At 38.3% G+C, this 72,089-nt stretch overlaps 2 protein-coding genes across 5 annotated transcripts; one reads left to right on the forward strand and one right to left on the reverse strand.

Annotated features, from left to right (window-relative positions):
* Positions 1-5,770: 5,770 nt before the first annotated feature.
* TMEM144 (transmembrane protein 144) lies at positions 5,771-21,080 on the reverse strand. Of its 4 annotated transcripts, none has more exons than XM_083861852.1 (14): positions 21,028-21,080; positions 18,980-19,044; positions 18,626-18,711; positions 17,342-17,532; positions 16,062-16,184; positions 15,608-15,707; positions 14,920-15,000; positions 12,934-13,015; positions 12,169-12,242; positions 11,148-11,266; positions 9,742-9,861; positions 9,162-9,259; positions 7,157-7,210; positions 5,771-6,290 (listed from the first exon to the last, which is right to left on the reverse strand). In XM_083861852.1, exons 4-14 carry the CDS (start codon positions 17,478-17,480, stop codon positions 6,207-6,209), a joined length of 1,074 nt encoding a protein of 357 aa, XP_083717978.1. In that variant the 5' UTR covers positions 17,481-17,532; positions 18,626-18,711; positions 18,980-19,044; positions 21,028-21,080; the 3' UTR covers positions 5,771-6,206. The 4 variants fall into 4 exon arrangements, with proteins under 4 accessions (XP_083717978.1, XP_083717979.1, XP_083717976.1 ...); XM_083861853.1 differs by lacking the exon at positions 21,028-21,080 and adding an exon at positions 20,944-20,960 and having other exon boundaries at positions 18,626-18,708; XM_083861850.1 differs by lacking the exon at positions 21,028-21,080 and adding an exon at positions 20,944-20,960.
* A 5,340-nt stretch (positions 21,081-26,420) lies between these two features.
* GASK1B (golgi associated kinase 1B) lies at positions 26,421-42,769 on the forward strand. The gene is made up of 4 exons (XM_083862383.1): positions 26,421-27,530; positions 34,381-34,595; positions 38,210-38,436; positions 38,735-42,769. The coding sequence occupies exons 1-4, from the start codon at positions 26,537-26,539 to the stop codon at positions 38,940-38,942; spliced, it is 1,644 nt and encodes a 547-aa protein (XP_083718509.1). The 5' UTR covers positions 26,421-26,536; the 3' UTR covers positions 38,943-42,769.
* The last annotated feature ends 29,320 nt before the right edge of the window (positions 42,770-72,089 follow it).

Below are 72,089 nucleotides of genomic sequence, written 5' to 3' on the forward strand. Positions count from 1 at the left end.
AAGGCACAGTAAATTTATAGATGTTTATAAAGTGTTTACCGTCAAGTAAAAAAAAAAAAAAAAAAAAAAAAAAAAAAAAAAAAAAAGGCAGCTTAATCTTCTCACCAAAGTAAAACAAAGAAGAAAATAAAAGGGTTTAGGAAAGAGCAGTTCTGTCCCAACAGTCAGGTAAAAAGTAGCTCTTAATGTGCCACGTTAAAGTGCTACTCCCCACACCCCCTGTCCCCGATTTTCTCAGGTGACTTCTTCACAATGAAGAAAGTTAATGTAGCCGATTTTTTGCCTATAAGTTCACAACCTCCCTCATAATCCTATCCACTGGTTTCACTGCAAGGTTTCTGTTAGTAGCAAACAGCTGGGTAGTGGCATAACTTAATCAACTTGACCCACATAAAGAGAGCAATGGGTGAAACCCAGATTCAATAGCAGAAGTTTATTGATTGGATCAGTCTAACTGGATTGCCACTATTTCCCCTAAAAAAAAAAGAACATGCTGGGGATGTGACAATTACCAAATAAAAGCATGAAAAGTTGTGATCTGCTAAAGAATAGTGTGGCATGATATCAGCAACCCCATACAGGAATACACAGTTCTACATAGTTCAGCTTATCCTCCTTTCTCTGAAATTCTCTATTGCTTTATTGAATTGACTTAGTTAAGAAAAAAAATCTATCTGACTCTAAATTAAGATCAATGTAATAATCAAACAAGAAGGAAAAAAAAGCATTTTACTTCAATGTCTGCAAAGTTAGAAGAGTACAAGCAGAAACTCTGTGGTGACTGGCCTCTTGAAAGTCAAGAAAACACAATGTAGGTTGCAAGTCACAAGTTGCAAGTGTTTAATTTATCTGTAATAAATATCTTGTTGTTCACATTACCTACATCACATAATGTGTTATGCTGCCAACTTCTAGAAACATCCAAACAAGGCCATTTTTTAATCACATAAAGCTTTAGTTAGATAGAAATGCAAGTTTTTGGATTTATGGATTAAATTTCAACCACTTCACTCGAAAATGCTAGACACAAACATCTGAAGCAGAAATTGATGATGAGGTCATGCATGCTCACTGCAAGTACATCTGGATGTAAGAGAAGCCAACTGTCTAAACCATTTCCTTTGAACTTGACAAGCACAGTATGCTGCAAGAAACACAAGCCATGATATGCTTTTATACAAGTTCCAACCTTTCAATTGGCACAAAATCAACTGCAGAGTCAGAGCATCACCTGATGTGAAAATACTGCTATCCAGTTAAAGACTAGATCAGCCCTTCTCCTAGGATGGATCTGCAAAGAGCCTGTGGCTTTTGTATTCCCAGGGCTCTTCCTTGGCTGGAATCAAATACAGGTGGGGAGCAGTTAACATTCTGCAACTCCTGAACAAGTGCTCCTCTCCCCAGCCCCTACCCACAAACAGCAGCATCTTTATTTTGATCCCTGAATGGTATCAATGAGGTTTGCCTACAGGCTCAGTGAGACTAGTTCAGAGTGCTGTGACAGCTTCCCTCACTGCAGCAAACCAAGGGGCTCAGAAAAATTGCTGCCACCAGCTCCCTCATTTTATTGAAGTAGTGAGCTGAAAAACCTCTCCCTTTCTACCTCTTCCCTCCTTTGGCCCTGGAAGATGTGTGGTTTGTTTCCCAGTTCTGCAGGAGATGTTTTGAGAAGATCTGCAGCATGAAAAATGCTAAGTTGCTTATCTCTAGGTATGATTTATATCAGTAGCAGTGAATTGGTTCCAATATGAATACCAAAACCTGAGGTCACACCAAGTTACTTGCACAAGGACTGCCTGGATCACTGAGAGCAGCAGGACTAATGCAGGTCCTGTTTCCTCTATTTCCTCTCTCAGGTTAAACTTTCAAACAGGCCCTTTGGAGCAGTAAGAGACACAAGAACTGTTTGGTATTTACATTAAAAATTAAATATATTTTAGATTTTAAAAAATGTTTTATGATAAGCATGAAGAATGTAAGAATGACCACTTCAGCAATTAAAATAAAGTGCTCCATAGTCAGTCACCATCTATCAGCATTACATATAGCTAAAGGAAAGTGGAATCCATTAGTCATTCAGTAATTATGGAATACAGCATTAAACATCAGTTTTCAGTTTGAAAACAAGGTCAAAAGAAAACAGACACTAATTGAGCTGAAATAGTATTTGATCTACCCTGAATATCAGTTGAAAAAGAAAATTACAATAAAATATAAAATTTCTATAGAAATAAAAAATAGTTTTCATTGTTTACATTTGAACACAGCATCAGTTGTCATTAAATTATTTTTCCAGGTATAATAATTTTTACTAAGAATATGAAGAAATAAAACTCTGGAAGGGCAGTGAGCCTCAAAAATATTCATTGATAATAAACACAGGGAAAGAAATAAACAGGTACGAGAAATCAAAAAAAAGACTACACTGAGTTCCCTGGTTCACAAGACTGCACAAAACCTTAAGGAGCTCCCAGTTTGCCTATATTTTAAAGGCTACTTTGCCTCAAAGTATTACCAGAAAAGAAATTTTTAGCAAACTCAAATATATTCTTAAAAGTTGTTAAACAGGCATAAGGAAATATTTGAAAGTTTAATTTTCTCCAAGAGATGTGATTCTTCCATTTATACAAAAACATGTTGATATAAACAGAACCATGATAATTTATATTAGCTGTAGAATTTTCTCTTACAAAACTCTGTTACTGCCAGACTGTTTTGTACAAACAGCTCTATAAACATGCTGTTAATCCACCATCCTCACATGAAAGAAGTAACAGTGTTATTTCTAACTGGAAACGTCAAGACCAAGAAAATTTCAGAAATGAGGGGAATATTTATACAATATATTCCAAGTGAACATCACAAAAACCATTCTGGAAAACCACGTGGGATTTTTCATAGAAAAGTGCTGGAAGAGGTGGGACTTCTTTCTTGCAGTCAACAAGTCAAATCCAATAAGACAGTTTCTAAAAAACATTTTAATAAAGGTCATACTGGAGCTGTTGCAAACAAGAATTTTAATTAACACCCTAGCAGTCAGCAATTAAGTCTGCACATCTGATAACTTTACAACATAGACTGGAAAACTGCATCAGACTACAAACATTTATTTACATGGCAACTACTATGGACAGGAATTCAGGTTTAGGGTTTATTTTTTTCAGAAATCAGTGATCTTGTACAAAAACTATGAAACACAAAGGTGCTCCTGTCCTGGAAGATTTAACTGCTTCCTGTAATCATATGCAGTAGATGAATGCTCTGCCTGTATTAGAAGTTAACAGCATCCCTCAAGAGAGACAGCAGAGGCTGTAAGATCATCTATCCCAGGGAATGGGTGGAGGATAGTGGAAAGGGAAAGCAGTAAAGGGTGGAAGTTCTGTAGTTCTGCCTCTCATGATCATGGAAATAATGACAGCTCCACAACCACGTACCTTCTCCATAGCTGAGCTGGGTCCATGTTTATTTGTGAAGAAGAAAACCCCACTGGTCACTGGTTCGGTTGGGAGTTTTTCCTGTAGTACACCTGATATCCTGAGCCTTTAAAATCATGGCTGTTATAGAGGTGATGAACAGAATGTAAGGTTTATAACATCTCCCATATGCTAGTTCAGCACGGAATATCGCATCCAAGTTCCTTCTCTTTATCTAAAAGTGACATTTCTTTACCTAAAGTGATCATAATTCCAAAACACCATGAAGCCTTGAGTTTTAAAACTCTGACAGCATGCCTGCATCCATGTTGCTCTTGAGGTGGACCAGGCACAGGCAAGTGTGGTTGGAACACCAGCACCCTCTGGCCATCCTCCATGCTGGGGCACTGGAACAGCCTGCAGAGGCCCCAGAGCACCTGCCTGGAACAGGAGGGACATTTATTTTTTGCAGAGCTCACTGCTCACTGAGAGTGTGGCTTCTCCCTGGCCAGGAGAGGGGCTGGGGGGCAACAGGGGCTGTGCAGGGCAGGGACCTGCCCCTCTGCCCTGCTGTTGTCACCTGCTTGCCCAGGGCAAGTTGTCCTGCTGCTGCCTTTGCACCTCCTAGGCATTAGTAATTTACTATACATAAACTAGTGAAGAGTATGCACCTCACTGCCACATTAAAGCATATATGTAAATCTGAGGAGCCTGAGGACATTGTATTTTGGTTTTGCCAATTCTTTATCTATTAACAAGTTTCTGGCATGAACGATAGTCCTGGAATACTTAAGAAGGGAATCCTTAAGACTGTGAACTTTAAGAAATTAAACAGAAGCAAAGAAATTAATAAATGTCCCATTTAATTCAAGTTATTTCAAAAACACAGTGAAATTCCTTGTCTGAGTCAATAGAATAATGGCTATGTAAGTAACAGTCAAGTGTCTGTCAAAGAGAAATTGTGCCTGACCTGGGTACCATATGAAAAAAATGCTAGTTTTCAGTTCAGTATCAGGTATTAGGGTAGAACATATCATGTACCTTGACTTGAACAGTTCTATCAGATTTTATGTAAAAGCTCTGAGAACACAGAGTCTAAACAAAAGCACTGCAAGACACAGGAAAATTGTACTCAAAGGCTAATCAATTGTTCCCAAAAAGTAAAAAGAAGTATCAGATACCAAAATGTAAGTAAAGGCCAGTATCCTGCAGTATTTTCATTAATTATTTATAGCAATTAGAGTACCTTTCTTAAATTTGCAGATGACATGTGGCTGAAAAATGCTGCTGCCTTGTTGGAGGACAAGGCTAACATGGAGAACAAAATTAGAGAAATGCCTTAGAGGGGAAAAAACCTGTCAGGCACCAAGTTCTGACATCTAGGTAGGAATAAACAACACAAGATGGGAAAAAGCAGGTTCAGTAGAAGTTCTAAGACCAAATCTGGTGCAGAGCAGACAAAGAAAGGTGGAACAGAGAAAGAAACTATTGCAATCTAAACATGTTAACAATATCAAGATATGATGGAAAAAAGCTGTGATGTGTAACTATGAACAGAGCTTGCAAATTGCATGGGGAAAAACACCCATAATCTTACAGCTGCTCTTCTTGGCTTTTGAAGGACTGTAGCCTGAGTGCCATGTTTTTGTGTTCTACACAGACCTAGGCCACTTATCTAGAGTTCAGCATGGAGAAGGCTTCAACAAAACCTCACTGCAGCCTTCCAGAAGCTTAAGGTGGTGTACAAAAAGGAGGGAGAGGGACTTTTTATACAGGCAGAGAGTGACAGGGCAAGTGGCAATTGTTTTACACTGAAAAGAGGCTGGGTTTAGATTAGATGTTAACATGAAATTCTTTGCTCAGATGGTGGTGAAAGACTGGAATAGGCTCTCCAAAGAAGCTGCTGCTGCCTCATGTCTGAGAGTGTTCAAGGCCTGGTTGGATGGGGTTCTCATCAACCTGATCTAGCGAATTGCATCCCTGTCCTTGGCAGAGGGGTTGGACCTAGATGATCTTTAAGGTCCCTTCCAGCCAAACCATTCTATTATCAGGAAAGACAAAGTGAAATTACAAGCAAGGGAAGGCTGCAGGAGCTGGGGTTGTCTAATACACTGAAGAAAAAACTAAGGGGAGATTCAGACAACATGCATATATTACCTGCCACAAGTAAGAAAATAAACAGTCACTGTTAGTGGTGGTTATGAAAATTGTTGTGAAACAAAAGTAATTTATTTTCCAGCACCCTTTTTACTCTATTTCCTTCACAAGTCTGAAGTGACTGGAAGATAACATTTTTATGTACACTAATGGTTTTTAAGAATAATGCTTCTAAATAAAAGAAAGTCTTTGTTATCTTCATGTGTATCAGTTTTATAAGGAATATTTCAAGACGTATCTTAAGTTGGTAAGAAAATGTTTTAATAAACAAATCAGTTTGCAAACACATACAGTATTATAGACTAAAATTAAAATCACTATCCATCATCACAACAGTAAACTGTAATTTATGATGACATAAATTTTAGCACCTGAACGAAAAACCTAATAATTAGTAACAATAAAATAATTTAGCTTTGATTAATAAAGTCCTTTGATCTACTTACTGTTCCAAGAAAAACAGAAACAAGTATTTCCAGATTTTCTTTCATGCCAAATGTTTTCATTTTCCACTTGGCTGAAGCAAATTAGGGTAAATGTTGGACATACATTTTGAAAATGATTATGTATTGCAATCTACCAACACTGTCTATTTGTGTTAAACATTAGCACCATCTACTGGTCCAGAAGGTCCTTTCAAACTTTAGAAAAAGCTGTGGAAAGTGATCCAGCCAAAATGATGCAAAACGATACTGACAGTAACACGTAGTTTTTCAGTCCCTGTACAGGCAAAAGACGAGAAAAAGGAAAATATCATCTTTTCATTATTGATACCACTTGAAAGAAAAGGTAGAACAAAGTACTAAGTTTCATTTAGGCAGAGATTATATGAAAAGAACAAAAGGCTTAGAGGATTACAAATATTTGGATAATGAACATTATTATCTTCTACTGTGGTGCAACATTAATTTGCAGTGGGAGACACAGAACTTCTAGTGATGCCTGATGAACAGTCACCAGAAATATTGGGAAAGATAATTTCCAAGAGCAAGTTAGGTACCTATGGTTCCTGGACAGATTGGCAAAAAGAACCTGGTATTACACTGCTAGCATTCAGTGCTTCAATTTCCACTAGAAAACTAACTTCTGCCTATATGTTAAAATCCAGTAATTTAGCTTGCTGCAGACAATCATTGCTGTATCAATTTAGGATCTTTACATTACACCGTAATTACAAAGGTTAATGAACCTGTTGCATTATTACATCCATTGTTAAACCTGATTCTAAAAATGTAATCTACTTGCTGATTTGTTATTGGGACAAGTGCTCATTCCCGTGCCCTACTGAAAGAACTGGCTCAAATGAAAATTGTCTTCAGGCAGCGCCTGCCATCCTGCCTTCTGGCTGTGCTGCAGTCTTCATTTACAGTCTAATGCTCCTCATACAGCTATGGAACTAAAATCTTCATTCCTGTAAAAACTGTTGACAGTTTTTCAGGTGTCTTGGAAAACTTAATATTGCATAATATCACTTTCAGTTTCATCCTTGCAAGGAGAAATCTGAGATACAGCTGCATACAAAGTTATGCTGTTTCCAGAGCTAGAGGCAAGCAAGAAATATTAGGTAAGAGACCTAATTACATTACCTTGATTTCCTTAAACACCAGGACTCCCCACATTGCAGCAACAAGGCCAGGACCCTAAAGAATAAAATTAATTTGTACATTACAGCATTTCACTAAAATTCACTCCTACTCATTACTGCTCACAGGTTGGTTGAATTTTGTCTGGATAACACATTTAGGTCTTTCCATTCTGTATAAATAAAGCATGAATGACAAAAGCATAAACATCACTGAAATATTTACTAAGTAAGATACAATAAAACCTTCAGGAAGGGCTAAAGAGTCAAGAAACTGCCTTTTTTTTTTTTTTTTTTTTTTTTGCGCAATAGGCACAACTCCTTTCTAAATGACACTGTGGAGTCTGCTCCAGCTGTTACATGTTCTCTAAGTAGACTCCAAATAACATGCCTCACTTTAGGAAACATTGTGGACTCTAATTTGGACTAACGTTTCCTTTATTAGCACAACTAACTATTGGATGAAGTCTGATTTTATTGTTCAGTATGATAGCAAGAGACTGAAACATAGATATATTTCCTGTATAGCTGGCGTCTGGACAAAAGCATAAAGCCAGCCAGGGAGACAGGTCAAGGAAACTCCTGATTTTCCGTGATGTTGTTGTAGAGGTTTCCTGGCTAACAGCAAACAGTGATGAACAACAGCAACTTCCAGGCACTCTTGGTAATACAATTTTTCCCCTGAGGGAGCAATGATCTGAATTTTCATCTCTGATGAGAAAATATCTGAATATGAAGCAAAAACTGGCTCTGTTAATGCTTCCCATTAGAGCTGTTCTGAGAAACACTTGACAAATGTTTGGCCAGTGACCTTCCTCTCTTCCTCCTCAATGCAGCTGATGGGACACAGATATAGACAGCAAACAGTGTCTCATGCTGAATATATGTGTGGGTGCTGCTTCCTAGTGACATTGCCAACTATTATTTGAGGGCTTATTTCACTTTCTAGATAATGTGCACTGTGAGAGGAATGCGCTTTAAAAAATGGAACAAAGTGTTAAAGGGATGTGATGAAGACCTCCCTAAATTTTTTCTCCAGGCTGAAATAAAGCAGCAGTTCTCAACCTGTCCAAATAGGCAGTTTCTCATGAGTGCTGTCTTTACATTTTTCATTTTGTGATTTTACACCCCTGCCCTTTAGGCATACTGATAACTAAATTACTAAAGCTGCTTTCCATTAATCCTTCCATTTCTAATTAGAATGATCCCAAGTTTTGGTTTTTTTTTCATTGCATGCTGCAGAGTATATTTTGACTCACTGCATCTTGAGGCAAAGCTTAATCACTATTAAAGTTGTTTCATTAGTTTGCTTCCAAAATACAGCTGTTAAGCAAAACTTTGGCTTTAATATTTATTGACTCTCATTTGCCACCCTTGCATCACCAACTAGTGCAGTGTCAAGAGAGTAAATGCAAAATTTACTTTTACCTAGTAATTGGAATTTACGCTTTAAAGGTACATCATAAACAGAAAAACAACAGAGACAGAGCAGCCAACCTATTTTCCACAAATTTGCATAAGAGCATTATTTTCGGTAGTACATAATCTGTTCTGTTTGTTCAAGAACTGTAAAAAGAAAAAAAATGGCTGACTGAATCAAACAAAATTACTACTAGGGGATAAAAGTCCCAAATTCAAAAACATTCAAACAAAAATACACTTCTGGGGATGAAAGCATAAAATAATTCTTCTTTTAAACATTCCAATTAAATAGTTAATATTGATATAACTCTGTTTACAAAGCTTTGGCTTTTACATAACCTAAAGACTTATACTCTCAATTCTTCTGTTTTTTCTTACGCTTGACATGGACCAAGATGGTGCTTGTCACAGTCATTCAGGTTCCTAAAAATCCAAAGACTAGGGCAGACAAGCAGAGGAAGCACTGTATACTTTTGACTAAAAATGCTCTAGAACCATCATAATTTCAATTCAATTCCAAAAAAAGAAGGGTAAAAACCCTATTCACTTTAAATTCTAGTTAGAGATCTTATTTTTTATATACTTACTGCAGTAATTATTGGAAAGCTGACGACAGCACTGAGATAGTGATTGGCCAGGAACCAGCAGCAATTGGCTATTGCCCAAAGCACACCAGAAACAAACGCTAGAAAAATAAATCCCAATCAAAAACATGCATAGCAAGGTACAGGCAGCAGTTTGTGGAATTTTTATACTTTTAACATAATACAGCAATTGTATTTATGTATTTTAGTATGTTAGCTACTTTAACAAACTGGCTTTGGCAAACTAAAGCAAAGCTCAAAGGATAAAAATCAGCTACTCAAACTGAAGTAGCAAATTAATTAGAGTTCATTATTTTCTGGGCAATGTGCTCTCCATGCTGGCAATCAGTTTTTGAAAATGTGCAATGTCACTTTGTTCTAGTTTCAGATTAGAACAAAAGTTATCACTGTCTCCTAACCTAATTAATTAACCTAATAGAAGTGCTCTTTCAAAAGAGACAAGAATTCAAATTAAGATACTTGAGAGGTGAACCACAATTCCAACACATAACCTGAACTAATCACTGCAAAATGGTCCAAAGGAGTAGCTGAAATGAATTGCTACTTTAAAAACCAATCGTACCTGGCAATATGGCTTGGGGATAAACATAAGGTTTATTTTTCCTGACTGCACAGTAGATCAAAAAGTAGATGGTACTTGTAAGAAATATTCCACTGAAGTGTGCAAAAACATAATCTAAATCTGAAACAGAAATTACAAAATATTAGTAAAAACACCAGTTATTAATTTTAACCAAATTATTTTCATCAATAACATAGACAAAAACACATAAAGGTGCTGCTACTCCTAAGAATTCAAATCCAAATTTCATTGTGCTGAATGCAGCTGGCAGCCTGACTGTGGATGCATACAATCAATGACACCCATTAAACATGAACTAAATGCTGCGTTGACTTATTGCAGGCTTCTAAGCATTTCTGTGCTGTTATTTTCACAACTCTATTTACATATTCCTGAATTAATTTAATAAAACCTTGAGAAAATCCTCATGTGAGGCTACAAAACTGGAGTGGGGATTTTATGTAATTGTAGATGGTCAAGAGAGGTTGTTATTATGTTCCTGTATTCCTGTATCCTTCTTTTGTTCCGTACATTTAAGGGCAAGACAACTGCACGGACTATGTAAGCTAAATACAGCTCAGTTTTATCCTTTTTTAATCTTGAAGGATGTATCACAATTTTGATCACTATAATTATGAACAATAATAAATCCTTTATGGATTTTGTATGTGCTAAGAGAGTATTTCCAACATGGTAAAGCAGGAGCACGTTGCATGAGGGTGATCCTTGTCTCCTTGAAGCTGTAAATTCTCAACAGGAAAGGCAGCTGTGTTAATGACAACATCTGTTTTGCCTGGCTGGGGAATATATACATTGCAGAATTCAAGAGAAATTGTATATGACAATGGCAACATTATGTGTTCTCAGCAGTACTTTGCTCTCAAGGTGCTGCATGCATTACCTGAGAGTACATCCTGAATCTTGAGGAAAATGTTTCTGGGGGAATGCTGTTTGAAAATGGCAACTAGGCTTATGTTAAACAATTTCAATTTAAAAGACAACATGATTTTAATTACTTATGTTGTTACATATCTACTCTCCTCATCAGTTATGATCAATCTTCCTTTACTGCTATTGGTAATTGGCAAGCTGTGCCCTTATTTAACTCATTCTCCACTTATACAAACTCTGTATTTTGAGAATGCTAGTATTTAATGCCTTCAGAAACACACCTGTGACTTAAGTATGGTAGTCTTTGGGCTGTTTCTCAGTGTTTTTTATGGTGTAATTCACCTCTGAGAAAAAGGGAGTGCTAGGGCTATGACTCTGACAACATGTAAAGTACTGAAGAAGTGTTGAATTCTCATGGTATAGTTTCAGGTATATCAAGAATTTCACCCTATGCCTTCAGAAAAGCAGGAGAAGACAATGATGAAATGAAGTAGAAGTGATCTATTAGCCTTTACCAAACTGACTTGCTCCTGTGTATACAGTTCCATTTCTTCTTCCATGGTCCTTGATGTAAAGTACTGGTACAAAACTGGAACCGTAGAGTATTCCAGCTACTACAGCCAGGCTACAGCCTCTTTAAAAAGAACAAAAATTGGAGAAAATAGCCTTGCATGAGATAAGGAAGTAGGCAACCCATGAAAGTCCAGCACTGCAGGTAAAAACTGTGCATCATATAAAAATTGCTAGCTATAAAAATAATATATTTTAGAACATTTTTATTTTCTAGAAGAGAAATAGTTCATGTAGTTTCCCTCTACTTTGTAGCCAAGCAGCACAGACAATTCCTGTCACAAAAGCCAGCAATCTAGATTAATGACATGGGAAATTAAAACTAGGATTTCTTAAAAGCAGAGCTAGGAGACAACAAACAAAAAAGCAATTTAAAACGCTCCCACCCTCACCTTTGTTGTTGCAATCTACATATTCTTTGTAACTTCCCAGGTTCATTGCCTCTTCAGTCCCCTTCTCCACAGATTGCTGTGCTCTTGGCAGTCTCCACTCCCCACACTTGCTTCTTGTTAGCTTGCTTCCACTTGGGAGCACTTTTACTGTCTCTTTACCATACTGCCATGCCTTCTCCAGCTGTATTTGCTTGAAAACCACACCTGGAAGCATGTCATTGACACAGGCTTCTTCTATGCTGTAGTGCTAATCATTGGGGTGCTAAAACCCAGCTCTATTATTACTGAGTTGCTATTGTTATTTACTTTGCCAAATGATATTTTTCACAGTAGTACCTAATACCTAATTGGTAACGTTAGACACATTCAACAGTGCCAACGGAATAATCTAAATAGCTGTGCAACTATTCACATATAGATTTGCACACTACACTAGTAAGTAAAAAACTGTTATTTATTATTATGTATGACTTTGATAGGAAACCATGGGACAAAAATTCTGTTCTTCCACTGTGATTAACTACCTTCTCTGGCTATTTTCTATGCACCAGCAAAACAACTGTTAGCAACTTACATGAGTCTCCTTTTTGCTGGAGAAAGTTTATTCACCCATGAGTCCTCAGTGGTATCTTCAGAAGCATTAATAGACTGCAAAAAACCCCAAGAGTTTTCATGCAAAATTAGTTTAGTTTAATTTCTTAAAATGTGCAATTTCTTAAAGTGTCCTCTGTGATTCAGTCTGGTAGATGGAACCTCTGGGAAGCATTGAGCATAGCTAGAAAACTCTCAGGGCTCTCTGTTCTGGTGGCCACTGAGCACTGACCTCTAACAGTAAGGTGCAATGGCAGCAGGAGCCTGTGGTTCTCCATCTCTGTGCATACTTTGGGCTCCCTAAGGAGCCAATCTGGTACCCCTCACTGGCCTCCAGCCTGTGCCACAGCTGATGATGACAGCAACCCTTGACAGTCTCCTGGTTCTGCAACACGGCAAACACCTGGCCTTTTCACCTAAGCACCTCACAGCTTTACAGCTAACCTTTCATTGAAATTGCTTCCTTTTTAAAGAAAGTTGTATTTTTATATAATCTCTTATCATAATGAAGGACTTTCTAAGCCATTTAAAGCTGACAAACAAGAAAGAACACTTGGGAATACCTCTTCTGTTGCTAATATTCAAAGTTATACCCAAGATCCACAGATGAAGAAACAATTAGTACATCTTTATGTTGTTTTATGTAGTCTACAATAAATTCTAGCAAACCTGACAAACAAACACATTTTTTGTTTTAAAATGGATATGTATTTTCACTGCTGTAAAATAACAACTGTAGAGTACTTACACTTTCTCTCAGTAAAGGTGTGCTTTCTAATGAAGCCGAAGAACTCTGGACTTCAGTTTTTATAAAAAGAAATATGACAGCACTCAGAAGAGAAAAATACACCAATAAATACCATGTCAGTTCATAAGGACATAACATTTAGCGTCCAGAGACAAAAGTTTCATTTGGAGGCATATTCCTTTGTTTTCATTACTACCCTAGAGCCACTGCAGTGTATTTAAAAAATGTAATTGCTTTAAAGTCATAACTTGCTATGATTATATATATAAAAGAGAAAGATGTAATAATTTTAAGTTATTAATTTAACTTAGCTAACAGACACCTTAAGTGAAAGTAGAGTAAATAAATCCAGTTTTTTATCCTAACGAATTTCCTAATGAAATGTGACTGAAACATCTTCTCTTAACCATGTGTAGTTACAATCACATTAACAACAGATGATAACAATCACACATAAATGGAACACATGCTTGAAAATTCTATATGGAACAGCTTAAACCTGCCGCTATATGCAGGAAAAATGATCACTTTTAGTCCTGTATCATATATGAGGGATGGAATACTGCTGCTACAGGGCTTTGTGAGCATGCAGAAGGAAAAGGGACATTGATCAGTGCTGCTCAGTGCATTAAGTGAATAAAATGGAGAAGAAAGGGTAATATTGTAACTCCTAACCCCACCTCCAGGAGATAAGGTAAGTACATGCAATCAGAACTGGAAGGATCTACCTCTTACTTTTTTTGACTGCTTTTTACTTTTATGAAAAACATTTTAATGATCTAGGAATTTCTTCTAAACAGAATGTTTCCATTTGAAGGATTCATCTCTTACTGATGGAGTAAACATAGGGATAAAAGGATGGCAGTTTCCTCCAGAGGAAGCATATAGGTTCCACACAGGAGGCTAAAAGGAAAAGCCTGCTTCTGAGTTCCACAGAGCAACATATAAAGGCTTTGTGCAGTTTGCCAGGAAAACATGTCTGATTACTCTCTTTCTCCCTGTCGGTCACTCCTGCATGATATCTCAGAAACAGGAAGCAGGTGGTGAGCTGCATGAATTCATCAGGCAGGAATAGCAGTACTGCTACAATTTTCTCAGTAACGCCCAAAATCATGTGCCACATGTAACAGGAATGGATACAAAGCTGCAGACTCTTAGAAAAGAGGAAGCAAAAATCATGAATCTAAAGCAGAAGCTCTCTCCTACCAATCAGAAATGGCTTATCTCCAGGTTCTTAATACCCTCCTTTTCTGAAAGGCATTATGCTCATGTTCTGTCAGCATGCTTCCAGTAAGCCCTTAGGATTTAGGCCTGTGTTCCCAGCCACCCAGTTGGAAAGCAAGAACAAGGTTACATAGAAAAGATCTTTCCTCAAAACATACACAGAACAAACATGCCAAAAGAATAAAGCCGTTCTGAGGATCTTGAAAGAAGACACTGTTTGGGATTTGGAAGTCTGCCTTAGGACTTATATGACACAGAGCTATTACAGACAGAAAAACATGCAAAGCCTCTGGCCTTTTGTGGACCCCAAAGTACCAGGGAAGGAGGTCTGTGGCATATTCTGTTGTTATGAGATTAAGATTTGTACTCCTGACTGAGTGAAGTGAGATGAGAAATGTGAGGTTTTCTCAACATGACTCTTCTAGTCAGTTTGTCCTCTGACAGGATTTGAAGGAAGGGGACCATTAGAATAACCCAGTTAGGGAAGCAATCTGCACATCTCTGCTTTGCCTTGAACATACCTACCAGCAAAAAAAATATACTTCCATGTTTATGGATAACCATTTCACTCCTGAACCAGATAACATGTCTGTATCTACATGAACACTGACCAGCTGGATATGGATAGCTCATTAATTTGGTAGTAAATTGTTCTGCCAAAAAACCTTCAATATATTCATTCTCTTGCTAAATCATCCTAGTGGTTGGTTATTAAATATTTATTTTACATAACAGAAATTCATTACAAGTATCTATTTTTACCTTATAAGTGAGAGTCCAGCTCCAATATAATTTAAGATTGGCCTTGACACCTCTTCCGGGTCAATTCCAAACCAACCAAACCTGGAACATTTAACCAGTTTCACTTAGATGCACTGACTTTATACAAATACTGAAATTATAACCTACCCTTTGAAGTCTTGACTCATGTAAATAATTCTGCTTAAGTATATATTTTCAGTATTAGATCAGTGCTCCAGTTGGCTTGCAAAAAAGCTATGTCTACAAAAACAACTTTTAATTTAATGTAGATTTTAAAAAATACGTATATTTAAAAACTGAAGTTACATTATTTTATCAGACTAGATTGCAGAAGAAAAAATACAAATATCTACTAGTTTTACATTAAGAAATACATTATTTATCAACTCTCTAACTTCACTGGGCATTCTTCTTTCTATTAAAACAGAGGAAATACAAAAAGCTAAAAGTTAACTTGAGTACTTTCCAGTGAGAAGGAAAAAGTTTCAATACATAGGATAAATCTTCTTTATTGGTAGACTTGTCAGTGTTATGTTAATGGCTGGAGCTGATGATCTTTAAAATTCTTCTCCAACATGAATGACTCTATGATTTCACAGGTGAGTTTTCACTGCAGTTATAACTGAACACTTGGCAACATTATTATGTTATTAATTAATTACTGACTTAAGATTTAAAACATGCTTACCTTGAACTTGCCCAACCAGTCAGCAAATTGAAAGAAGCCCATATCAAAAGACCAAGAGCTAAGCCAATAGTTTTAACAATAGGGACAACTGTAACATTGCCTGAAATACAAAAACCAAAACTGAAATCAGTTAAAAAATAGAATGTGATCTTGTATATGTTTGCTTTAGGTTCTGTACCTGGTTGGAAAACAAAGAAATTTAGGAAGCTTCAAGGTAGTAAGAAAAAGTGTTTTTAAAAAATAAATACACTGAACATAGATTTTTTTCTGCATATAATTTTAAAAATTACTTTTGGTGTGAATTTGCCTTTTACAAAATAAGCATAATAAACCAGTATTTACTATAAGGGTACAGTTCCATTAACGGTGAGGCTTTAAAGAACTAAATAACTACTAAATAACTATTATCTTATATATGGAAAAGTTTCAAGAATTGGAATCTCTTTATCCTCACCTGTAGCCCACACAAAACCTCCAACCATAGCCAGAGGCCAAAATCGGGGGCAATTCTGGATCAAATTGACCACCAAAGAAACTATCCATATGGAGGCACAGAGAATCCACTGGAAGAACATGCCTGTGGAAAAATCAAATGCACACAATAAGGAATTTGTAGAATACTGCATGTGTGAATCTCTTAACAGAATACATTTTTATTCGATACAGCAGTAGAGAAAAAAATCAAAAAAGTGACCTTTGTGAATGTCAGGGAACCTTTTTACAATTTATTCAAGGGATATATTTTTGGGGTGGGTTATAATTTGGTTACCCTTTTCCTTATCATGCATTCTTCCTACAGAGCTGCAAAAGACATTTTGCTGGCCAAAGTTTACACATGCCCAGATTCTCAAACACATGAAAATTTTGATGGACTTCTGACAAAGATGATATTCAGTTGCTGCAAACTTCTCCCACCACTTCGGTAGCTGCTAACGCAGATGACTGCAACAGGATGAAACTTTTTCAAATCTCAAGTTTTTCCAGTAATCCCAGACACTGAGGATGGTCAGTGACAGATCTCTTCTATCTCTGTAGATTCTTGAAGGGTTCATCAGGCAGAGCAGTTAACTTTATGCCAGCTGTGCTAAGACTTTCCATTGAAAGCCTAAGCTTGTCTTGTTAGGGTCATACTTGGCACAGAGAGCAGATACATTCAGCTTGCAATGCAGGTACTATATTGCAATAACATAATGGCAGATTTATTAATCGGGGATCTGGTAATTGGTTATGCTTCATATAAACATGGAAATTTAACATAAACCTAGTAAAGTGACAATATTCCAAGTAGGATATAGGAATGATTGTTTCCTCTTACCAAGTCACCAAATAAAATTATTAAAATTTCAGGTTTTGTTTTTATGTTAGGTCCACAATGGAAAGGCAATGCTCCAAAGTCCAACACCTTTTACCTTATTTTAAAATAATACCATATGTATCTGAGAATCCCCATAAAGGCAGAACAAAGGACATTTCACTTTCCACTGTGAAACTCTCATAGAATGTACATCATCATTGTCAAAGTGCACAACTTACAAAAAGGCTCTTCTAAAAATATGCCACATCCTGAAGCAGTATTATTGCTTCATACTCTAACAACAGCAGACAAAATTAAACATATCTGGATTAATACTATGATGATTTTTTTTTACAACTAACATTGCAATATTTGCTGGTAGAATATTATTCCTATTAGCAAAAGCAGCAAACCAAAAAAAAGAATATAATTAAGTTTACCATCACCAGTGTCAAATTTCTTGACAGGCACAAAGTTTGTCCCAAACAGAAGGACAGCTACTGTGGAAGAAGTAAAGCCAATAGCTAGATCTGTTCCATTGCTGCTGTTAACAGCACTGTAAGCTTTCCCGATATTCATCTTTGTTCTGAAGGTGCTTCTTTTTGTGTTGTCTTGAAGGTCCTGACAGAATCTGAAATCAAAGAGAGGAATTAAGTATGTGGACTATTAAATAATACCAACCTAGTTCAGAAATCTAAAACTTAAAGGACTTATCAAGCTCTTAAAAGCTGAAATGAAGTACAAAGTGTACTGTAGAAAAATTTGCCATAAAACGTGAATGAAGTTACTTAAGAACAGATGCACAACAACCCCCAATATTGTATGTTTTGTCTGAAGACACAAAAAGTGAATGCAGAGGTGCATTCAAAGGTTATGAGAATGTGAACCTGGGAGGGCTATGGGAAGCACTGATGCTTTAGTGAGATGCTCAATCAGAATATTCTTTACTGCTGTAGCCACAGGGGACGAGGCACACTAGGGTGTGTCAAAAAAATGGGGTTAGACAAAATCTTAATTGGCAGAGCAGTTACAACACACCCACTGTCGACAAATCAGGAACAGCTGCAGAAATTCCACAGGTGCCACAGTGGGATCAAAATGGAATTATAAGGTAACCATAGAGATTGCTCTAGCTGATACTAAATATGAATAAAAGTTCATTTTTCTGTGGGAAGCGAAGGGAAAAGCTGCCTCTAAAATTTCTTTGTTCATTCCACATACGCATAATAAGAAAGGCAAAGACTGTTTTAATCCCAGAAAACCTCTGAATTTTTTTAAAGCGGGAAAGTCATCTTGAGGTTACACTCAACAGAGGTGCTGCACATATACTTTTGATAAGGAGTATAACTTTGACAGAAAAGGTGTCTCTGAGGACAACCATAACAATGTAAATTTTGTGTATATAATCTTAATACAACACTTAAAAGACTACATATAAGAAAAGCATTTGGAAATTTACCTTCAAATGACAACAGGATACTTAATATGCTGTTATAGCGTTACACATGAAATCCTCTAGTCAAAGTAATTACACTGAATCAAAAACCATCCCAGTGCAGTTTGCCTTTCTTCATTGTGAGTGGACTAGATACTGCCTGGAGAAAAAAAGGCAAAAATAGGATGGTGGAAATTTTGCCCAGTCTTTTAAAAGGTGTTGTGACTGCACTCTCTGCACAAGAACTGAGCTGCTGAACATTCTTTCATCTTATTTTACCTTGTCTTACCTTCTCCACACTCCTTAGGACAATGAGAACTGTATCTGCTGACGTTATCCTTTTATCCACAGCTTCAGCAGGGCCATCAGTGACTGCTGAAATTATTTACATTAGCAGATGAGAAGGTTGATTGCACAACCAACATAACAATTTAATCTCTAGAAGTCTTCCCCTTGAAAGATGTCGATACATTTTTAACTTGAGTACTGACATTTAAAAGAACACATCATTACAATGGCACAGCTGTTTCCATTAATATTATCCTTTTCTCCCTCACTCTTCATCTTTCTTTCCTACTTAGAGAATAAGCTTCTCCAATAACTTTTCACTGTATTAAAGACTCTTTTACAAAGTCTGTCTCACCTAGTGCAAATAATAATGCTACAACTTCTTCAAAGACTTGACTTCACAGGATACACCACGACATGCTGTGAACAGATTAATACACAAAAAGGCTGACATCAGCTTTCTTCATACCATCAAACTTGACTCACTGAGTGAATAAATTTAAATATCTAGTGGACAAGTAAGGCACAAGAGTTGGGTTTTGCCCAGAAGACCTTCATGCTGTTAAGGATGTAGAAATAAAGCTGATTACACTGCAGCTCTGTGAATGCAGGAAACACCACTTTTGCCTTCAAATTTTAATGGTTGTTAATATCTTACCTGCATAATGACTTATTCATTTAAAGTGGTTTATCTGTCTTTTTAGTTCTGCACAGAGAAATGTTACTTTAAAAATATTTCAGTTTTCTGATCTGCTAAGAGAACTGTGCTGCAGAGCAATATATTTTTCTGCTTGTTTCCCATCTTCCAAAAATCCCTGTGTTGTGCACAGTGAAGACTTCTGCACAATTGGAGAACCAGAACCATTATCTCCACCACAAACGTGGAGACGAAACACAACTTCCACTTAACTAAGAGTATGATTCATTCACCCTGCTTAGAACCCTGTAACTTCCTAAAGCTTGGGACACTTTGTGCCAAATTTGGCTGAATTTCACACCAAACTTTCAACTGCATTTGAAATCCTTTGGGAGAAAGCTGAATCAGACAAGGCCTGAAGCAACCTGCTCTAACTTTGATGACAGCACTGCTTTATGCAAGGAATTGAGCCAATGACCTCCAGAGGTCCCTTCCAAGCTAAGTCATTCTACTATTGTATGATCAAATGTCAAGAGCAAATCATAAATTGTCAGACAGCATTAAATTGACTACATTTTTTCTATATATCTTCCACATCAGAGAGGTTCTGAGAATTCATCAAAAGCCTCTTCTCTTCAATCCTATATTATTGCCAGCTGGACTTGCATATGTGCCTCCGAAGACTTAAGAGGTAACAAACACCAAACCAGAGCATTTGTTGAAGCTGCTACACTCTTACAGCATAGTGTTTGTATCTGAAACTCAAGCAGATGCAACTGCAATTAATACTGTCATTGAAGGCTTTTTTCCACTAAGTTGTCCTTGCTGAAGGGCACCTCAGGATTTCTAAGCAGCAGAAAAAAAAATACAATTTTGTTGTTGGATGTTGGAATTTTTTTGGTACCCACTGCTCTTTTCCTACTAAGTTCGCAGGTTCACCTCACTGGAGTGTTGTGGCCTCAGAAATACGACACCCACAACAAATCATGATGCTCACTTATTGCAACAGCAACATATCACTGTGATCTCTGCAGACAGGGACAACATCAAGAGGCCCTGCCTTTGAGAGCTTCCACCTCAGCGGTGATCCAAATTGTTGCTAAGGCTCCAAAGAACCTCTTGAGTGGGTATTTTTAAATGCTGCATGTCGTATGGACTGTTTATTTGCACATTTGCCATTAAGGGTGGATAGTTTCACCCGTAGGACACTGCTATGAGGTGGCTCACATCAAGGTGCCCATATGACACCATAACCTTTGCTCTAGAAATGCATCTTTGCTTCCCTGAGGTGAACTCTTTCACAAGACACGCTTCGGACAGTGTTTTCCCTAAGCGCTATCACGGAACCAGGAACAGGCTAAGCCGAGGGCTCCACCCGGGCCGCTGTGGCTCCACTGAGGCCACCGAGCCGGGGCTGAGGCGGGGCAGGCCCAGCCCTCGGCCCGGCAGGGCAGGATAGGGCAGCCCGGCTTCGGCACCGCGCCCCGGGGGGACACCCCAGACCCCGCTCCAGCCGGACGCCTTCCTTCCCTTCCCTTCCCCCAGCGGCCCGTGCCCGGCTCGGCGCCACGGCGAGTTTTAGGCGGCGGGGATGGGCCCGTACCGACAGATCCCCGGCCCCGTCCCCCCGGGCAGCCCCGGCCCCGCTGCCCGCGCCCCTCCCGCCGGGCCCGCTCCCTCACCGCGGCCTCCCGCCCGCCCGCGCCTGCGCCGCCCGCGCCCCGGCCCGCCCCTTCCCTCCGCCTCTTCCCCCGGCCTCTCCCAACCCGGCCGGGAGTGGGGGAATGGTTTTCCACTGCCGTTGTCTCGCCGCCATAGCGGAGGGCACGTCCCGGGGTGCTGGGTTTCCCTCTGGCGGGCGAGAATGAGTAAGAGAAAGCCTAAGCTGACGCACTCTGGTGATAAAAGCCCCTTTGGTCCTCCCGGCCCTCAGGGCGCGGGTGAGGCAGTTCCCTCCCCAGTGGAAGTGCGGATTCAACAGGTCGGTGCTGTGGCTGTAGCTGAAGAGTCACAGAATCAATTAGGTTGGAAAAGGGTTCTGGAGAGCATGAATTCCAGCCTGTGACCCACGTCAGAGTGTACGGAGTGCCACATCCTGTCTAAGCACCTCCCGGAGCAGTGACTCCACCACCTCCCTGACAGTCCATTCCAGTGTTTTATCACCTGCTGACACCTGCAGGGCCGGTGACTCCACCATCTCCCTCGGCAATACACTGCAATGTTTTATGTGGAGAAATTCTTCCTAATGTCCAACCTAAACCTCCGCAAGCTGAGCTTGAGGCTCTGTCCACCCATCCTCTTGCTGGTGGCTTGGGAGAGGAGGCCAACCCCTGGCTGGCTGTTCAGGGCTTTGTAGAGAGCAGAAGGGTCTCCCCTGAGCCTCCTCCAGGTTAAACACCCCCAGCTCCCTCAGCTGCTCCTCACACAACTTGTGCTCCAGAAAAGGCACCCAGGTTTTGGCAGCCCTTGCCCAGGAGCACAGACGTGGTTCCAAGATGGGGCTCCTTGCAGAGGGCCAGCACGGCCTCTGTTGTGGTTTGAAAGCAAAACGAGTGAGAGGCTCCAAGTCAGAAATAGATTTTAATATGAAGAAAGGTAAAAAGGTAAAAATAAAATAAATGCAATAACACAAAAAGTCACTGACAGAGTCAGGATACAACCTGAGCAGGATGGTGGAAGCAGTCCAGGTGAGGGGCTCTTCCTGAAGCAGTGATCCTGTAGAAAGGTCTGGTAGCTCTGCTCCTCTGGGAATCCAGTGGGTCAGGGCTGCTTGTCCTGTCCCAAATCCCAGATTATATCCAGGTGAGAATGCTTGGCTCCTCCCCCTGGGCAGAGCATCTCACAATGGGATGATGAGTGTGAAGTGGGTCCTTGATGGCCCATTAAACAGAGATAACTCCTGGAGGGAGTTACCTGTGAGTCATGGGCCAGGTGTTCATGGGCCATTAGCAGAAGACAGCCCAACACTAGAGCACTGCCCCACTTGGTTTAACAGTTCATGAAGATGGTGATAGAATAAATACTTTGTGTACATCCTACACTACAACCCAGGACAGCCTCCTTGGAGCTCCTCTCGCTCCTGAGGTTTCGCTGGCTGCTGGAGACCAGCATGGGGCTGGGGGCTGCAGGCACCTGCAGAGGGGAGCAGGCACCTCGGGGAAGGCAGGGATGTTTCCAGACAACAGCTGCTGGCCCTGTGGTGTGTGCAGTGAGGCAAGGAAACCATCCAGCCTGGTCAGGGCATCCAGGTTTTTATTTTCTTTAAGCACAAAAATTAGCACCATTGGTTTGGAAGCCCCTGTCTTGTTTGGCAACCAAAATCAAGTAGGAAAAAAAAATCTTTTACATGATGTCAAGAAGAGGTCTTCGCAGATTTCCCTGTAAGGATTTGATCCGGACCGGTTAACGCACAGACTATTAGTCAGCATGTTTAGTCACGAAGCAAATATTTCTCTCTGTACTCTTGAAGTACAGTTTCCAGATGGCAGCCCAAATTGATCTCCTTACAAACACAGCATGAGCCTTCTAAAGTAATGCTTCATATTTTGTAAATCAAATCTACATTATTCATAATAAGGGCTTACTTTGTTTCTCTGGAGAATAAGTTGTCAGTTATATGGATTCAGTAAAGCTAGTAATGCACCATTTATCAATCATTTTAGCATAAATGTCTGTCCATGTGGCATTTAGAGATGAATAGCAGACTGTCGCTATGGAAACAGCATGGCTATAGTGCATCCAAGGGAAATAATGTTCCATATCATAATCTCCTATAGCCCACAGAAAAAAAGAATTCTAAAGGCTGTGCAAGTATATGTGTTGCATTATTTTATTGAGGAAAAAAAAGTGGTAGGAAAAATATTAACCTTTTACATTGAAGTGCCTACACATAGAAAGCAAGAGCCCACATATTAAGGATCCTACTCTGTAACCACATCCTTTCAGGTGCTCAGGGATAAAGAGAAGTCAAGATGCAGGACCCTGTGACTGGTGGGCATTGGCACACTCCACCTGTCACTGCAAATTGGCCAGAGACCTCCTGCTAGGAGCAGTGCAGGCCACCAGCTGCTTCAGATTCTGCAGCTTGTTGAGCACCAGCAGAAAACCTCTTCAAATGCAGGTACAGGTGGAGGTGAATTTCAAAGTTAAACAAAAACCAAACCAAACCAACCAACCAAACAAACAAAAAAAAAAAAGGAAGAAAATAATTGCAAATAGTTAATCCATCTATTCAGTCGCATTTAAAAACTATACTAGGGACTAGAAAATACTTCTTTAATTCACTTTTTCCATTCATTGCTATTTTCATATATTAGTTTTTATATTCTTGTATTCCTAACCTTAGGAAGGTACAACACTGACCATGACATATGTATATATGAAGAAATTACATGAAAAGCTGAATTTAATGGATGCAGATGGCAATATCGCAGTCATAGTTTAGAGCAAGGAACAAATACAAAATCTGACAGACATTACAGACATTACAGTTTGCTATCCACAGGCTAGCTGGAATAATTTAGGCTAGAATTTGATCATACAACAACTGCTGTTCTGAAAGTTTGTCTTAAATATTTTATGACCACAGAGAAAGTACTGTTTCAGGTTAGCAGTGCCCTTTAGTGCTTTGCTGCAGCTTTGGGTTACAATGATTCCAGAAAGAAGAATAGTACCCACCTGAACAAAACCCACTTCCTTGTTTCTTATGAAACACAATGAAATCTCTTTTTTTCCAGACAACTCCATAGTCATTTCAACCTTCCTTATTTATGGTGTCTGCTAGGGCACTGGAGCTGTACACCACAAGGACTGAAACAAAAAAAAGTAACTTGATATTTTGCCTTTTAAAAATACAAAATTGGAGGCAAACATCTGTTAAACTAATAAGATAATGTATTCTTTTTATTTGATTTTCTACCACCATCCATTCCAAAGAATGTACTACTCCCTGAATTCTCTCTTCTGAACATAAGAAATAAAAGAAAAACCATTGCTATTATCACATTTAGAAAGGCTCAAAAAGCCCCAGCAGTCAACGCTGTACATCAGTGTATACACCACATTACAATTTCAAGGCTACAAACAAAATGAGAAGTGAAGAACGACTCTCCATATCCTTTTATAATTTCCTCCAGATAATCTTTAAAGAGAAGCAGTAGAAAGATTACATAGATTACAGAGAATTTCAGAGAACTGTTATAGCAGAAGAGAGAGCTGTTAGTAACTGGGATGTATAGTGCTTTGGTGCTGCTTAGTTGTAAGTATTAATAATAGGTGCTGTCTACATGCAGGAGCTGGGTATTTGAAAACAACTGTTGCAGTGTGATGCATTTCCAATTCAAGCAACTTGTCTGGAGCTTTTGGAATAAATGCTCTTTGTTTGGGATATGTCTCATCAGTCAAATTTGAAATAAAAAAAAAAGAGAGAGAAGAACTGAAGTGGATAAAGAGATTTCTTACAATCCAATTCCTCCAAAGACTCAGATTTGGAAAAAACAGGTGACAGGAAGGCTCTTATACTTGTAATGGGCACGGATACTAAAATATTAACTTGACAGTATTTATATTTAGACAAAAAGTAAGGATAAGTGATAGAAAAAATACACCCACAAAGTTTTATAAATTCATATTGGACCAATATGAAACATAAACTAACTTCTTCAATGTCTATTAGGTATGGAGAAGAGAGTATCTCCATTTGAATTACCGTGACATATACCTTTTATTATTTTATACTTAGACTAGGAAAGGAGTCAGATGTCAGAGGCTTGCCCTTAACTTCTGTCTGCCCCAACTTTTCCAGCTGTACAGGGACTATACTATGCCTCACTCTAGAAAGCACAAATAGGAGACATTCCTGAGCTGTTTAGTAGCAGATTAATAAAATTTTAAAAGTGGCTATGTGTTTTTTCACTTCTCATCACAACAATATATGATTCCCAAAAGTTCTAAAATCCAGGGAGTGGAGAGTATTTCACACTCCAAAAAACTAAATGCAGGAAAGGGAATTTCTTCAGTACATTTGGATGCAGTGCACTAGAGGGCCCTCAGGAGTTAGAAATAGATGGAATGTACTTTTGAAAGGCTCATACCTCACAGGACTTTTCATTGCAGAATTTAAAATAGAAGTTGCTGTGGTTTTGTGTGTGGGGTTTGTTTGGTTTGGGTTTTTTTATAACGTGAGGTTCATGTAAGTTTATAGCAGTTCATATGCAAGCACCTCTCAGTAAAGTTAGCTTCTCAACAGTTCTTAGCTTGCAATGAAATACCTCAATGTGAACCCTACTTAAAAGTGAAATATGTTCTAGATGCCAGCTTTTACTCAGTTACTTTTATTAATCTAAAGAGTTTACCAGAACAAAGGATGTGTCAAGCTGAATAGGTAAGAAATTTTACTTTTATAGCAATGTATATACAATGTGAGCTTATTCATTGTTTCTTGGAAAGGATATTTTATTTTAAAAACTATTTTTCTGTCGTTTTATTTTAAAAACTATAACTAGATTCTTTTTATGGCTTCACAAGAGTGAAGAAGATTAACCATTTTTCAATTTTATTGTGTATTTATGAATTATGGGAACCATATTCACAGTCAACTAGGGAAATTTGGCACTGCTAATATACTTTTATGTTAGTGAATATGTGCATATTTAACTACTAGTCACTGATTCATATTTGGATCATTTACAGCCTTTCCATAACATGAGGTTTAGTGAAGACTTTTTCTCGTAATAAAAAGATAATGATCTAGGTTTGACAAGCATTTCTTCTAATGCTGGAATACATCCAGCTGAGATTGAAAATTGAGCCTGCATTTAATAGTTTTGGTGTTTGATTTATACTGTAATGAGAAAGTAAAAGATCTATCCTGACAAATTCCTGCAGGCATACTACTGTCTCATCTAGAACTTCTTTTCTCTGAAAAATACAGAGCCACATATGCTATGTGTGAGTAATGAAAGGAAACACTGCTATTTTCTTTTTGCAGTTTGCAAAGACGATACATAGATCTTTTAGACTACAAGTCAGTAAACTTTGCTTATGCAGCTGGCTCCATTCATTGTCTGAAGCCAATCACTTCCCCTGTGGTGGCTGATAAGAATTTAACAGTTTGAGAAGGTGGAGTGTCAGCATCCTTAGTGCTGACCACTTTCCCAGGCATATCAGTAGCCTCTGTCCATCACCCATGCTGGAAGCTACTTGGAAAAGGAGAAACAGAAATTGGGGAAGGGAAATCATGCATCATCACCCTGGCTGGAATGTACAGAAGACTTTATGCTGTTTTCATCATGTGGATTCACTAGAGAAATGACCCCTTTTGATCAACCAAGTAAAATCAAAAACTTATTTGTTTGCTGCCTGTGGCCCTCACGGGTGCTGAGGCTCTGGACTTGCAGGCGCCCAAGGACAAGGAGGAATCTGCTAGTGGGCATTGGCTGTGTGATCTACCTGGGATTCCTTGTCAGCCAAGTGGGTCATGTTTTACCTCAGCTCAAAGGAGGACTTAAAAAGATCAGTTCCAGGAGTCTCCAAGATGCAGCTCAAACTCCTTTTCTGGGCATCCCACTGGATGGCACCCTGTCACCACCCAATTTCCAAGAACCCCAGCTTGGTAGCAATGGGACCTCGCTGCCACCCAATGTAGTGTATATCACCCTGCGGTCCAAGCGCAGCAAGCCTGCCAACATCAGAGGCACAGTGAAGCCAAAGCGCAGGAAGAAAACTGCAACCCCTTTGTCCTATGGGCAGCACTTTCCAAAAGCCACTTTTATGGGCTGGGAAGAGGCCTTGGCCCAACAGCCAGGGAGGGCTACACATGCAGGCACAATGGAAGCAGCAATCGCTCTGGAGGCAAGAAAGCACCGACTGGATGAACACAGGCATAAAGGAATGGCTGTCAGGGAGAGCGGTCCCCAGAGATTTGGGAGGATTTCTGGAGCTGTAAAGGCACAGCTCCAGCCTGAGGAGAGCAATATCAGGATTTACAGTGAGAGCCCTCCGTCATGGATGAGCAAGGATGACATCCTAACCATGCGCATGCTGGCGGATTCTCCCATAGAGAGCATTCAAGAGGTACCTTCGCGCAAAGCAGTCCTGGTAGTATTTGCAAGAGGTCCCAGAGCTTTGGGAGCTGCTTGTAACCAAGGACACTGTGGAATTGTCAAAAGATCTCTCGACATGAGTGAGGTGTTTGCCTTTCATTTGGACAGGATCTTGGGGCTAAACAGGAGCTTACCTTCTGTAAGCAGGAGATCAGAGTTCTTCCAAGGTAACACATTCTTGTGTTTTTCAGCTTGCAGGTGGGATGCAGAGGTTTCCTTCCTGCTCCGTGTTCGCCATGGGGCAGCAGCAGCCACCCCCCTTTAACTCCTGAGAGCCCGAGGACTAACCCCATTGTTAGTCAGGGGAATAAAGCCAGTGTGTCTGTGTAACTTCTGCAGTGCAGTTATCCTGTCCAAAAGATGAATAGCCCAAAATTTGCCGCAAATATAGAGTTGCTGAGGCAGTAACAGTTTCCTTACATGAGTCTGGAACTAGAAAAAAGAGACAGAGCAATCTGTAGATTGCATGACATTGTACAGACTGCCAGCAGTGAAACTGGTGAAAGAGATTCCAGAATCTGAATCAATAGGTATTTCTGATTTTTTAAAAATAAACTTCATATCTTTTAGAATCGACTTTAACAAAGTACTGTTCAAACTTGTCACAAAAATTCATCTCTCAGGTGGTCAGATTATCTACTCAGTGAGGTAGGGAACCTGCCTGCAGAAGCTTAAATCTTCTTTCATGGCACTAATCCCCTTAGTGGGGGATTCAGTAAAGTGAATTTTTTTAAAAAATACTTCCAAATAAGCTACATTTCAGTGAATTCTGCAGTACATTTTGAGGTTCACAACACACATCTATATATTATCCAAAGAAACACACATAATACATATCTCAATATGCCTGTTCCATGATTAGTATAGAGTTTCCAATTAAAAATTTGATTTTTGACCTTTAGTGAAATTAAAGATAGAATTCAGACATGTAATATAAGTTATAAGTCTACTTTAAAATTGCTGCCTTCTTAAATATGTCTTCAGCATAAGTCCCATTTTTGTACAGTCACAAATCCAAAAAGACTATGTTGCATTTTAATGAATTGTTGCAGAAATATCTACTGTGTTTTTTCTGTTCATTTTTTTCTTTGAAATCAGCTTATACCAAATATTTTTATGTTAGTCTGAATTTCTTAAAAAGAAAAGTAATGCTAGAATGATTTTCCAAAGTCTGACAGCAGCAAGAGAACCTCATGATCTCCAGTGTCTTCCTGCTTTGTAAACCTTTCCCTTGGCAGCCTGTACAACAGTGGGAATGAATCTCTAGGAACAACACTTTGGAGGCTTCTGAATATTATTCATACTTGCAGAGCATGGAAGATAGATTATACCTATTTTATTTTTAGGAGCGAGCTCTATTGCTACAGAGCTGTCATAAGGCATTACGGTAGTTCAGTTGGGGGAACTCTCCACAGTGTGGCTGCAGAGATGACAGACTGTAAACCTCAGAAAACTGCTATTAGGCTAATTGTGCATTGTGTTGCTCAGTGTCTGTCACCTTACAGTATGTTTTGGACTGTCTGGGACAGAGTGTGTCATTCTGCCCTCTAATTTTCTTTTCCTCATAACTGGCTAGGTTCCTATTGCAAGAGGAGTGTTGCTAGGTGATGAGAAGAAAAATAACACTATTTTGGTCTCACTTCATTTTTTCCAGCTAAAGACTGAGCAGAGCACTTGGAACAGTGGCTGCACCTTGTCTCTCATGATTTTTTTTAGCCTGGAAATATGCTGCAACTCAGATGCCTAATAACTACTTGAGCTCTTTACTATTTATGTGCTTGTATCTGGCATTATGTGTTAGGAAAAGGACCAAAAATATAATTCTTAAAATAATACGAGCAATTAGCTCATTTAAAGGACCTGTATGTGTTTAAGTTAAGATAGGTGGGCTCTGTAAGGTTTTTTAGAGTGGCTTGTGTGAATCAGTTATTCACATGGGAAAGCAGGCAGTGCAGGATTAGAGACTGTGCATGTGTGTATGAATGTACACTATTTCTGGGCTGACATATCTCTCTCCCCGACACATCCCTTTAGCTTGCCTCAGTTGTGATGTGATCTAACAAGACATGTTTGATGTAGCATTAAAATCTTAAAAAATGGGCTTTTCAAAACTGTCATTCATTTTGTCAAAAGCAGTTTCAAAGGACTGCTTAGTAAATCCCTGTACAGGTTCTATTTCCCTTATTCCCACAGATCTGACACTGACTTTTTTAAAGTCTAGCTAAATACCGTATTCAAGTTCCCTTTCTGCTGCTCTCACCATCCCTAGTTAATTGTGAACCTTTTTAAGTGTAAACTGAATTTTTTGTGGTTTGTCTAATTTTTCCATCATCCATCCTGGATGGAAAAATCAGGTATGGTAACTCTTTCTCTCTTACTTTTACAATGAATTGACTATATGTAAAAAGCCTGAGTAGTATAGGTAGGAAAAGCCCTTTTGAGCTGCACATAACAGTCTAAAAGAGAATAATTTTGTGCAAATACAAGCAGTCATTCATTACTTCCATTGCTACCTAGGAGAGGTGAAAATGTCTCTAAACACCTAGAAAAAAAGGACAAGCCTGTAAAACACCAAGAAATAATCATAAAATTGTGTCTATTATGAGGAATAGATGTCTATGTGGAATAAATGAAGGCTGACCTTATGTGTCTGAGTTTTGGGATGATCACATTAATACTACAGCACTAAGAAACTTTATTATTTCATGACCTTAACCTGAGGAATAGAAGAGATATAAGTGACCTTGCTTGCTTGTCCCAGCCCTACCTCAATGACCTTTGCACAGGAGCTGAGTCAAATGAGTGCATGTGTGGCCTCCAGCTCAGCAACTGCCTTTGCAGGGTGGGACAGTGGCAGGATTTGTCAGGCTTGAGCTACAGCTGGAGTTTGTGGTCTGGCTTTTCTGTTTCAGCTGACAGCTGTAAGGATAGTGCCCTGTCTCCTGGGATAGTAGCCATGAGGTTGGGCTCTCTGTTCAGCTTTTGGTACAATAGCTGTTGCTGTGCAGTTTTGTATCACCACTTTTTCTGAGGGACTGAAGTACTGTGTGCTGATGGCTATTTCTCTTCCCCCCTGGTTTCCCGATATCCTGACTCTGACTAAATGGAGAACAATAAGACTTGTGTACTCAATCCACTATTTGTCCAGAACCTATTTTTGTCCCCAAACATGCAAGAAACTCTTCCTTTGGGTAACACCTTTCATGGTTGGTTTGGTGCTAATAGGTGAAGGACACAATAACTCCACTGGTTGCACTTGTTTTGCTTTACTGGACTCTGCATGATTATAAAAGGTGTCCTATTTTTTTCTGTGTTTTACTCTGTAATATCAGCCTGCTCTTGCCATCCCATCAAAAATTATGCAACATGAATCACCAATGTCAGGACAAAGAATAAAAAGCTAACACTGCATTCAGAGTGCTGATATATACTTCCACATAGTGCTGTACCTCTTAAAGGAGTACAAGAGCCATATTTCCAGTATTCTGTTGGGTAGAGAAGTTCATGTACAAGCAATAAAGCAGTCCATAGTCTAGAGAGAGATTAATGCACATTTCTTGCATTCCTTAATACTGACATTTGCATGAGCACAGGACAGAACATTGCAATGAGGTGCTGCATAGGGACGAAAGAAAAATAAATGGCTTAACTTCTCTCTGCTTTCAGTTTCTGTTCCTTGTATTTTCCCCAAAAACTTAAACTCTCAAACTTGTGCTTTGTATGCTGGTCCCTCTCATTTTCCACACTAAGTTATCCTTTCTTGCTAATACATGGACAACTAAACTCTTCTTGCAGATGTGGCAGTGGTGAGATGTACTGCCTTACAGTGAACAATAGTGAGTTTGAGAAAGGGCCTTAACTACCTCATGAAAGATTTTCTGGTTTTAGTGATGATTTTCTCAGCTTGTTTGAAAATATTTCCTTTTGAGGAAGTTAGAAAAAGTGCTGTAGGCTCTAAGTCAGAGCACAAGATGAGAGTAATGCTTGCAATAGCAAAATGTGGTTCCTAACCACATGAAGTTCAGAAGCATGCAGTTTTTTTTTCAAAGTGATGTGGGATGTGGAAATCTGAGATGATGCCTGTGTTGAAGAAGCCATGCAGTGATACATCACCGAGCAGCACATGAAGAAGTTTGAGTACCTTGAGGTGGTCTAATCTCAGCAATCTGAGGTTTCATCTGTGTTAGCTTATTCAATTTAACTAAGATATTTTTAGAAGTGTTTTGATGTTCAAAAATGTGTATGAATTACTAGGAAGATGGTTTCAGCATGAGTTTTGAAAAATCTTTCCCATACAGTTTTGAAGATTGCCTTTGGATAGTTAAGTAGATATATAGGTTTCAAATGGCAGATAAAAATAAAATGAAGCCAATCAGCTCTGGGCGAGATTCAGTGCAGTGCAGCTGCAGCAACAGAAAAGCAGTAACCCTCTGTCTTAATGTGTAAGGCTGACTAGGAAAGAGGCACATACAGAATACACTGGACTTTTTCTGAAATATATTCAGCCTTCCCAGTTGTGGTTGTAGGTCTCTCTTTACTGTGCAGGTAACTTCGCTCCGTCCTCATGAGGCTCGAATCAGAAAAGCTCCACTGATTTAATTGGGGTCATGACAGTTCGTGCAGTAATTCAGCCTCTTCATGTTTTCCTGCAAGTGTCAAAAATTTGAGTCACAGCTCTTAACTGAAGCTGCTGTTTCATATTCCTGTAATCCAATTTATATTACAGAGTTGAAAGATTTTTTTTTTGGATCATCTTTTCGTCTCTCATTTCCTTTGAAATGCAAACATTTCCTGTATTTAACCTTAGTCTTTTAAAAATGTTTTTGTATCTTAATGGAAACTATTATTCATAGTTTTCAAGTATTTATATTACTATTGTTTATCTTGTCCTTTTTGGGTAGACAGGAGATGTTTGTTTTCTTAGAAAACTGTTGATGTATTTGATTTGTGGAAGAAGTCACGAATAGTTACATAAGTTGTTACTGGAGATATAAAAATAATAGATCAGATTTGGTCCTGAGGAAAGCTGTCTTTTTTTTGTGTGTGAGAATTTGCAATGCTTGGATAGACTTTCTCCAACTTTCTTGGAAAAGAAGTCTAGTGCATAGCTGGCCTAACTTGGGTAAAGTCATCTGCAATGTAGGGGATAGAGCCAGAGTGAGAGAGGTGGAGAAATGGGTAGGGTTTCCCAAAAAAGTTACCTAAATACTTATTCAGTCACCTCAGTAGAAAAGACTGATTTTCTGGAGTGCTCAGCTCATTTTTTCAGTGGAGGAGAGTGTGAAGTGTGCTGATAAAGGTAATACTGATCATAAAGAAAGAGCAATTGATGTTCCTAATGGAAAGACACATTCTAAGGAAACACTGGGCAACTGGGAGGGAAGTTAAAGAGGTGGTGGGTTGTTGGGTTAGCTGGGCTTTGGAAGGACTACCTTGTATGTGCAAGCCATGGCAGAGAGAAGATCAGGATTCTGGTTTGGAAAGGAGTTGCCCTTTCTCTTGGCCTGGATGCGTGCGGGGCTGGTCTGTCGTGCTTGTTTAGTGAATGGGAGATGGAACTTTGCACGTGTTTCAGTGCTAGGTGCAGGCAAAGATAACTTCTTACCTGTTGTTTTACAACAGTCAGCATCCTTTGAACAAATTGCTTTTTGATTCAGCTGTGTGGAGATTGTTTTTCACAGTCCTAGCTGCTTACAAATGGAGCATTGAACATTGGCAGCTATTACCTTGCTCTTGGCTCTGATACCTGTTTTCCATGGGCTATTTTCTGTCTGGTTTGCTTCTGAAGAAGGTGGGCTGGCCCTCTTGCATTCATGTGTTTCTAAAAGCTTTTTTGAAGATCTATCTCTGTCACCATGGGCACATGGAAGCCAAAGAGACAATTTAGGCTGCACTTAACTATGCAATAAATTGTGCAATAGTGTAGACTAAGTTCGATGAACTTCAAGACAAATATGAGTAATTTTTAAAGCTTTATATGTGTTCCAACACTTTTTAGTAAACAGCAGTTAAGCTTTGAAGTTAAATGGTTCTTCCTCTCTGTACTAAGACATATTTTGATCTTCTGTCTACACACCCTCAAATATAAAGGATTTCTTTGTTTTAATGTGTATAAGCCACAGTCAGTCATGGGTCCTTAGCAATTGAAGCAGCAGTAGCATTGCATCAGAAATAAAAGGAGAGTTTCCTAATAAGATAGATATGTCTTGTTTCTTGATGCTGTGTGAAATATATTTAGCAGTTCTTATACTGAAAAAGTTTGTTTTAAGTTCTTTGATGAGGTTTATTCTCACAGTGAAGCTGAACACTAAAATTCACCAAAGAGAAGTCCTCTGTTTTAGTTTCAGGGAAGAGAAGAATATTCATTACACAGAGGAACTAAAGAATTTGGCTAAAATATCTGCTATACTAAACAGACATCATATCTAGGTAAAAACCCCCAAATTTGTCAAGCTTTTTATTCATGCTAAGCTCACAGTCTCTAGTATCCTCAGATATCCTTCCAGAGCTGTGGAGTCATACATTATAGGTTTAAAATACTAAAAATAACAAAATAAATCCACTTTGAATATAGGATTTGTGGTGTCTATATGTCTATTATGCAAAGAAAACCCCTTTGGCATAAGTTTCCAGCTCTTGAAAATCAGCAGTTCACTGGAATCAGAGGGAAATTATATTTGTTGATTCACAGTGGCATTGTAGGCTTTTAACCTACCTAGAAACTTTTCAATAGTTTGTTTGTTATATGATTTTGCACATTAATCTCTTGCTTCAAACAAAGAAAGTTTTCCATATATTGCAGGCATTTATGCCTATGCTTCCATTCCTGTGGTGGCTGGTTATGGATGTAGGATAAGACCACATTAACCAAAGAATGTCAAGATATTAGTCCCTGGCTGTTTCTCCTGCCAGATTTGTAAAATGGTATAATTACTAATGCTTAGGCAATGTCTAAAGAACATTCAAATAAAATTGACAGTATTGTGCTATAATAATGATAATTTTTCCTTTTTTCAGGTGGTCAAGCCTGTCCTGTTATTCTCTGGGATTCCTCACTGAGTCCAACAGATAATAGTACCCATTCTTCAGTGACGTTAACGTGGGGACAATATCAGCAGCTGTTGAAGAAGAAATGCTGGCAGAATGGTAAAGTTCCCAAAGCTGAGTGGGGCTGTACTGAAATTCATCATCATGAATGGTCCAAGATGGCACTCTTTGATTTTCTGTTGCAGGTAAAATGTTTACTGAACACAACTATTTTCCTCATAAGTCGTGTGAGCAAACACAGGATTTTTAGAAAAAGTAATTTTGGTGTATTTCATTTTTTTTTTAATGGCAAAGAAAGGTATTTGCATAGTTTGAAGCTATTTCTGATTATTTCTTATGATTAAAATATCCAAAATGCAGCTTATAATCAGGCAGGAAGCCTAACTGACTAATTTATTTTTAAAGAGGAAGCAAAGGGTTTTGCCTTGATTTATTTCACCTTGGGGAAGGTGTACTGTTTCTCCTTCACTCCTTGTTTCTCCAAACAGAGATCTTGACTGTGTTCACAACTGTAAATCTCTGTTTACTCTGTGGTCCTTCCTGCACCTCCTCAGCCCCAAGAGGTGATTGAAGTGGTTTTGGTGAGCTGCAATCTGGATCAAGGTAACAGTTGTAGTGGATAATTTTTCCTTTTTAAAAAAAAAAATCCCTAGACAGGGACTTAGTAAAGAAGGAGTAGAGTAGGAACTGATGAATGATAAATCTGCTGTTCAATTATTGAGAAGGAGTGGTTGGTTAAAATAAGATACAACAGGATTGAACTTTGCGTGACAGGAGACAAATTATTCTTGTACTAATAGCTGATACCAGAGTGATTTATATCTCCAGTTGCCTACCAGACAAGAACATGCATTCCAAAAAACTATAAGAACTCTTATAGTTCTTAAAGACAACAATTTTATCTGCGTGTTATCAAAGTTTATCTGCAGCAGAATGTGAAAACTTGAAAACAAAACAAAAAAAAAGTGAAGAAAGGGTTCTGTATTAAAAAACCAAAAATCATCTGCACTTCGTGAGTCATTCAGAAATAAAGAATAATATGAAAAGTATTCTCTATTAATCATAATTCCCTCAGAAGAATAGGTTTAGCACCTCTAATAGATCTTCCTAATCTCTGGTTTCAAATGCTGTAAAACATAGGAGCAAGGCATAAAATGCTTGTAGTTGATCTTTACTTGCCTCCTGCAAGAAGTCAAGCAAAATGGATTCTTTAATTTTGGGGGTTTGGACCTAAATGTACATAAATGTATGACAGAAAATTCTGCTAAACTATATGCGTCAATTCCAGAGTGTTTCATCATGTTTTAGCACTGAAATGGTGCAAGATATTATGAAGAGCTTGTCTGTTAAGAACAAGATCTCCTTGTCTAGTTAATGCATGTAGAGAAGTGCAAAAAAATGGGGTCTTTACATCAAAGGAGTCTTTCTAGAAGGACTCTGCTTTACTTTTTAATTTTTGAATGGATTGAATAAGAGATCCTAGAAGAGAGAGCACTGGAAGCAAGAGGGGTTCTACAGCCTTCAGATAATGAATGCTGCTCATGAAAGGAGGTAGAGGAAGAGAAGTCTGTTCCTTTCCTCAAGGTTTTGATATCTGGAAACAAACACTATCATAAATACAACTAGAAATAGAAGTACGTGTAAAAAACCTCAAATAAAATCAAAACAACTCAAATTCTCAGACTTCCATTTGATTAAAGAGGTGGCCTTTTCATTTCAACATGCAACAAAGTTCTTCATCAGATGGGAATCCTAACGGTTCATTTTGCTGGGATGTTACAAAAATAAAGTTGTGATTTTAGAAGGCTTATGTGAACAATAATACTTTCGTGCTTAGAGTAGTTTGAAGACTTAACAGTAAACAACAAAGGACAGAAAAAATGATTGACCTTTGATGAGCTACTCATTAAGTCATAGGCACCAGAGCAGACTTCCGCTCTCTAAACACCTGTTAGCAGGAGCGCATCTCTCTGGGGAGATGAGCTGGAGCCAAAGGCAGCTCTAGGACAGGCAGGGCCAGCAGGAAGGATGGTGAAAACCACAGGCCACATTTGTAGCCCGGTGACTATGAGGTATAGGCATGGCAGCTCCAGGACTGACAGGCAGGAACCTCAACCAACAACCCAGGAAAAAGCAGCACAAAACACCCTCATACACCCCCTCTTCTGAAGGACACACAGGAGGGCTGAGCTGCCAGAGCTTAGACAGGGCTCCTGTGCCCAGGGGCAAAGGTGGAGCATGTGAAGTCCAAGGTGAGACTTCTAAGGGCAATCCAGGCCTGTGTGTGTGCTCAGGGCTGTAGTAATGTAGAATATTTACTCTCATCTACTCTCAAGGGGTAGAAGCACTTTCAAGGAGTGATTTATCCTTCCTATGTTAGACAGTTATCCTAAAATGGCATCCATTGCTCTGGATGTGCCTTGTTCTTGCCATCATTTATGAAAGGGAACAGAAATGACCAAGTCAAAAGAGATGCCTAACATTTACAATAGCAAAGTTAGGTCAGATTTATGTATTCTTTCCAGCTAAGTGCTGAGTGATGAATAATCAAGGTTTTGCATGGGAAAAAATAGTCTAGACCATCATGTCATAAAAGTATGTACCACAGGGTGTTGCTTCGCGTATCTGTCTCTCAGGTCAGCTCAGCGTCAGCTGGGCCACCCTGCTAGCTGTGATACGCCCAACAGTACCTTTGCGTGGGTCTTTGGCTCCGCAGCACCTTTGCCTTAGCTGTCTCGGCCGTGGTTCGAAAGAGGGGACACTCCAGGCTCAGGGAGAAAAGGTTTTATTCGGGTAACTCAGGGGCAGCCCCTGGTTCCAGGCCTGTGCCTCTGGGGAGTGACCCCCGGCCTCGGTTACAGGGGGTTTTTCTTCCCCCAAAATCTCGGGGGTGGACACAAGTTACCAGACCAATGAAACAAGGCCAGGTGGGTAAGGTCAAAATGCAATACACAACATTAACAAATCAGGTGAATTTGGGATGTGGTCTTGTGAGACCCACCAATCCCTGTCAGACACCTCTCCTGAAGGTTTTGGGGTCTGGGGGTATGATGGACATGTGGGGGAGAAATACAATGGGATGGGGGAAAATACAATAGGATGATCGAAACCCAGGGCAGAGGATTAGAGTTGTCTTGGCAACTCTTATCAACCTCTGATAAGCACAATCCAAGACAGGAACTTTACCAGGCTAGGGTTAAAGTCCAAATCACATCAAACCTACAACTAAGAAACTTATGATAACATTTCAGTACCCCCACAACAGGGAGGCTGCTCTGTGATTATAAATAAACTGTTCTTACATTTTATAGCTTTTGATGGTTTTGTTGTGCCCCTCACTGGTCTTTTCAGTTATTTTGCATACTGTTAGCATAATAGATTCCACAAAACAATGATCCTCTGCGTGTGTCAGACGTTGCTATTTCTATTGTTCTCCAGCAGAGAAAATGTAAAAAAAAAAAGCCTACAAACAACTTCTGACAAAGAAAATAGAATTGTATTCACCATCCTGTTATTCTAGTTACACAGTAGTATTGTTCCATTATGGTCAAAGAATTTCTACTGCCATAACAGATCTTGGCTATAAAATGGATAAAATACACAGTCTGAGAAATTGCTTTTAGCAGTACCTGAGGTATGAGGACCAGGTCTTCAGTGCTGTTTCACTGTCTTTAATTACACTTGTCCTGACCTTGCTTTCCTGTCATCTGGGTTAGAGAGCAATGTCTTAGAGTGACACTTTGCCCCAAATACTTTTTGATATTGTTTTCACTTGGCACTCTGCTGTACTTTGTTTTAGATCTATAATCGACTAGACAGAAATTGTTGTGGATTCAAACCTCTCAAGGAGGATTCCTGTATGCAGCAAGGACTGAAGCTGAAATGCAATGATCAGGATGCCATTAACCTGACACACATAGTTCAAAGAAGGCATGACCGAAGGCACTTGGCCTTTATAGACAATAAAGGTTTTTTTGACAGAAATGAGGACAATCTTGACTTCAAAATACTACAAGGAATCAATGAGTAAGTTTTAAATTATTAATTTTGTAAAAGGATGGATAATTTCTTCCCAGTTTGAGTATGAGACACTAAGCTACTGGAATATATATCATTGGCCCAAGACATTGACAGGATGTATCTAAAAATGTATGAGTAATCCCACAGCTGTAAAAGGTACAACTAACATACATATAATTAGATATGCACGGACTTCCTTTGCTGAGTTGCACCTATATTTGTACAATTGATTGCTAAACCATGACATAAATACTGCAATTCAGGGTAATGGCAAAACCTGATGAATTTCTTTGTGCTTTTCCAGATTCCCTGCATCTGCAATTTCAGTTCTGAGGAGCCACCGTTTACGTGAGAAGTTACTCCAGTCTTTGTTCCTTGACAAGATATACTGGGAGAGCCAAGGAGGCAGAAAAGGAATTGAAAAGCTTATTGATGTAATAGAAAGGAGGTCCAAAATTCTTCTTACTTATATAAATGCACATGGAGCCAAAGTATTGCCCATGAATGAATGAAGCAGTCTTGTTTCCATCTGAAAGAAAGTCTTTAAAAATGTTTTATGGGGCAGAAACTGATGGTAAAATTGATTTAATTTATAGCTTTTTTACCCCAAACTTTCAAATTTACTTTTAAATAAGAAATCTTATGTGGTTTAAAAGCAACATTTAAACATCAGCTGCAGCTCAACACAGTATAGTCTCTTCTATGTCACCAGTGAAATGAAAAATAACCAAATGATAATATACGGTAGTATGTAGGTCCCATGAACACTCTTTCTGTTAAACTGGAAATTTGCAACAGGATTTTCAGTCCATTAGGCTGGATTGCTCTTACTTCCCTCGTGGAAGTCAGTAGAAGAATTTATTGCAAGTTTAAATGGGAAAAGAGATGTGTAAACACTTGATAGATTGACGACATGCTGAAACATATCTAGTTCAGGAATTCATTCTTTTATTAGGTATACTAAAATGCCAACATTTCCAAGGGCTTCTTCTGCTTTACTTAATTTTTGATCTTTTGAAATCTGAGAACTAAATTCAGCTCTTTTAAATGCAGGAGTGTTTGCACTGGACATGAGAGAATTTTAAACACAGAGTGAGGAGAACATGGCTTTAACAATAGTAATTATTTTGACAAATACAGTTTTTACTTGTCCAGTGTGGAGTAAAATACATCATGAGTCACTCATTGAAATGTATTTTTTTTCAATGCAAGTTGTTCTGATGTGTGGGTAGATGACCTGATATTTTCTTTTTATTGATTAACTTGGTATATTTTAAAAATAGTTTTAGTTTTGTGTGAATATGCTGCTAAATAAGTATGTTTTATTTTCAAGCTTGGGTTTCCATTAAATTGACCAATGTGGGGTGATGATTGTAACTAAGAACTTGCCCCAAGCGTTCCCACTGGTATGGTTGTTGCAGAAGGTTGGAGAAGCACTTCAGATTTTTAACCTTGAAATGCTCCAGAAAGAAAATATCAATTGACACAGCTTATCATCACATACACGTTCTACCTGTCTGTTTAGAAAAACTCGTACCATCTTTCTAGAGAAATATCATCTTTCTGCCATGAGGTGATGGTAGAAGTTGGATACTTTCATAGCTACTCTTGTATTTATCATAAAAATATATAGGGTGTGAAAGAATTTTGAAAGTGCTTGTGTAAGGTTATTAATGACAAACTAAAGTGTCTCATGTCACTGTTAATGTGGATGGGTGAATTTAATGTTTTAAATAACTGCAATTCCACTGCAGATAAAACCAGTTCCCTTCCTTAGTATCAGAAAGTCCATTAACAATAATTGCATTACTAGAAGAAATAGATCTCATTATAGGCAGAGTTAAAAAGACTTAGTAAAATTTTAAGACCTTAGCCAGCTAAATAATCTTTTATTTTGTCAGCAAAGGACAGATCAATTTGTTAAAACTTCCTAGAACTTAACTATTGCCTCAAGAGGATGTGTTTCAGAGTGCCTTGGACTTTTCAATACCAAGGTAGAATTTTACAGGATTTTCAATTTATCCCTTTCTTAAAAGTATTGTAACTTATTAGCCAGATAATTTTCATCACAGAAACAAAAATGTTACTTTGGTTTGCACTGTGAACAGAGTCTAGAGAAAGAAATAATCATTAGGATTCATTTCAGGAATTCCTGTTGCAGTGAATTTCACCCTATGATGGCCATCACAATCAGTTTGTCTCGTTTTCTAGCCTATCCCACAGGTCTCTTTCTGCTAGATACCTGTTCAAATGGATTATCCCTCACTGCTGGGAGTGAGAGAAAGGCACAACTCCCAGCTGAACTTAGGAGAGGGCCCAGCAGAGTTGTGAATGTAGCTGATTATGACAAGGTCCCATGAGAACTCTGTCTTCTATCTTTGGACTGCACATCCTGATGCTGAGTCACTGCCTCACTTTGTCCCGCTGTAATTATTGTCCAGAATTGGCTTATTGCCAATAAGGACTCCATTATCTTTCCAGACTGGATTATTTATTTTTTTATGGTGATAACTTGATGCATTCTTCTCCATTTCTTCTGGACATGGACTGGTGTTTCCTTGTGCATGATTCATGCTTTTTTATTTGCCTGGCAGTTCAGTGCCAGCTCTTAAAGCAGCAATGTAATTGTCTATGAAATTGCCCTGAGGCTGACCTGAACCAATGCGTCTCAGTAGTCCTGGATTTAGGAGACCTGAGAAGCCACAATGCTGTGCAGTACTTAAAAATCCGACCAAGCATGAAAAGCATAACTGTAAAAAGCAAAATTTCTGGAGACTTTCAAAGGGCAAAGAAATACTCCCTATTCTGTGTTAGCCTGCCATATTTCATATGTGAACACTCTCATAGTCTTCAGATAAGCCAGGAGACTCTTAGTGAGATTGGACAGTGAGACAGGATTGCAGATTGCTTCTAGTTCTCTCATGTTGAGAACAAACTCCAGAAAGTGCTTTTATCCTGCTGCTGTGGAGCTTGGTACATAATCCAGAATTGTTAATAATGCAAGATATGATTGCAGTAGCTCTTATTAATGCATACTAGCCAAGTTCTAGCATTTTTTTAAAGTGAAAATGAAAAATTCTGTATTTTTTTTGAGTGTATTTGCATAAATGCTCTAGTAAAATACAAAAGGACCACTTCAAGTTTGTTTATTCTCTGCTACTACATTTAAGATACCTGCTTCAGTAGCAGGGGTAAAGTTTATTGGGAAATTGGTTCATAGCCTTTGGAAGTAGCATGACTTTGGACTGACAGGAACTGCACTGTAGCTGAAGTAATATTAACTAAGAAGAAAAATCCTAAAGAAGCCTTATTCAACCTATGGTGATTGATAGAAAGCCAAGAAACTGTGCTTTAGTCCTCTTTGCTGGGCTGTCTTCCATTTCTGGGCATATGGAATCAGACAAAGATTCGTGTTGCACACGTGGAAGGGTGTAACCAACAGCAACAGAGCAAAACCTGTGGGTGGGAAAAGATGATTATGTCATTCTTGAATCTGCCGGAAAGCCAGAACCACATGAAATGGAATTCCTAAGAAAGTCAAAAGAGTTTGCTCTCAAAAGAGTTTGAGATTTCGTAACACTGGAAGACAGAGCTTAAAATAAGTAGCACAGGCACAGATGCCTTAAAATTCCTGGGAACCCGCCAGCACAATAATAGTCTCAAATGTTTCAGAAGCTGAGAACATGAAAACTGTGGAGCACTGTGAGAGCAGTTTCCTTCTTTTCTAGTGTGGGTATTCTGTAATACACCGTGTTAAAATAAATAAATAAAACCCAGATTAATTCCATGGTTTCAAACTTAACAATGCAGATTCAGGGTACATTAAGGAACAAGGTTCTCGCAGAAAACCTGGGAACACTTTCATGCAGACACAAAAATATATGTATGCGTATTTATACTTTGGGTTGTTTCTAAAAAATGGTCAATTTGGCTAATAGAGAGTGAGCTGTTTATATAATTTACTGTTTACATGTAGAATTGTATTTGTGAGCCTAAGTCCAATTTTGGGTATACACAAGTTGAAGTTTAAATAAAACATTATGATAGATTAAACTTTGGTTCTCAAAGGATTAACTCTTCTTTTGCTAACACATTTATATAATCTTAAAAGTTTTTTTACTGATAATTGTAGAGAAAAACAGCAATATGTTTGTATGTGTGCTAAACTTCAAGTGATATCAACTCAGATGTTTTTTAAAGTTTTATACTAGATATTGAATTTCCATTTTATTTTGGATTTTGTGAATTGTAAAAGTCAATTTGTCCTTTAATTGGTAACAGTAACAGTGTTTTCACAAGTAATGACTCATTTGAATCTCTGCTGCTATTGTCATGTAATATGTGGGAATATAGAAAATAAAGAAATATCTTTATCAGATTTTCAGTTTAGATCTCTAAGTTGGAATTAAAAACCCCTAATATATATTATTGTAATATGTGGATCATTAGTTAATGTTTAGAAAGAACTATGGACTTGAAACTGCTTCTCTGTAGAAACAATCCAAAACAGATCATAGGAATCTTTCTGTAGAAATATTTTCTAGAAATTTACTCATGAGACTTGCAACTCTTTCTCACTAAGCTGATTCAGTGTAGCTGTTAATCTTCTGGTTACTGCAGTTAGTGCATTTACTACCTTCTTTAGCCATTCTGCCAATACCTACTTACACAAACATTGAGCAGAAAAGGCCATGCCCATTTATAATGCCAGAACAGAAGTATTGGTCAATGACTTGTAAACTTTCTAACATGCCATGAGAGCAAACACAGGGATAGCAGAGAGACACTGGGCTCCTTGTGGAATAGAGACTCACACAGAGTTAAGGTAGCCTAAAAAGTTTGGCCTCTGAAGATTATTATTTTTGCCATGATCCAAGAGAGACTAATGAGAAACACAAAGATGCTGAAATGTTTTTAAACATTCTCTTTCCCACACAAAGTAGTTTGTTTTGTTTTATTAAAATATTACTTATTTTTGCACATTACTGCATGCTTCAGGCTAAATTCTGTCAGATAGATTTGTGTGAGTTAATATCAATTTCACTGATTTATCCCAGATAAAACAATTTTATTTTATCTATTTTATTTTATCTGTTTTATTTCCAGATAAAACAATTTAAGTCAGTTAGGATAATCTGTGTTCTCAGAGGCTGGATAACTGAACCCTCAGGTCAAATGGAGACCTTAAGACAGTGACATATTGATAAAGGAGAGTTTTCTGAAATATGGCATGAATATAGAATTTAGAATGTAAATTCTCTAAACAGTATCCATGGAATCCACAACTGTTCTTTGAAGACTTTCAGCCTGTTCCACCTGTATTTCTGTGCATCAGGACTTTCAAGAAAGATTAGACAAATTCAAGGACAGCAAGTTTATATATGGACTTTGTAAGAATTAGGTAAGCTTTTATCCTCTAATGTTATAATACAACTGTTCTGCCTGCTTGAGAATATAAGGGAAAGGGGCCGCAGATAATGCCCCAAGCTCATGTGCTCAGCTCACAGTCTGAGGTGTACTGTTGGGCTGGGTGGCATCCAACAAGGAATTCCACATATTTAGTATTTGAAGGCTCTTCAGCCAGATGCAATGTTATAAGCTCTTCAGGCTTCCCCTTATTTATAAGACTATATAGAATTATCTTTATCTCCAAGTATGGGCATGCTTGGGGTGTTGTGAGTCTGCTTTGTCTTTGATGAAAGAAGAGAAAGTAAACAGATGGCAACCTTCTAATGCCTAAAGATAGTTTCCCAAAAGCACTTCCATGGATTTTGTTCTTTTGGGAAAAGCAAAATGAACAAAAATGCAGAAACATTTTTTTTCCTTACTGTGATCCATTGTTCTTTCTATATTTGGCACTGGGTATACCAGTACCATTATGTGACAGAAATAAGGGGGTTTAAAACTTTCAGTTTCGGTAGTTATTTTGTTTTTAATCTTCTGCAATAGATTTACTTCTTTAATCATTTAGTTTCAGCATTCACTGTTCAGGAACATTATCTCTATTTCCTTCAATGGAAAAGCTGGCATGGCATTCCATGGAGGTCTGTAAAGCTGTACAGGCACGCCTTATCAGAGATATTCTTCAGCTGACTATGTGAAACACTTTGAGATTTGGATGGAATTTATTAACTGTGTGAAATCCAGCCTTCTGAAGTGTGAGGATTATGTCTGACAGATGGTACAGGCTGGCAATCCAGCGTGCTCCTATGCTCTGGGAATTCTGAAACAACTGCAGGTCACACAACTTAATTTTCAGATATAAGTGGAGGTATCCCATATTTAAGACAGAGTCTTTCTGGTCACTTGGCATTTTTTCCCTACCTCAGGTCTTCTGAAATAGAAATATGCAGTCAAAAAGCAAAAGTGAGAACTGGCTGAAGCATGCTCTGAATACAGCTCTTGCATAGTTGCAGTAAAGAGGTGATACCCAAACAGAATCTAGACCTGCCTTATGAAAACATCATCCTGAAGGAAGATGAAAGGATTCCTCCTGTTATATATGACAAGACTTAACTTTAAAAACCCACATTATGTGAGGAAAATATCTGAGGCTTTTGATCTGAGATATGATCAGGCCCAAATGACAGTAGCAGCTCTCTTCCAAAACTCCCATTCACTCATTCTATTACTTCTTTTCATGATCACATGGACAGTTCTTCCATCACAACTCACTGGCCGCCACTCAAAAATATGAAGGTTTTTGAACTTAGACAGCTCTATGTGTTTGAATACCCAGTATACTCCTAAATTTTGCTGATTCTTTCATTGTAATAGGATTAACTTTTTCTCCCTCAGGAGCTGAATCACTTACATGAAAAAGTCAGAACATTACACCTGCAGTTTTTATGTTGCATTTTATCCCTACAGAATGCAAATCTCTTTTGCAGCTGATCAATAACCAGGAATTTTTCTCTTGGTGGTCTCTAACAATATTAAGCATTGATACAATTAATTTCTCAGATTTCACCTAAAAATGTGACATTCTTTTCCCTTACCAGACCTTTTTCTTCCATAAAAGGTCTATATAAGGTCTTGTTATAGCAGATATCACTGCTACTATCCAGACTTTCAGTTGCAGCTTGGATGGAAAAATGCTTGGAAAGAATCTCCCGATTTATTTTTTATCATTATTAGAGTGTACACAGCTGAATTTTTGAAAAGTGGGCTCAGGTGAGAGGTAGATGGTCATGAGAAATGTCAGAAGCTTAGTCATTGGGGTTTCTTTATTTTCTTTAATAGTTTGGTGAAAGGATGTTAGACCTGTTATTACACCGGTAATCCACAGAATGCTGCTGAGTCCATCCTGACTGGTCACTGTTGTGGCCCTCATTTCTCCTGCTGTGAGCTTTTTCTCCAGTGAGTTCCTTTTGTAGTATTCAGTTCTTGCTGCACTTTTGACTGGGAGACTTTCATTGCAGGATTTTTAGATGAGAAGGTTTTGTGTCTCAAAAGGGAAGAGGAAATAAACCTCCCCTATTAGATACATTAAAATGCAGTATTCTGTTCTCCTAATAGAATTCACTTGATTGATAGAATCAGACTTGATAGAATTGTGTTATAGTCCTGTTTCAGCGCTGTTCTGCCTTTCTCTGACCTTCTGTAGGACAGATGCTCAGCTGGCTTGCTGGTTCCCCCAGACTCAGTGCACTGCCAGCTGCCTGAGCCATTCCTTCTAAAGTTACTTTCTGGCTGAGCTCTGAGGCTCTTTCTGTCCAGCTGCAGGAGTCGCTGCACTTGGGATCACAGCTGGGCTTCCTGGGCTGATTCACAGGATTTGTTCCCCGTTGGGTAGTGCTGATAAGACTCTTGTACTTGCTGTTAGAAAGAGTGCAATATAGCATCAAACCCGGCACTGCAGTCACACTTGAATGCTTGCTTGGCTGTATCAGCACGAACTAAGCCAATAAGGCAACTCATGCGACAGAAGCGTTGATGTATTCTGAGAGCCGCAAAAGGTCAAAGAACAAAAGAGATTAAATCCCCATTAAAATCACAGCTTTCCACTTCATTTTGCTTTGTGCGCTTGTATGTCCAAACTTGAACTTGAAATGCTAGTTTGCAAGTAGCTCTAATGTGCAAACACAGCTTTTGTCAATTTGTTAGTGTTTGTGTTGCAAAGCAAGAGATCCGAAAGCCAAAGAACAACAGATTAAAGCTTATGCAGTGTCAACACCATACTGGGAAAGAATTCTTACCCTCTATCACAGTCTTATCAGAGTGATAATCTGCATGGCCATGAAGAGCTGACTCTTATTTTTTTGTTACACTGTTGGCTTAGTGCTAAGATTTCTTTGATTTTCTACTGTTAGCTTTATCATCCAGTGTGGATATCCCCAGGCTTTCACAATTGCTCTCTTTCCTGCTAAGAAAACACAACTTAGATGTGTTGCAGTACTTCTTGGCAGCCTGCCCCCCACATATAGTTCAGGGTTAAATTTTCAACCTATTTGCTTTCCCTGATTTTAAGCATAGGTAATGGTATAATTAGCAAACAAAAATAAGTAATTTTTTCTCTTGGTTTGGGGATAACTCCTGCCAAAAACTGGGTAAATATGCCTTGTAAGAAGGGACTGCAGATCATCAGAGGAAAGCATACTTCAGAAGTGCAGATCTGAAAACGTGGTTCGATACTCATTCAGTTTTGCATAAACAACTTGTGGAGCTCAATATTATAGCTATTCTATATTTTAAGGACGGATGAATGTTTAAGAAAATTAAGAGAATCTCCTTGACCAATTTTTTTTTTATAAACTGCCACCCTCCCTGTCACTATATGTTGACTAAAGCCTGGAAAAGTCCTGCACTTTGGATGACTTTTCCTGTAGGAGCCAGATAAAGGGAGGCCATAATTTCTCACATAGCTATCTGTAATCTGCTTTCCTTCAGCCCCCATCCCTGGGGGCCACTCTTACAACCTCTTGAAGCCACAATAGGCTTGTGTTACAGCAGTGTATGGTCAGCTTTGCTAGATTCCTTTCTTCTCATGCATATGTTTCAAGTCCATAATTAAGTCCTTCCTTGTATTAGTGAAAGCAAAGGCTGCATTTTTTAAGGCTCAAATCTGAACCTCCAGTTTTAGGGAAAATCCTGCAATTGTTTCCTGTTTCTCACTTGGCAAACAGATGTCACAAAGATCCTTTCAAGCCTTCTGGAGTGAAAAGGATTATGCAATTTTCATATTTTTCAGTGGAGAAAAAACACTAGGATCCTCCAGAAAATGACCCTTTTGGCCAAGTTTGCAGCTGTTAATTCCCAATGAAAATAGGTGATTTCCTCCAGCCTACATGTAGGCATCCAGTTTTTACCATATTCTTCTAGCTAAATTAGAAGATTGCCCAGTCAGAGTTCTGTGTTTTGTGGTATGTCTCTCACATCATGAATCACAGGCAATAAAGAGGCTAGCAAGATAATTTGGAAGGAAGATAGCTAATGGAACATTAGGTAATGGTGGGTTGTATCTAGGTTCTCTCTCAATTTACCCAGCTCCTCCCTAAACATTAGCAACATTTAAATACACCCCTGAGCATGATTTCACAAAAATGGAAACTTCAAATTATCCACATTAGTTCTTCATGTGTTACTAATGGGGTTCTGATTCTCATTTATGCTGGCAGTTATTTAATAGAGAATTCTTTACAATAACTTTAGTGTAAGGTGCTTCAGCATGTTAAATGATTCCCAAATATATTCTATCCTTCCTAAAATAAGTATCAAATTTTCAGAAGCACAGTAGATAACATTGAATTGCTAGATTAGGCGTGGTGTGACACTTCTTTCCATTAACCCCAGATACAAAATCTTGTATCTGGAGTTAATGGAAAGATGTGTCACAGAGATGTCCTGTGAATACTCTCCAAGGGTCTCAGAAGAACACATGAAAAATGAATATATTCTTATCTACACATGAAGTTTTCACGTGTGAAGGATTTCTGATAAAAAGCATGTAGTGATAAAACAATGCAAAAAGGCTTCAAACTGAAAAAGAGAAAAAGAGTAGATTTAGATTAGATATTAGGAAGAAATTCTTCACTGTGAGTGTGGTGAGACACTGGAACAGGTTGCCCAGAGGAATTGCAGATGCCCCACCTGTGGAAGCATTCAAGACCAGGTTGGACTGGGCTTTGATCAGCTTGATCTGGAGCAAAGTGTCCCTGCCAATGGCAGGAGGGCTGGAACTAGATGATCTTTAAGGTCCTTTCCAACACAAGCTATTCTATGGGTCTGTGAATCCAAATATTATTCTACACATTTTGCAAATAAAGTTCAGAGTGGTTTTCATTTAAACCAATTTAACCGTCTCCGATGTAGAAGGATATGATAAATTAGAAATTGTGAATGTGGTTCACAAGGAAGGACGTTAGTGCTTTCTGGAACATCTTTCACCTTTGAATTAATACAAATATGTAGTATCCTAAATTTTTTGTCCATTTAAAGCTCCGTTCTTGTTCAGGTTTCATGATCAGTTCAAAAGCTGCTAACCTGTGTGCTACATTTTAACATCATGCTGGAGTTTCAAGTTGCAAAGTAGTATGGATCAAGTATAGCAGAATATTTACATCAGAAAATAAATCTTAAATTAATTTCAGATCAACATATATTTCCAGCTAAAACAGGATGTCTAAACCATTTGGGTGCAGCCATTTTATCTGGAGGCCATTCCTCATTTAAAGTCTGGTGGGACATTCTCTGAAGACCTAATGGCAGCAGTCCCAGTGAATATGGTAACCATTGGCTCAGGCTTCTGATAATGATGGTACACAGTCAGTTGAGAGTCAGGCTAATCTGTTCTTCCCAGCATGGTGGGTTAGATCTATGATTCACAAAATAGGTCATCAAGCACTTTGTTCCAAGGAAACAATCAAAATCAAAACCCAAAGAAGTCAAATAAAGCAATACACTAAGTCTAAATGTAATGGAAAAGATGAATAAATGAAACAGGCTTAAAACCCAGGAAGTTTTCTTGGAGAAAGCTGAGTTTTGTGTGGGTGAATTTTCTTACAATACACAGATGCTGGAAAACTTTGAGCATTTGGCATTTTTCAGCATAGCTGTCTGAAAAACTATCCTCCTGCTTGTTATGAAATCTCTGGTGACAAAGTGTGTGGGCATCACAATGAATTCTGAGGGAAGAACTTCTAATCACTAAGTGGGAGTCATTTCTGCCTTACACCACAGAGGAAAAACTATCAAAGGGTAGAACAGTGCATTGATTCTGATAATGCCTGCTCATAATACCTTTTTCTGTGCTCATTCATATAATTTGTTTGATTTCTATTTCAGTAAAGATGTAGTCTTAGATGCTGCATCAAATTAATTAATTAGTTACAAAATTATGCAATCAAACAGTTCTTAAAATGGACATTCATTACTTACCATTTTAGATATACTCTGGTAACAGTATGGCACACTGAAATGGTTGGCTTCCCTTTCAGTTCTCACTTTGATGATGTGATGGGTGATTTTAAACTCTAATTAGAAAATTACGCATGAACTTGATGTTACTATTGAAAAATATTTCCTAAAGTACTGTGAGTTACAGCTGACTTAGGATCTGATAGCAGCTTTGGAAGCCAGTCAAGTGAGTGATTGACAGTGCATGACAGTACAGCTTCAAATCAGCTTTGAAACTATCACAAGATTATGTCCAGGTGAATACCTGCAGTTCCTGAAGCTGCAATCTAATTAGTCAGCTTTAATTTTCTTGAAAATGTATAAAAATATTTTTATGAATTCTCTGAAGCATGAGAGGTAGTTACTAATTTTTGTCAGAGAGCATTAATCTTTAATTAGGCCATTCTGACTTGGAGCCAAGTCCTGGAAGGGGTGACACTTGCCAGCTGGTTGGCTCAGACAGGGATGTTGGGTTATGAAGCAAAGCCCCCAAAGGACCAGAAGGCTTTTAATGAAGCCCTGTGTGCTTCCACTGGCTCTTGTTAACACATATTTCCTTTTCATCTCCTACTTTTCTGTGGGTTTCTTCTGTATCTCTACAGGCAGCTGCTTTCTTGTAGTGATAATTTTTTGTTGTAGCTCTGAGAGCAGACAGAAGTGTGTTTCAGTAGTTAGCAATATCAGTGTTAGAACCTGGCATCAGAGCTGTAGGCATTTTGTCTGTCAAGTAGTTTATCTACACCTACATAGATCTACCTCTTGTTAAATGGGCCTGTTTCCTGGAGCTTGGGATAGTTCAGAACTTCAAATGTATGAAACTTTTCAGACATCTAAGACATTTCAGTTGCATATAAAAGAGCATTTAGGAAATATGATGGATTGAAAAAAGCAGAGCCCTCTAAAAATTACAGGCATTCAGATGGTTTCTATTCAAGTCTTGGAAATACTTGTTAACTTGAAAGGACTCAAATTGAGATTCAGTTTGCATGCAGAGTTTGTCTGAGATCTAGCTTCAGGTTTTACATGGTTATTGTTCTGTGTCATTTTCTTTCTGCCTCAAAGTAGGATGCAAGTAGTTAAAAAACCTAATTGCATTGGCAGAAAGACCTAATTATATTGTGTAGGAATAGGTGTTCAGTTCAGGTACAAGTTGTCATGTCTCTTGCACTTCAGGTGCCCTGCATGTCTCTCTGCAAACAGCTAGAGCACAGGTTTATAAATGTAGCTAAGTCTCTAATTGAATATAATTTGAATAGCACTTTGATTCACCTGGGAAAATGGCGACTCTTGCCTGGTGCACTGACCTGTGATAGTAACTACATTAGAAATTGAAACACAGGTATCATTGAATTAAAATTGATTAGGGTTCTGAGCTTGAAAATGTGCCTATTATTTCCAAGTGCATCAAATAATGCCTCAAAAACCTATTTCTTTAAATTGCTTTGCTCAAAAGTGAAGATGCCTAGTACAGTAAAGGAGGGCATACATTGGATACATAGAATTCTTTCAACATTCTAGTTAAATGTTTCCTTAGCCTCAATTCCTTAATCCAGGCTTGATCACACTTTCTCTTTGGTTTGGTTTTTCACCCGAGATTCATGTGGTTAAGAGTCTTTTACCCTCTGAGAGGCCTGAGCCAGAAACGAGAAAGAAGCAGAGTCTTCAAGGTCTTGTTTTTCAAGGTTTCTCACTTTGTTTATTGTTTCTTATTTTACAATTTTCTCTGTGCCAAGCTGAGGTCTGTTCTGCTGCTCAGACACAGGACGACTACCCCCTCGATGGGAGGTCGCTACCTTCTTATACAGATAATTACGTATTTATCATTTACAATTATGTGCCAATACCTGTCACCTATACTAAAGGGGTAATCTCTACTCTGACCCACTCCCCTTGAACTACTTTGTGCCATCATCACAGCAGACAATGGATGCCAAGGGAGAACAAGAAGAACCCAGGGCATCACCCTAAATCCTCCATCTTGTCCCTCATTCGCCTCCATTCTAAAAACCCAAAACTACACAATTTTCCACCTGGTGATAAACTGCACTACTTTCTGTCACACCTTTGTGACTTGCAATTCTTCTCTCAATGCTGGGAGTCTTTCCTATGGGCTGAAGTCAAAGACTGTGCCTTTCCTGGGCTCTGTGCCAAGGTCTACTACAATCCAGGATTCAAACCCTCTTGCTTGGGTCCCAGACCTCTCTGCTGAGGTCTGTGACCTTTCAAGGTGTCCAAAGGGATGCCCTGGACTCCAACACTTTCAACAAATAAAGAGATCTGGTGGAAGATTGAAATACATGTAATTTTGAGAATAAAATTAGTGATACCCTTAAAAATCATATGTTTTATAGATATATTTTAAATTGCTTAAAAGCAAAAGGTAAGATCAAAAATAGAGCAATACTTTGAAGAAAGACTTTAAAAAAGGAAAAACAAATTCCAGACAACAAAACCTCATAGACAGTGAAAAATCAAAAAGGACATCTAGATAATCATGGTATTAGAATTATAGTTTGTTTATTTTTGTGTAATTCAGTCATGCAGAACTCACTGGTTGAGCTTTCCAATCTCACATTATAAACATTTTAAAGCTGACCTGACTGAAAACAAAAAGCAGGATGAAAGCATTAATTAAAAATTGAATAAATCCTTAAATGTCTTTTGACTACTCAACACGGTGTGATTGTTTGAAATATATTCCTTGTTGAAGAAAACCTTCATGCAAGATGAGGATCACTGTTTAGGGCACAAATTTGCTGGTGGTCTAGCATTTGAAAAAGCAATATGGTGATGCTGGAAACCTGACCTTGCATCCCAGAAAGCCATAGAAATACATGTTTTTAGTAGTTCTCCAGCATGAAACTGGGGTATATTTGGAATTTTTGTGTCTGGTTTGGATACTGCTGTGCAACTGTTGCACACAGAAAGCTTCTAGAGCGCTCCCCAGGAACTGGAATGGGTGACAGCCACAAAATGGATGGCAATTAACAGCATGTTTGAGGCAATTTTTGCTTTCCCAAATAATTTTCAACAAAGTTTTTGTGATGAACTTTGAGAGCACAAATTAAATAGATTTCATAACTAAATGAACTTTTTAATGTTTCCTCCAGATCAGGTCAGGGAAAGCTCAATTGCTTCTATTTTCAGGATAATGCAGGCAATTTTTACAGACAGGGACAAAACTTCACCAGAATCTATTAAAGCAAAAAAGACTGCTTTGTGCAAACCCAGCTGCTTGGAACTGTGCCAGCACATATCCTATAAGAATTAATCTTGTTTTTTTGGGGGATGGTGTCTAATTTACTGTAAGATATAATTTTCCATTTCTGGGGGACTCTTAGTACACAAGGCTGTCTTAATGGAGCATGGCAGGTCAAATCAGCCACTGGAAAATAAATACCATAAAGCATCTCCTTGAAAACTTTTGCTCACTTTGGAAGAAGTGATCAAGGAAGTTTCTCCTGAGCCTCTTGCCCTTCTGGGAAGTGAATGCAAGGCTTGGTAAATCCTCTGAACAACTTAATGAAGAAGACACTGTAAGGCGAGGGAGCATTCAGTTGTGAAACAAGAAATGCCAGAGCCAAAATCTTCATGCAGAGGGATGTTGACACCTTTCAGCCACATAGGGACTGGGAAACAATTGTCTTCTTCATGTTGAGGTATGGTATTGTTTATCTAGGCTGGGCTACTTCTCATATAGTTAGCTTGAAAACAGAACCAAGTAGAGAAGACAAGAGCAAGAGGAAGTCTATCTCAGCACAATTCAGCTGAAAGCCTTGCACTGAAAGGCATGTTTCCAGCACTAGCCACAGGGAAAGAACTGTGTTTCTAGGAGTGGGGAGAGCAAGGAGGAGAATATTGGAAGATGAGCTTGTCCCCATGCATTTATTTCAGGAATTTACACGAGTGGAGGCAGACTGGCAGCTGAGGCTGGCAGGGACAAGTGCTGTCACCCCTCCCTAGCCAGAGGGACAGAGTGGAACTACAACAGTGTGGTGACCACCAGGCAAGTCCATGTATTCACCAGCAGGTGCAGGGCCAGGGGCAGCATGTATGCAATATGGGACATGAACATCTACAGCTCAGACAAGGACAGATTTTCTCTAGTGCAAGGGAGAATATGAATATACAAAAGTTTCTGTTGGGAGATGACAGTGAAATGGACAGCACTAAGGATCACTTAGAAGGAGAGGAGGGGAGTTTGCACCAAATATATATTAATTCTGTATCCTTTGCTGTTCTTTGAAAATGCAGAAACTGAAGATTTTTTTCCTTGTTGGATGCCGTTTTTCACACCAATATAGTGTTCTTTTGGGAAAGATTCAAGACAAACTACAAAAGGAACTTGAAAGTTCACCGTTGTTTCAAACAGTTCCTCATTGTCTATATTTTTAAAAATGGCTTGCAACTTCTAACCTCCAGTTTGTTTTGACTGGCCTCGGCCTGATATCATCTTATGGGATTTTTGCCAGATGCTAAAGTCTAATGAAGATATTAATCTTTTTCCTCAAATACTTGCAGACATGTCCCCTGTCACTGGCAACAACATCAGCAGCCAGCTTGTCACTCAGACCTGCAACATCACTGTCAGATTCAGCTTCGAAGTTCTGCGCAGTTTCTACAGGGCACAGCCTTCTCTCTTCCACCCACAGCTGACAGTTTCATACGAGATCTCATGTCAGCCCTGGAGTCATGCCTTGAATCTGGGCTGTGCTTGCTGATTGCAATTCTGCCATACGTGCAGCCACTCATATTATCACTGTGGGGATGGGGCAGCCCTGGGTGTAGGGACAGTGTCATGGTTTGAAAAAAAAAACGAGTGAGAGGCTGCAAGTCAGAAATATAATTTAATAAGAAGAAAGGAAAAAAGGTAAAAAATAAAATAACATAAAATAAATGTAATAACACAAAGGACCACTGAGAGTCAGAATACAACCTGAGCAGGATGGTGGAAGCAGTCCAGGTGAGGTGCTCTTCCTGAAGCAGTGATCCTGTAGAAAGGTCTGGGAGCTCTGCTCCTCTGGGAATCCAGTGGCTAAGGGCTATTTGTACTGTCCCAAATCCCAGTTTGTATCCAGGTGAGAATGCTTGGCTCCTCCCCCTGGGCAGAGCATCTCCCAATGGGATGATGAGTGTGAAGTGGGTCCTTGATGGCCCATTAAACAGAGATAACTCCTGGAGGGAGTTACCTGTGAGTCATGGGCAAGGCGTTGATGGGCCATGAGCAGAAGACAGCCCAACACTAGAGCACTGCCCCACTTGGTTTCAACAGTTCATGAAGATGGTGATAGAATAAATACTTTGTGTACATCCCACACTACAACCCAGGACAGACAGACTAGGGGACAAGGAGATGGACAGCAGTACCGAGGAAAGGGGCCTGGGAGTTCTGGTTGATGGCAAGTTGAATTCAAGTCATTGTGTCCTGGCAGCCAAGAAGGCCAGGTGTGTCCTGGGAGACATCAGGGACAACATCACCAGCCAGGCAAGGAAGGGGATTGTCCTGCTCTCCTCTGCACTGGGGCTGCCTCACCTCAAGTGCTGGGGGCAGTTTTGGGCAGCACAATATAAAAAAGATATTAAGCTGTTAGAGAATGTCCAAAAGAGAGATGTGAACATGGGGGAAGAGGGGAAGCCTTATGAGGAATGGCTGAGGTCACTTGGTCTGTTCAGCCTGCAAAAGATTGTGGGGAGACCTCACTGCAGCCTACAGCTTCCTCATGAGCAGGCACTGATCTCTTCTCTGTCATGACCAACCATGGGACCTGAGGGAATGGCATAAAGCTGTGTCAGGAGGGTTTGAACCTAGATGCTACAACAAAGTTCCTTACCCTGAGAGTGGTTGGGCACTGGAACAGACTCCTCAGTGGTCTGACAGAGTTCAAAAAGCATTTGGACAATGCTCTCAGGCACACATCCCTGTGTGACTCTTGGGGCTGTCCTGTACAGGGCCAGGAGTTGGGCTCAATGATCCATTCTAACGCATGGTATCCTATGGTTCTATGAAACTAGCAAAGTTTATGACCACAGCATCTCTCTTTCTGGTAGCTTTCAATTCCCAAACACACCAATTGTCAACATTGTCTCTCTTTTCAAGAACTTTATGGCAGGGCTCTATGAAAAATCCTTCACATGTTGGTGCCAAAACCAACAGGATCTAAACTGTGCATTGCCAGTGTAGAAATGGTGTCACTACCACTGTGCTATTTTTTTCCCAGAGGATCACCTCTTATACATGTCCACAGGTAGCCCTAATTTTCTATCGTTCAAAACTAAAAATGGATAGAAAACTTTTTGTATAACATGTGATTTCTTTAGTATGATTAAAAAGATGTGAAGGAGTGTACAACTGCCAGCTTCTGGTTTGGTTTCTTTTTAAACTCTAACTCTACAAATGAGGTATCAAGCAGAGGACAGTAAAAACAAATAAGCCAGTTTAAAAACTGAGTCAAAAGAGAAAATATGCACAAGGGAGGTGGAATCCAGTCCATAATATGCATTAAAACCTGCACAGAAAGTCAAAATAAAAATAATCAATTTTTGTGATTAATGAATGAATGCTAAGTATAACTTGCTAGAATATTCCAATCGTTTATGATAAATGTTCAGCTAAATCTCTAAGATATGGTTATCTGCCTTTTCCGCTGTATTCAGTGTTGAGACGACTACTAGCAGATTTCCTCATATTTTTAAAGTAGCCTCTAGACATGAGATTTCTTAGACAAATAGAAAAAGTGTTTTGAGTTTGCAAGATTAATCTCTAAAGTGAAAGTTAATATGTGGCAGTGCAGTGCTGTGTTGGAACTAAAGATCATTATATCCCAAGTGGAATTTTGCAAATAATCAAATAGCAGCATTGTTTCAAGCAAAGGGAAAAGGTGACTGAGATTTATAAAGTTAACTTTTTCTTGTGATGCCTTGGTATTTTGCTGCATGTGTAGGAGGATTTGCAAATTCAGTCAACAACAGCCCATATGGCAGAGCCTTGCCCAGAGCTGAATGAACCGTTGAGAACATTCCTTTGAATAATAGCTTTTTAATACAACCTGAAATTCAGTAAACATATTATTTGCTGAGTGCATTTAACAGACTGTCTGGTTCTAGAGGGAGTAAAATCTAAAACGTGGCTACAGTGCAACCAGTAATTTTAGAGAAATGTGCCAGAAAGGTTATCCTACACATATTAATCAACAAACTCTCAGTCTGATGTCAGACGGAGGCTGAGTACTTTGGCAAGCACCAATGGAGTATTATTTTCTGGGATAAAACCCCCATAATCTTTACATGCTGCAGGCACTATGTCACACATTTCCTGCTCACTAGCTCAAATTCTCTGCAGCATCTTCATGTCCTTGTGCATGTCAGTGTTTGAATTTTCCCATATGCATCAATCTTCTTGATGTTTTTTAAGCTCTGTAGTGTAACGGCAATGAGTTTCAGGGTTACAGTTCATGGCAATTTTTAAGTGTGAAGCCTTTTTAAGAACAATGTTTCATGTCTACTGTGAGCTCCAGGTAGGAATTTGTACCTGACAGGCATCGCTCATTGTATTTTCCTTTGCAACATGTTTTTCTCTTCTTTGAATAAACAGTTCAGATCTTCTTGCTGCCCTTTCTTGTCATCTTTGTTTTGGTCAAGGTAAGATCAGAGCAGCTACATTGTTCCTGTCAAGCAACTGTGAAGGCTGGGAGCTCAGAGATGGAAATGTAACAGTTTTAAGCATGCAGAGGGCCTGCAAACACCCTTTACAATTCCACAACTCAGGTGTCTGAACCCCAGGATTTTGTCAGTAAAATGAGTTCATATGTAAAATAATGAATTAAAAAATATGAAAATTAACTATTAGCTTCCTTGCTGTGACCTCCTGTCTTCTGTGCCCCAACAATTGTGTATGTTTCATTTTTTTCCAAGACTTTTCTTTCCCCCTAACCAAAAGATCTGGAAATATGCTTTAAAAAGAGGAAAAAAGGTGTCTCTCTTCCCCGAGATTCTGTTGTTGCAAGTTGGGAAATACCACCCAAAAAGGCAAATACACCCACTACTAAAACCGTCAGCTTCGGCAACATCATTGGTGCATATGAGTGGCAAATTTACTTTTTCTTCTAAAATGCAGAAGAAAAATACTGAGGTGGAGCATTCTCATGGCACTTGTTGTGGGGCCAGAGAGGGAGCCCATTTTAATAGTGATATTGCAACAGTCAGTGCAGCTGTTGGACTGCACGGTGAGGAGAAAAATTTCCATGGCATTTCTGCTGTGTGGGGTGCGAGTGGGAACATTCAAACCTCGTGTTCAGCTCCCAGATGCACAAACCACATGTCTGAGCTGACACACAGGGAAGCATTGTTCATCAGTTAAAAATTGGCATCTGTTACTTCCTCCCTTTGGGCCAAACTGGGAACCATATTGTGACTCCTTAGGTGCTCTGGCAACAAAATTCCATATTGCCCCACACTGAAGAATTAGTTATTAGTACAAAGGGAAGAATTGTGCAGTACAACAGAAATGTGTGGTACCAAATGCGATGGGATGAGATAGGTGACAGAAGACACACAGGAGATGGCTTTGAACTGGGTCTGATTAAGTAATGGATGTACTACTGCACACAGCACTGCCAGACACATTTGTGCCTTTTTTGATGGTTTTTATTTTATTTTATTTTTTTTGTTTTGTTTCCCCTGATATTTAATAAATATTGGAAAAAGTGCAGAACAAAATAAAAACCGCAGAGATCTGTTGATGTTTACAAGACCTCAGCTGGACTGTAGTCAAAGCAGTTGCTTTGCTCTTGCTGGTATTATTTCCCAGGCTGACTTTCCCATGTAAACCACAGCTGTGAGCAGGTGGCAGCGTATGTTCATGTGTGCTTCGTGTAGGGGAATGGTCTCTCTTTGAATCTTGTGCATTTTTTTTCACGTTCAGCTGAAAGCATAATTTACAATGGCAGACAGATGTAAACAAGAATTTCACAAGATGAAAGCAAAATACAGTCTAAAACTCCTAGTGTTTTGGTTTCTTTTCCTAGTTATACTTGATATTTAAGTGTACTTTACAATGAAATACATGTTTAGAAGAGAGGTCAGTCTGGGTGAATACATAAGCTAATTTCTTTTTCTTCAGTTGAAAGTGGAATTCTTTTTTTTTTTTTTTTTAATTTGGAAAAAGGTCAAGCCTCTCTCCCCCATTGCTACATTTTTTTTTCCATGGAGAATAGACTTGATTGTTCTCCAAACATTGTTTCCTGTTCTTCACAGAGGGGAAATGTTTATTCCTTGTTCCTAATAATCAGACATACTGTAATGACTTGCTCACAGGGAAGAAAAACTTACAGGAAAGTTAAGACTGATGATTAATGTTTTCTTTATGCTGAAATTTTAGAAGCTGTAGAGCAGAGGCTTTTATAGTGAAATATGTGTGATACATCGGAAAGCCTGGATAAGCTGAAGGATGTATATCACATGCAAAAGAAGAGTACACAGCAGCATTTATTTGCCAGAGAAAATGGAGAGAAGCATTTTCTCTGTCACTGCTCATCTAAGCAGGCACAATCCTTTTGGTGCTTGTGAGAAGGGTATGGATGCAAAATTGAAAGGCTATTAGACCAATGCCGTTCACTTTATTGCTTTAGTTGAGTTTGATTGACATGATCACAGTGCATCATTCAAATAGTAATTTAATATATCCCAGCAGATATTTTAAACTGCTGTTTAGGCGAGATTTGTTGGGGCAAATGTTTCAGGATGTTCCTGAAGCCATAGCTATTCCCCATGCATTAGACCTTGGAAAACCAGGGGTTTGCCTGCAAGGGAGACTGTCAGTTACAGCAGCATAATTACCCCTGGAGCCAAGGTGCACAGCTGTGCACACTAAAACTCCTCTTGCAATGACATAGGTTAAGCCAAAGCAAAATACAGCAGTTAATGCCACAAGCCACATGGTTTTCCTGCCTAAATTTTTTGACATGAAGTCATGAACTGAAAAGACTTTCCCAGGCAGTCAAAATTAAATCTTTTATTGTAACTTTTCCACATCTATAGATCTTGCTTGAATACATAACCTAGTAGCTGTTTTCTACATAAAATAAATGTATTACCATTTATAAATCCCTTCAGTGACTTACAGTTGTTCACAATATGTTTGCTTCAAGAGAGATTAATTTTTCTAGTGCAAATGGTGGGGTCCTGATATCCCAGAATCTCTGAATATCTTTTGAGTCAGGGAAACTCTGTGTCTCTCTCTCACACACTCTCATATATATATACATACACACATATACATGAATCTCCACCATTTTTATTCTATTCAACGCCTTATTTCCTACTGCCCATTCTTATATGGAGCCAGTGCTTCTCCCAAGATAAAAAGAGGTTTCTTTTTCTGAATCTCATTATCCTTCAGGCTGCTCCTCTGGAACATTCACTTTCCTTTTCTCCAATGGATCTAGAGTAGGTGTTGTTACTATCCTAAAACACAGCTAATCAGTTGCTACTGAGGGCACAGGAAAAGAATGGCAAGTATGTTGTTTAAACTTTAGAATTTTTTTTTTCACAGATCCAAAATATCTCAAGAACAAATAAAGAGATAATACATTTAAAGTGAGGTGTAATCCTGTTCTTCAAAGTCCTTGTTCTGAGAATTTCTCCGTCCATTTTTTCCTTTTGAAAACTGTCAGGCAAAATAGGAGATAATTTATATGTGCTTTGTATTCTTCCCAGATGTTTCTATTCCATTCTATTAATTTAGTGTTAATTCTCAAATGTAATGGATTTTTAATGAGGGATCTAAATTAAGATATAAAATAAAACTAATTAATTAAAATGTAAATGAGTATTGGAAGCAGTGAAAACAGCGATGAAGATGCACAGAGGATCTAAGACTAAAATGTGTCAACAGAAAACAGTGATACTATGTGGCAAAGAATTAGGCTGATGTATTTATAAAAGTTAGGACTTTTTAAAATCAAATCTCTGGAGGAAAAGAGTCCTGTAAGGATTTTGTCTGTATAAATAGGAAGAAAACAATTATGCTAATGACAAGTGGAGAAAAAAAATCCTAAATCTGAGGGAGAACACCAAAATTGAACTGAGTTTGAAGAACACTATGCCTGTTACAAAATATAGTTGCAAATCTTTTCTGAGGTGCTTATATCAGATTTCCAGCTGATAAAACAAGATGGGGCCTGTATTTCTTCATGTTGATTTAATTCCACCTAACTTAAAGAATCACATTGAGTTCAGTGCCCTACATTATAGGGAAGGCACTAATAAGCTGGAAAAGCTTCAGAAAAGCAGCAAATCTGAGTGGAGAGCTAGGGTGTGGAGTAAGAGAAAGAAAAGACATATAAAACAAGCCCAGAGCAGCATACATGAGTCATTATGAGAACAAAATAAGTGATGTCTGGGAGGCAATGAACCTCTATGCACCTAAGATTGTAACTGGGAAGAGCAGGATGGTGCCAATGGTGGCTGTGGAGCAAATAATAAAAAAAGTCCCTGACACTGGAAGTCAGAGCTTCTCGAGTCATAGCACACCTACCACATTAGCTTGGTATGTGACAGAAACTAGTCCCTGGTCCCAGTTTCTGCCACCACCTAACCCAGCCTGTGGCAGGAGCCAGCTCTGGCCTCTTCCAAGTGCCAAAGCTATGGCTGGCAGCTAAGTCACAGTTTTTCCAGGCTCCAGCAGACCTGCCTTTTGTGTCCTATGAGTGCATGTCCAGGTGCAGGCAGGCAGCTCCTCTGTGGCACACACCCCAGTGCCAACCCTCTGCCTTCTTCCAGCACAGGGTCCTTCCAACACAGGGCAAGAATTGCAGTAGAGAAGGACATGGACCCATGACTCTTAACTAGTGAATGTTTATTACAAATTTCAGTATTGGATCCTGTCTCTAGATTGTGCAGCAGGGAAGGGGAAAATAGACACCATTTTCCTTCCTGCACAACCACACAATTAGGCACAGGCTCAGAATGGGCTTAGATGCTCCTGCAGCTGTGGACACCATTTTTGGCAAGAGCTGTAGATTGTGTGAGTAAAAAGTAAACCCTAAATTTTCATGAAACAGGTCTAAATCTGTTTTCATGAAACAAGTCTAAAGATAAACTGTGTATATGTTTAATCTCTAACTGCTGTGATTGTATAATATCAACATTCAGGATTTTACACATCAATATTTGCTATTATTTAATATTTCAGGATTACCTCAAGCTTGGTAGTGAAAGAAAAAACTGGTTGTAATCAGAGACATTTGGGAGATGTACTGTGCGTGGAGTTGGATGTGTTTTGAGCCTTAGGGAGAACAGTATAAATTATAAAAGCAGTGGTTAGGATGAGGAGGACAGGAGCACACGAGTTAAGTGAATTGCAAATATGTGACCAATCTTAAACCAGCAACATTTCAGCCTGAGCTGAAACGATCATGTGAAATTTTAGCACCATGTTTTCTCATACTAAAAAGGTGATGCTTTGTGTTAAGCAGCTGTGAATGTCTGAAATCCCTTCTAAGCCATGAGAAATAATTAGATCAGTTGACTCAGATACAACAGTACTATTATTCACTGACTGGGTTTACTTGTGACACTGGAAAGGTCTGAATTTTTATAGGTTTATGAGGCTGAAAATGAGGCTGTCTTGGAAGATGCCACAGCCCTGAAAATGCCAACTAATGGGTCAGAATCTGGTGATAAAATGTAATGTGAAGATTTGATGATCAACAAGCACTTGCATCCTATTCCTGTAGGATTTTGCTTCCTGTATGCTTCCATCTGGCCTGAATGCAGCTCAGTGGAGAGCCCTAAATCCTGCTGGCTTTGTGTTTACAGCAGCATAACCCTTGATTCAGAGCCTTTGATAGCTCTCCTCTGGCTGCCACACACCACATATGTGCAGGAGATCCACACCAGCTGTGAAGTGAAGCTGGCAGGCACTAAAGGCTAGTGAGACTTTGTGTAGCTCCCAATTCTCACATCAGTGAAATGCTCCAGCAGCTCCTGCCAGGTTCAGCTGTGTCTCTCTTTGAAACAGTCCTTTAGTGCACTCCCCTTCCAGCATCCTCTGCCTCCTTTTCTGTGCCCAGACAAGTGGCTGAAGGGTTTGGTGCATTTATGTAGGATGGGCTCTTTGGGAAGCTGTGGATGTGGCCTCTGATTCAAGAAACCTGTAAATCACTGGTGTTTAGAAAACAGCAGGGTGTACAAGATTGTTTTAGATACAACTGGTTTCTATCTTTTCCCCTAAGTATCAAGTACAGGTGAGTGAACTTACTTAAAATATATGCATTAAGTGCATATATTTTAAGGCAGTTTTAAAGGGAACATATTTTAAGGAAGTTCTGAAATGGTAGCAACTCCCTCTAATTTCTCAGAATGCTTGATTGAAAAACGTAACTATCTTCTAAAGAAGTTTCTAACGGATTATCATTATAGGACTGAGTTTGGCAGTATGCCAATATGCTGTATTTCTATATAATTTCAGCTCAGAAATGTTTCACATTTTGCATGTGTTGTTTATGGCCGATAGATATTTTTTCACTTTCTCTGATATGAATTATCTCCCTTATATTGAATTAATGGGCTTTGTAGTAAATGTGATATATAGCATTGTAGCAATTTCACATTTATCTAATAAAAAAAATATTTGTGATTCATTGTAAGGTGCTCCTAGAAATTGGAATAAAAACCTTTTCTTATCAGTAAGGACAATTTTATAATTCATATAGATGTATAAATTTCAATGCCTAGATATAGGTGGTTGCTGGTGATACCTGCCTGTCTGCTCGTTGTGTGTTTTGTATCCCTGTAATGCAAATGAGAGCTTTTCCCAGAGTCTGCTGGGGACTAAAGGACAAAAAATAATGAAGTGTCTGTTGCATATGCCAAAGAAAACGACAGGAATTTTGGTAGCTGCAGGAAGAGGTGAAAGAGGCAGAAGTGACACACAAGAGGCAAATGTTGTCACTGTTATCATTTGCTTCTGATTAAAGACCTATTTGCCATGACCAATCATTTACTAGATGTTCAAACAAGTGGCTGTCAGAGAATGCTTCATGAGAACAGCAGCAATGAGGTTTTGAGGATAAATACACATTTTACCTATCCTTCCACAGCTGCTGGAAAATTAATGTCAGTGCTAATGAAGAAAATGTTTTTTGGGATTATAGGAAGCTGGAGAGTTAGAAATGTGGGGTTTGTTTACTCTCTGTAGAGAAAAGGTCTCTCAGTGCTTTTTCTGTCACTGCAGTTTTTAAGATACTTGGATTTATAAGTCCCTAAGCTCTGAAGACCACATACCTAAAATAACTCCCAATCATTAAGAGAAAAAATGTCACGTAAAAAAGAGCTGGAATCTATTTGCTCATGATTTATTTTACTATATGTACAAGACCTCAGTCTAGTTCAGTTTTGTTATTAGGTAGGTTTTCATAACCTCCTGCAATGGTTCCTTTACATGGTTTTGTCCATTGTCTTAGAAGTGAAATGACAGATGGAAATGTATCAGAAAAAGTCACTTAAAGCAAAATGACAAGCTCAAAAGAGCAACAATTATTACTTATTAATATTGAATGAAAATTAAAAAGATAATTTCAAATGACAATGAATTATATTCTTGGTCTAAGACTGGATGTTTGGGAAATACTTTGCATGATTGGGGTTTTTTTTTCATAGTTGTGGATACAAACTTTTTTTAAAACAGGAGGAACCTAAAATAAACTTCAAAAAATAGAGGGGCCTAAATTAGCATCGTAAATGGTTTTCAGATACCTAGCTCCATGGCTTCTGTCTCCTTTTATCAAAGCACTCTGCAGCTCCCACTGACTCTCTTTTATTTGTTCCCTGGAATTTAAATGTTTCTATATCTTCCAATGTTTCAAAAATACGACTTCTTAAATTAGAATTCTAAATGTAGAGTTTTGAGTTTATTCATAACTGGGCATTAAATACTAAAAAAAGAGGAAAGCTGGCTTGACTTCATATCCACACCCAGAAGAAAACATTATATACTAATTATTACAGAGAAGCATATGGAACTATATTTAGAGGAATTTATATTTTTTTGATAGCAGGTGTTCAAAAACTCTTAACCCTTTACAACTATGAAGGCACAGGATTTCCTAATAAATGTTGGAAATGTGCAGAAGTCATAAGGAATCGTCATAACTTCAGAACTTTTTCAAAAGTCATGGTACCAAGTGAACTTTTTCAGAACTAAAATGTCTTCTGCTCAAACTATGAACTGGGTGGCTGCACAGAAAACACAAAACCTCTGTAAGTTGCTCTAATTAAAATAGCTGGAGCATTACAATAGAAGCATTTGTATTTAGCAGCATTTTCCAAAGCTGTTAACTGAAAGCTTGCTTCAGTTTTCTGGCATATACAGAAATGAGACTATTATGTCAGTATGTCAACTTCCCTTTCAATTCTAGATCCTTTCATGGAAAATGCTGGTACTTGCTAAATTCCTCAGCTAACTGCAAATAAGAATTCCAATTTCTAAATGCCTTTTTAAATTTTTACTGCTGTAAACGAAGTTAGTCTTTTCAAGGGAACCAAGTGTTATCATGCTCTAGAAAAGATACTTTGAAATTTAACTGCATTGAACTGTATTGAGATATTGCATTTGATTAAGAAAAATTATAAAGTGAGATAAATTGAAGGATCTGGTGTGGGACTGGGTGGTAGATGCTGGAGATGGGGTTCTGTCTGCCAGACAGCTCTGGGTACAGTGGGAACAGATCTAGGCAGAGAAGTCCTAGGAAAAAAGTGAGAAGAATCACCTGTAACCTTGAAATCTATAACCACCTGTGGAGAAAGCTCTGTTTTCTCCAAATTTCTTCAGTTTAACAGGATTTTCTAAAACATTAGGGCATTTAGTAGCCCTTGCCTTTCTCCCCCATCCAGTTCTTCATGTAACTGAGCAAAGTAGCTACTTCCCCTGCTCTGCTCCTATGAATAGCAAGTTATTTTTGTTAGCCTGACCTCACAAAAGTGGAAATAGCATTTAATATTAGTAAATATTTTTAGAGCAGGTCAAGTGAGGATCCAGTGACTTTATAAACATTTATTAGTGGTTTCTTATCTAGATCCACTCTTGCAGTATGCTTCCTATTATTCTTACTTGCTTTCTAAAAGCCACTTAGACTTTCTGTTATCATCCTGATGTAACTTCCAGGTAATCTGCAGGAGGAACAGCAAAATAATGCTATTTTTGAGGAATGACTAAAGAGTACCAATTTCAAGTTGAAAAAAAAATCTTTTGTTTTCTAGGTGTTGATGATAGCAAAGAATTCAGTGTATGAGATAAAAAAATTTTAATGCTCTCAGAGGGCAACTGGATGTCACTCTTCATTGGCCTTTATCAGGCTGTATAAGCATTGCATGGTTGCAGCATGTGAAAGGAATGATCAGTGCACAAAGCCCACTTCAGAGTTTCAATTATATCTATGAGAAAATGAAGATGGAGGGGGGAGTAGGAATTTGCCCAGTAACTAAAATCCATAGTGAATTCAGTAAGGCAATTTTAGAGTTACATCTATGCAAGAGTCTGGAAATGAATGATCTGACAGTTTCTTGTCCTTCTCTCTCTCCAGTACAGTACCCAGCTGCAGATAAATGTGGCTAAATAAAGCACTTTTTTGTTGTTGTTTTTATTCTATTTTGTGTGCATTTCACTTGCTACATGTGCTACATTGCTTAATTTACCATAGTGATTTTGAAGATCATTTCCACCTAAACAAGTAAAGAGTATCCAGACTTCCCTAACAATCAGAACTTATACTAAGGTAGGTTTTCTTTCATTTTGTTCAAATTCCCATAATTAAAGATAGACTAAGTCAGGAAAAACCAGAAAATTCAAGGCGCTGAATGATTATCTCTGACATATAAATTAGAAATAACTTTGTTGAATTAGTTGTAGTTTTGTTATTTTCATAATATCTCAAATTCTGTAGAAGTGGACAATTTGGAATAGGATTTGTCAGCAGATATGTCCCCTCATGAAGTTTTAAAACTCCTCTCTTTGATGGGAGTAAAATTAAGGAGTGAGCCCTTTTCCCTGACAGTCACATAAAAATTTGCCAAAATATATGGATAAAACCAAAAATTCCAACATAGAAAATAATAAACACTTGAAATATAATAAAATTTAATATAATGACATTATTAATGTCATTTTCAGACCTGTGTTGCATGAAAATGAATTTTTTCAAACATTTATCACAGGTTCACCTTGAAAATACAGATCAGAGACTAATATTATTAGTCAACTATGTTCTCTGTTTTATTGTCATTTTTTTCTATTTTATTGTAATTTTTCTTGCAAATGAGCCCATCAGATTGTCTCCTTGCTTTTGATTTTTTATTATTTTTATTATTTTAATATTTGTCTGAATAGGTGATAAATTCTCTGGTCTATTTTTATTGAACTCACAAGAAAGCTTCAGAACTCCTGTCAAGAGAAGATGAAAACATGGAGAGATGGAAACATGTTTCTGCTTTATTTGTGTTCCCTCCATTTGATTATCTGGGACCCTGTGTCTAAAGAATAAGTGGTATAGGGTAGTAAAATGCCATGTAAAATAAAAAATGGTGGCCAGTATTCATATTCGCTATTGAAAGTATGAAATTATTTCATTGCGGGCTGGAAAAAATCCCTTATCTACTACCTTAACTGTACCATTATGGTCCACAGTGCATCTTGCTATTAAAACTGTCTGCTTCATGTTTGTTAAATTCTGGTATCTATTTTTTTCCCTCTATATTTCTACCTTCAAATAGCTGAGTTAAGGAAAAACATAGAAATCTACAGTATTTGAAAATAACTGCTATGTGTGCTGCAAATCATGCCAGGGTCAGACTGGGGTAAGTACTCAGTATATTGAATAATTCTGAAAAGGTGACATCATATAAAATATCTGCACTTCTCTGACCCTGACACTGTTATTGCAGATAAAGTTTTGAAACTGAAAATTCACTGCAGTCATGCTGAATAATCTTGCTAGAGGGGTGCCTTAGGCTGGTTCCATCTTTCCTAATGTGTATGTTAACAGAACTTTCTATTTTCTACACTCATGGATTATTGGGAAGACTTCTGAAGGTACAAAATTACAGTTACAAATTTAATTCCTTCATTCAGGGCTGAATTAAGCATACAAGTGCAAGGCTCTTATCAGAGCAAGCATAACACAGAAAAGTTTTATTAGTACCCTCTCCAGATAGACATTTTTCCCTTTCAAATGTCTGCATCAAATTCAGGGATTCCTTTGAGTTTTTTTGTTCTACCAAAATATATAATGGCTTGTGGTGTTGACAACTCCAGTCAAAACTGCATTTAAAAGAAAAAAATATGAACAATCCTTCATGCACAGGTTACATTTTGTGTGTAAAAGTATGGAGCATTAAGTTCAAAATACAAATGTGTTTCACAAGTCGAACTTCTCCTCTGTGTGGTTGGACACATGAATAAGAAGTTTCATAAATCATTGAACATGGGAAAAATACCCAAGCTTTCTCAGTTCTCTCAGAAAATGCATTTAGTCTCTTTGCATTCAATTAAGGCTGTCAATTTTCAAAATTCTGTGTCTTTATTGCTTCATTGATACATAGAAACATGTACAGTGGTGTCTGGTGTTTATGGCTCTCAAATCTGTTTAACTCTTGGCATTTGAATTTGATGGAAAAATTTGAACAAGAGGGAGGGATAATAATGAGACAAAGCACTACAGAATTGACACAGAGGAGTGTTTCTGGCTGTCATTTTCTTATACATTTTATTTTTAAGAAGTGGAAAACAAATTTGCCAAGAAAAAGCCTGTAAACAGAAAGAGTTGGGCGTTTGACAACTTCTGGTGAGGGCCACAGAGGGTACACAAAATTTCCTCTTCTTGCTTTTGCTTTGAGCAATTTTGTGGCTTGGCCTGTAAAAAAGGTCTGGCCTTTCTGCAGGGCATCAGGCAGCAGATCCATTCAGGCTGCTGACAGCACTACTGGGGGCTTCACAAGTCCTGTGTCCATTTTGTGAAAACAAGCTTATCTAAAATTGGGAATTTCTTCTTGCTTTTTCATTAATTCATTCAGTAAGTGTTAGAGAAATTATCCATCTCTTTCTATAAGAGCTACATTTCATTCACTCATCCCATAACTGGGCGGAAGAATGAAGCCATTACATTTTTGGTTAAATTATGCCATGTTTTAGGATTCAAAAACAATAACTCTACCCTGTAATAGTCTGTTTTTCCTGAGATATTATGGACTTATTAAGATAATACTGAAATAAAAATCCTGGATGGGATTTCTTACTTGAGACTGGCTTCTAAAAATTTTCTTTTTTGTATGTAGCTCTGTTAAAGAAACAATGAACAAAGAGGGAAACATTTGGAAAAGTTCATTATACCAAATACTGACCTAAGAGGTATTGCTATGTTGTATTATAACAATTCTGTGCATGCAGCCCACAGATTAGGCTTTGAAAGTTGCTAGCAATCACATTTTTGTCAGACATTGAAACATCAATGTCGAGGTACTACCTGGATACATTTATCCAGGATCAACTGTTCTTTTGCTGTGCAGGACTCCAGCCCCATAAAACCTAAAAGCAGCATACCCTTGCTGCAATCAGTGCTGTCAAGAGATTTATAAAAAGAAACTCTCAGATCTTGGTGACAGTGGAAGTTCTCTAGCTGGTGACAGTAAACTGTCAACATTGATCACCATTCAAAAGATGTAATCATTGGAAAATCTTTTACAACTGTTTGAAAATAAAACTTTTTTGATGCATTCTCTTTAGAGAAATGTGAAAATACATTGCAAGGTGCCCTCCAAAGAAGTAATCAAAACATGCCAGTGTTGTCTGCAGGTAATTTAAGGGAAATTTTGAAGTGCATGTTTTTATTTCCCAGAATTCCTTAAATGACTTGATACATCTTGTTTGAGCCTGAGATTTCTGTAATGCCAATAATGTGCTCGTTTACCTCAGCTGAAGAAACAAAAATTGGCAGCTAAAGGTGTTTTGCTCTGTAGCTGTGGGCACCTCTAATCAAAGATGTATTAAAATGTTTTTCAGCTTCCTGAGTGCACAACACAGAATGGAAACATCTATTATTCTGAAGACAGCACTGAAAGTACCGCAGCAGCATTTGACAAATTTAGGAAGAGAACTATACCACATTATTTGAATTTTCAAGTGAGAGCTCATGGACACCAATTAGTTTACAAATGATTGGAAAATTAAAATTACTACCTGTCCCTACTCATCATAAGTTGTATTTTGAGTTTCCCATGTTGAGTAATACAACAATAAGATATTATGGATTATGAAATAAATTTTTCCACCTCAAAGAGATGCAGAATGCTGGCACTGTGAATATATTAAATTTTAACTCAGATACTGAGCATTTGCAGATTTCTTCCCATTACAGATTTTTACACCAAAAATCACTACTGTGAAAACTGCACTTAGAAAGAGCCAACTGATTTCTAACATTTTGATGATAATAGAAAAACGAGTTTCTATATCTTGAACATAAGAATACAGAGATGACTATTAACTTTAATAAAATACAAGTCATATGGTTTCCATTATTAGAGGGAAGAAGTCATTAATCTTACATTTATGTACTGCAGTGTTTGCAAAATAGATAAGAAGGGAGGTTTATCATATCTCTTCACAGGAATTTGGTGAGAATTCCTCAGCAATGTCTGGGAACTGGCAGGAATCAGGCGCGTGGTCAATGTCAGGTCTGTGTTAAATCAGGACTTCGATTAAAGTGCTGTTAGTGCAGAACAGAACTCTGTCAGTTCTACACTCGTAGATCTGTTTGGAAGTGAGCAGGAAGCTAATGCTACAAGACCAATAATTAAATACAATTGCAATTTTTTTTTTTTTTTTTTTTTTTTTTTGTTAAATTAATTTGGACCACTTACAGTTGCTAACTACTGCCCTAATTATGAGCACCATTGTAGCATTTCCTAGTTGGGTGTGGCTGGCAAGATGAGGAAAAAGAGGCTGGTCCAGTACTAATATCTGTACAAAAATCAGAGCCACACAGGCACTCTGGCTTTCCTATTTAATTTCATTTTCTATTTATTTTCTATTTCATTACTGCTTTTCCATGATCACTGGTCATTTAAGAGACACTGAGAAAACAGTATGAAAGCAGTTCAGACTATAGATATAGATATCTGTGAAAGATAATATAGAAATTTAATATGAAATTGAACTAGTTTCAGTCACCTCTCTGTCCCCTTCACATTGCCACCCTCATAATAGAACTGCTTAAGATTTTACCTGGTTTAGGAAGAAAAATTTTAAAAAAGGTGTGTTTTGTTTAGGAAAAAATACATAAACAAACAAAAGGTGTATTTTTGTCTCATTGTTATTTATAGCCACTCATGACAGGAGCATTTAAAATAATATAAATCTTGTTTTCCTTTTAACTAGCACATAAGAGCTTCAAGAAATTTCCTCCATTTACCATTGTCAGGCTTAGCAGGAGTCTGAGTTGCTGAGCAACCATTTTTCTTATTTGATGTAATTTATCTTTTTGACTAATAGAAAGCACTTCTGATAAATCAACCAGAAAAGAAAAAGCAAAAGAACAGAGACTACTAGATACTGAATTGAGCATCTATAATATGAACCAATTTTAACATATAAGTAATAAAAATTCAAAAGTAAAAATAACCCCTCCTTATGAATTTTTTTGTTAAAAGCTTACCTGCCTTTGAAAACAGTGTATTGTTCCATCAGTGTGCTTATGGAGATTTCATAATGGTGCCTTGTGAGGTCAGAACAATGCCTGACAAACAAAGGATAATGGGGAAAATCATGTAGGCATTTACATGTGTTGAACTTGCATACAGTAAATGTGGAATATTATTGATATTTACTAATTATACTACAAATATACAGTAGTGATGCTACTATATATTTGTAGTATATATTAATGGTATATATACTAATATATAGTATGTGATGCTGTGTGATCACTGCTATGGATTAATTCCTGGTATTTGCAGGTGCAAACTGAACATTTACCCAGAGAAATTAGCACTTGGGATCCTCCTGACTGCTCTACTTTCTTAAACTATGGGAAATCCTGAGGCTGGAGGATCCTGGATTTTGTGGTGTTTGCATTTTGATGGATAACCTTCTCATCCAAGGAATTCACAAAAGCAATGACTTCACAAAAAGGGGAAAATTATTTTGATAAAGTCCTGCTCTGAGAAAAACTAAAAAAATGAACGGATGAAGAAAATTTTATTTTTAATTCAGCATA

Source organism: Zosterops lateralis (assembly GCF_965231275.1).
Source record: "Zosterops lateralis genome assembly, chromosome: 5".
Taxonomy (NCBI): domain Eukaryota; kingdom Metazoa; phylum Chordata; class Aves; order Passeriformes; family Zosteropidae; genus Zosterops; species Zosterops lateralis.

What these genes read in the sequence shown, in the direction of transcription:
- TMEM144 (XM_083861852.1), bottom strand. Translation starts at nt 17,480, where the DNA reads ATGAATATCGGGAAAGCTTACAGTGCTGTTAACAGCAGCAATGGAACA. An exon ending in AGGTTTTGTGTGGGCTACAG is followed by an intron (nt 15,708 to 16,061) that starts GTGAGGATAAAG and finishes TTTGTATTTCAG; the next exon opens with GCAATGTTACAGTTGTCCCT. An exon ending in TGGTGTTTAAGGAAATCAAG is followed by an intron (nt 6,291 to 7,156) that starts GTAATGTAATTA and finishes TTGCCTGTACAG; the next exon opens with GGACTGAAAAACTACGTGTT.
- GASK1B (XM_083862383.1), top strand. Translation starts at nt 26,537, where the DNA reads ATGCTGTTTTCATCATGTGGATTCACTAGAGAAATGACCCCTTTTGAT. An exon ending in TCTTTGATTTTCTGTTGCAG is followed by an intron (nt 34,596 to 38,209) that starts GTAAAATGTTTA and finishes ACTTTGTTTTAG; the next exon opens with ATCTATAATCGACTAGACAG. An exon ending in ATACTACAAGGAATCAATGA is followed by an intron (nt 38,437 to 38,734) that starts GTAAGTTTTAAA and finishes GTGCTTTTCCAG; the next exon opens with ATTCCCTGCATCTGCAATTT.